Source organism: Camelus dromedarius, chromosome 15 (genome assembly GCF_036321535.1).
Source record: "Camelus dromedarius isolate mCamDro1 chromosome 15, mCamDro1.pat, whole genome shotgun sequence".
In the NCBI taxonomy this organism is placed as follows: Eukaryota; Metazoa; Chordata; class Mammalia; order Artiodactyla; family Camelidae; genus Camelus; species Camelus dromedarius.
The window spans coordinates 10,155,112-10,225,139 of NC_087450.1; the positions used below are offsets into that span (position 1 = coordinate 10,155,112).

Consider the following 70,028-nt stretch of genomic DNA (forward strand, 5'->3'; position numbering starts at 1 on the left):
TTCCAGCAGATCTGGGCCAATGTCCAAAAAGCTGTAAGTTTTTTCAAAGGGGCTCCTCAGGTGACACTCATTTGTAGGGGGACTTGGGAGCAGCGTTTGTAACTTCTCTTTGCTCTTACTGATCTGTAATGTTCTCTCTGAGAGGTCCCGGGTCTTATGGGGAGACCATGGCCAGCGCATCAGAAAGCTGGCTGGAGAGGTGATCGTACCATTAGCCCAGCTCCAAATGCTGGCTTGAAGGCCAGTGGAAGATCCAGGAAGCAGAGGCAGGCCTGGCGGAGGCTAAACACTCCTGACCCTCCTACCTCCGTAAATGAACTCAGGTGCCGAGCGCCCGGTCTAGCCCCTGCCCCCTTGCTCAGAGAAACTTACTGCATGTGAATTTGAGGGACACAGCATTCTACAGATCACTGCCTTCCCATCCGGCACAGCCAAGCCTCCTCGCATCCCCTGTCCTCCACTCCTGCTCCGAATCAGATGGCCCACGTACCACTCCCAACACCACAAAGAAAGCACTGAAGCAGAGGTGGCCTCGATCAAGGCGTGAAGTCCTTCATTAGGGGGACCTCACTCAACCTTTGTGGTGGGGTCTCAGCCTGCCCCCCATGGCCCCTGAGGCTCCTCAGGAAGGAGGAAGCAGCTAAACAGCGGGTTTTGGCAGAGGCCGGGGAATGGAAATAGGGCAACCCACGTCAAGGGGCCGGGGCGGGACACTGACGGGTGGGGGTGAGGCTGACCGGGGCAGGAAGAGCTCTCCACACCCGGGGGCTGGCCGAGGTGGCTGTGCGGCAGGCAGAGCGGCCCCAGGAGGGCTGAGGGGAGAAGGGGACCGCGGGGGAAGGAGCACTTAGGAGATGAGGCGACCGTGAAGCTGGTGTAGCTGCTCCTGGGTGAGCACCAGCCGGTGCCGCTGCCCAAGGCCAGCCGCGCACGAGAAGGTCACTTTGCCCACGTACACAGTGTCGTCCTGCTGCTCCTCCTTGGCCTGGGGGTTGGGGGAGGAAGAGGCCCCAGGTCAGGGGCTCACTTGTGCCGTGTGCCCCTGACACGGTCCTGAGCGCTGAGACCGAGGCAGCCTCTCAGGACCTGAGGCTTTGAGGCTCCTCGGTTATGACGAGCACATTTTTTTCCAAATCAGAACTGGGGTACACAGCCTGACAAGGGAGTTTTCAGCCCATCCTGATATCGAAAGTCATAGAAGATGTTTGCGAAAATACTGGAATTTTTGGAAGCCTTGCCAGCACTCTTAAGTTGCTTCCAAGTAAGGCTGGGCGAGGTAACTCAGATGTGCAGTTGTTGGACCTGAGACCCCAGGGGCCTCTTCAAATTCTGGGGAGAGGGGAAGGGCCCACCTGAGCCCTCCATACTGCCCACCCTCCTCCCCGCACTCCCCCTTACCCTGAGGAAGGCTGATGAGGGGAAGGTGGCAAAGTCAGTGGGGACCGTGGCTCCGGGGCGCTGAGATACGGTCTCCTTAAGGACCTCATCCTGGTGGAGGAGGGGAAGAGGCTTCACTCAGGGGACCCCACCAGCTAGCCCAGTGTGGTTTCACAGGAACACTCAGACCAAGGAAGCAGGGACCCACTCCTCTTCATCACCACACTTTTGCTCTCAACTCCAACCCCACCGCTACCCAACATCCTTACTTTACAGATCCTTCAAGGCCCAACTCAGGCTCTGCAGCTTCTGGGAAGCCACCCCGACTATCCTACCCCGCAGTGACCTCAGCTCTGACAGAAGCAGCACCTGAACCACACGCTCAACCTGTTTTGCTGATGAGAATCTGTCCTGAGAGTGAGCTCCCAAGGCAGGAACCCCGCCTTCCCTGCCACCCCCTCCCCAGCGGGCCGTCGAGCACAGGGCTGGGCTCCAGGAACCCCGGCACCTCCGGTGGAAGTGAGTGTGCTCAGGGCCCCCCAGCGAGCGCTCTGAAATGAGCACCGCAGGGTGAGAAAGGGCGGGGTCCAAACTGACCTTGAGCTTCTCGACGGTGTCACTTAGGGCCTTGAGCTGAGCCACCTGCTCCAGGAGCTGGGCCGAGGGGCTTTTGGCAGCTGTGGGGAGAGCAGGCCAGTGAGGCCACCAAGGCCCAGGCAGGCAGCCGAGCTGGGTTAAGGGTCAAGAGTGCAAATGCTGGACCCTCCAACGGGGCAGACACGGAAGAGAGCAGGCGAATCGAGCAAACTGAACACAGAGGCCACGGAGCAGTGCTGGCGGAGCCTCCCGGCGTGAGAACTGCCCGGGCAGGGACTGCATCTCTGGGGCAAGGCGGGGATCTGTGGTTCATCCCCGGAGCTGGCAGGTCCATACCAGGGCTGGCGCGGGTGATGTCCACCACGCGGGTGTGCGTGCTCAGCTGATTCAACGTCTCCAGCAGCTGGGCGGTCTTGCGGTACAGCGCTCCAGCGGCTAGCTCACTGCCAGGGCCCTCGTGGGGTGGGAGGGAGAGCTTCGCCACATGCAGAGGGGGCAGGGCTGCTAAGGACGCCTTCATCTGGGCTCCCTGTGAAGGAGGGGACGAAGGAAGAGGGGTGGCAGTGAGAGGTGACAGCAGGCCCTGCTGCCTGTCATCAGTGAGGCAGCTACATGCCACCTCGACCCGTCCTCCCCGGGACCCCCTCACCTTGAGGACGCTGTTCTCGTGCTGCAGCTGGGAGATGTGCAGTCTCATGGCAGAGATCTGCTGAAGCAGCAGCGGCGAGTCCTTCACCAGCCCTGGGCCTGGCACAGACGCCGGAGCCTGTCCGGGGGTACCGCCTGTGAGGACCACAGCAAATGTCATCAGCTCAGGTGGAGAGGGCTGAAGACGGCCTCCACCCGCAATCATCCCCTCCTACCTCCAGTCCTGATTGCTCCCCAGGGGCAAGTCTCACCCTGCGCCCCCAGCCCCGACTCCCACCAGCCCTGTTCACCCCCAGCCAGGATGGGTCTCTACCTCGCTGCTGCTCTTCTGTGCTCAGGACAGCCCACGGGGAGCAGGAAAAGAGGAGAGAGGAATTAGATGATCTGGGCGTGAGGGGGACACACCAGAGGAATCCCGGGTGTGCGGGAAAACCTTTCTCCTGATCACCACACCTTCTCTAGCAAGACCCTGCCTCTCTCAGGGGAAAGAGCGTGTGAAAGACAGAAAGGGGAGCGAGGCCACGAGACGGGGTGCGAGGAAGAGTGGCCGCGGGAGTGTGCGCTGGAGGAAGCACGTGGGGCATGAGGCCGTTCCTGCCTCGTACTCCATCTCCAAGAAAGGCAGACGGAAGGCTCCCGAGACCCTCGGTGCCCCCTAGCGGCAAAACTTACGTTGAAGATGCAGACACACTCCCTGTCCCTCAGGTCCCCCACTGCTCTGAGGCAAAAGTCACCATTTTTTTTTGGTGGGAAGTTTCATAGATTAAGAACCAATATTTGTTTAAAGAACTCATGCTAAAACAACACAATGTGGCAATTCTGGAAACTCCTCTCCCAAGGAACATGGACACATCTGCACCATGAAGACTGTACAGTCAAGAAGACACTTGGTGACCTCCGGTATCAAGCAGCACCAGTGATGGGGCCTCCGAATGAGGAGCAGACCCTAGGTGAGGCCAGCTGACAGGAGAGGCCCAGCAGGGGGATCTAGAGATCCTGAGGATTTAATTCCACTACAATGAGTTTGTCTGCTGGAGGTGAGGAGGGTAAGCAAGAAGCGGAAGAGAGAACAAAAGCAAACTATACAGTAGATGGGAACGACGATGGCAATGACCGTGACCTTGGTTAGGAACCTGGGGAGATGAGGCCTGGAAGCCAGAAAAACTCCAAGTAAGGAGCCTTGGCCACACAAAGAGACCAGGCAAAGGTCAGAACACAAGCCCCAGGTGACACTGGGCGAATTCAGCAATGGAAGGGACAACCACACCACAGGGTGAAGCCACATGGACTCAGCGGAGAAAACGTAATGGCCACGCAGAGGAGGAACGAGGGGCGAGCACCGGGCCCTGCTGGGCGCCACGGCCGCGAGCCCCGCCTGCTGCAGGCCGGTGGCCCTCGTAAGTCACGGCTGGGACAGAAAGGCCAGACCGCAGAACCAGAAGGGACATCTACCAGCGTCTAACTGATGCTGTAACGCTGAGCTTCACGGACAACTCGCTGATGCCTCACTGCCCCCACTTGGTCAGACAACGCCACACACCTCAGGAGAAGTAAGTGCTTGGTGAAAGCTGCCACGGAGTGACACCGGGCAAGCACATTCCCAGCTGAACGTCCAGGCGGGTAAGAGGGGGCAGAAGTCAAACTGCGACCAAGGGCGGGAGGGAGGCCTTTCAGGTTCCTCTGGGCCGGCCCCACTGCACTCACCCCCAGCAATGTCAGAGACCAGGGTGGCAATACCCGAGGGAGGGGGTCCCCGGAGCCCCTCGATCGTGCGCTTGGACTGGCTGTTCAGCCGCTGCTTTAACTCTGCTTTCTCTGCCTCCAGCTGGTCGATGTCAGCCTGAAGGGCATCCATCGTCTCCTCAAACTCTCTGTGAAGGAGAAGCTGGGCTTGGGCAGAGCCCCTTCCCCAGGGCCCCATCCCCACTCCTCAGTCCCGGCGGGTCCCAGGAGCGGCCCTGCCGGTGAGGAGCCAGGGGCAGAAGAGGCTCAGATTGGGACCACACCATGGGGCTGTGCCCCTGGGGGAGTCTCACTACAGGGGGGCCTGGGTTGGGGGGCAGAGAGCTGCCGCAAGAGGGAGGGCTGGAGTGAGCAGGGCCCGGGGGAGGTGCCTGACTTCTCCTTCTTCCGCAGCAGCGCCTGGGTCTCCTCCAGCCGGGTCTGGACCTTCTCGATGCGCTCATCTGCATCCTTGGCCGCACTGTCCAGCTTCTTCTCCAGGAGGCTCAGCCGCACGTTGGCCTCACTGAGCTCCTCCCCCTGGACGAGGGCAGAGCGCGTCTAGTCCCCTTACACCCCCACGGCCCCCCAGGGACCCGGCTAGACCGTGAGACAGCAGGCTCCCTCAGGCCCCCCAAGAACTCCCACTGATCACAGGCACCAAGCCCCCCCTCAGCCCACACCACGGCTGCCCTGTGCCCCACAGTACTTCCTGGCCCCCCAGGTCCTGAGCCTTCCCTGCCCTCACCTTAATCTTGAGTGACTTCTTCAACTCCTTAATAACTGTCTCTCGATCTTCAAGCTTCAAGCCCAGGCCTTCAGCGTCTGTGATCTCCGCACGAAGGGCTGCCGCCCGCAGCTCAACAGGGGGAGGCTAAGGGTCAGGGTCAGGGCAGAGGGTGGGGCGGGGAGAGAAGGTCACCAAGGTGCTCCTTTTAGAGATCTGGTCACAGGGAAAATCTCCTTGCTTTCTCCAAATCTCTTCCCTCGGCCTCCCAGCCCTCCTGTAACAGCAGTAGCTCTGGCAGTCCAGGTCCTCCAGGCCCCCGGAGGCCTCCAAGGGGCTCCCCACCCACCTTGCTAGGGGGCCGCTCTGCGTCGTACTCTCCCTCCTGCATGGCCGTGGCCACCTTGTTCATGGTACTGATGAGGATGCTGCATGACTGGCGCAGACACTCATGGGGGCTGCTGGAGGGAGCCCCGTAGATCTGTAGGAGCCCACGGCAACAGTGAGAACTCCACACAGGGGGCCCAGCTGGCTCCCCCAGCACCACCTTCAGCCCAGCCATCCCGGCCCACCTGCTCGTTTGCTTTGAAAGCCAGCTCCTCCAGGGTAGCCACAGGCAGTCCCTCATTCTCCGCCAGCGGGGCAACGAGCTGGGCGGCGGCAGCTGCCACCTCCTGCAGCACAGCCACCACCCACGTCAAGTGCTTCCTGCAGTCCAGGAGGGTGTCAGATACCTGTGCAACCGGTCAGAGTCAGGAGCCCACCCTGGGCCCAGCACCACAGCCCCCAGCTCTCTCAAAACCATCCTTGTCCCCCAACCAGAGCCCGATCTTGCCATGCCAGGCCCCTCCTGGTTCTACTCAGCTTCCTTCCCGTCCCCCCTCCCGGCCCTAAACCTGTGGGCCGAAGGCTAGTGCAGCTGGGATCCCGGGAGCATCCGTCCCTGGCATTCGCCTTCGGATCTTCTTGCAGAACTGGCGGATGTCGCTGCACGATGTTTCCAGGTCCCGGAGCAGGAGGGCAATATCTGAAGCCTCCTGCCCACCCTGCTCAGGGAGTAGGAAATGCATGGGGAACCCAGTCAGTACTGGGGCTGAGGGTGAGGAGGCGGGGACCAAGAAAGAAGAGGAGCCCACGCAGACCCAGCTGTGCTCTCACCTGCAAGAAGGCGCGCAGCCGGCCCGCCTCCACGCTCATGCAGTCCAGGGCGCTCTGCGTGAACTGTGAGGACGGAGGCACGGCGCTCAGCCCTCAGCAGGGGGCCCTCTGCCCCGTCACCACCTCTAAGGAGTCTCCGCCCTCGGCTGACCTCCGTACATAGTGGGCCCTCTGGCTTCCCTGATCTGGCCTTAGTGACCCTGTCCCAGTCCTACGTGACACCCCTTAAGGGCCTGATCTGATATCTTCTGTTTCTGGTCTCTCTAAGGGGCTCAGCCGCCGGCCCGGACACCTCACCTTGATGTGGTCGGCCAGCTGCATGGTGCTGTCCTCAGGCTGATCGGCGAGGTGGACGCTGTACAGGTGCTGAAGACGGATGACAAAGAGGCAGACGGCCTTCAGGCCTTGGAAGAATGGAGAATTCTTCCCAAACTGCAATTTGAGCCCCAGGTATCCTGGGACTCCAGGGGTATGAGAGAGCAAGGGCGCCCAGCAGAAGAAACCCTCCCTTCCTCCCGGGCCAAGCCAGGGTTCTCGCCCCAGACCTGGTAGTACTTGATGGCCTTGGTGAGAGGCTCCACATTGACAGTCTCATCCAGCTGATCCTTGTGCAGCAGCTCGATGAGGAAATCCAAGGAGCGCTCGTGGGCACTCATCTCGGGGTAGAGGCTGCCCACCTTCTTATACACGTCCACGTGGCACTGAGAGAGGGCACTGGAGACCAGCGGAGGGCCCTGTGAGGCCAGGGTCTCCCAGGCAATGTCAGTTCCAGCCAGTCCCGGGCCCGTGGCCCTGGCGTAGAGCTCGGGGGTCACTTACTGCTCGTAACGGTGCAGGGTGGCCTGCAGCAAACTCAGCGAGTACACCAGCCCGGCAGCAAAGCTGAGCTGCTCCCCCGCAGCCCCTCGAAGCCCCGGCCGCTCTGAACAGTTCTCACTTAGTTCAAACTTCTCCTGGGCCTGCTTCCGGATCAGCTCTGCCTGTGGGAGGAAGCACCAGAGACCTGGGGCTCAGGGCAGAGAACGGAGAACGCAGACTTAGGAATACACGGAGCTGAGCAACTACGCGCGGGGCACGGAGACGTGAGGGAGAAAGCAGAGACAGCTCTCAGACGGGCAAGGAGCCGTACACGGGGAGAGGGCACTGACGCGGTCACCGGTGGTTCTGGGGATCTGGGATGTGGGGATGGACGGATAGCAGGACCAGTGGGATCAAGCTCCTTCCCAAGCCTTCAGGCCGCCGCTCCTGCTGCCCTTCTCCCTAGAATGCTCTCCTGACAATTATCTCCCCACTAACTCGTAGGCATCTTCTGGGTCTCACCTCAAGCGTTATACCTTCAGTGATGTCCCTCTATCTAAGTCAGATCCCCAGCTGTGTTCTCTCAAAGCAGCCACCTCCCCACCGTCACCCGCCACGCGTAAGAAACGTCTGCCTGGGCCCCTGCTGACTGTGCTCCTCACTGCATCGCGAACTCTGCGAGCAAGGGCGCTGCCTGATGCCTTTCCTTGGCATCCGCAAGGCCCGGTTCAGAGCAAGGTCAACAGACTCCGGCGGAGCATGGGATGGACAGACTGTACCTTGCAAACGAGACGAGGAATGAGCAGCAGCACCAGGACGCAGTCGTGGTCCCCGCCTGGCCGAAGGAAGCTGTCGGGCATGAAGGCTGTCAGCAGGGACATGTGCCGGTTGGCCTGGGCCACCTCCATCTGCCTCAATTCCATCTCAATTGCCTGTGAGGCAGACGAAGAGGTGGGCTCTCAGCAAGGCTGGAGAGAACCTCGTAACCGCCATGCCATGCTCCACCCCGTGCCCTGCTTCTGGGACAAGCCCAGGCCAGGAGGCTTCCAAACCACCCCCCCCACCCAGGAACCTGAGCCCAGAAGCCCCGGCCAAGTCAGCGCACAGCCGCGCCCGGGCTGGCGCCCCGGCACTCAGCCGTCTCCGGCCCACCCACTCCCCTGACCTTGGCGTGGGCCTTTGTCTCAGCAAACTTGATCTTGAAGTCAAAAGTCTCCGGCGGCGGCTGCTGCTGCCTCTCCGCAGACGCCTCCTGCTGGCTCGTCAGCTCGCGGTTCACGTCCTGGGGCGGGACAGACGGTGAGGCCCGGCCGGCTCCCGAGGGGCCCGGGACGGCCGCGGGCAGCGCGCAGGGGGCACCAGGCACCTGCAGGTGGGCGGTCAGCTGGCGGTACTTCTTGATGGTTTGCTGATAGTCTGCCACCGTCTCCTGGGCCGCCTCCACCCGCTTCTGGGCCTCCCGGACCCGCGCACCCGCCATGTCCAGCTGCTCCCGCAGCTCCAGCTCCGTCTCGCGCGCGTTCTCCTGCAGCTCGTCGTTCATCTCGTTCATCGCTTCCTGGGAGGCCGCGAGGTGGTGGGAAGGAAAGTCAGGGGGAGGGCACAGGCCGGGGCGGGTTCACTCACCACACGCCCTGCTCCAAGGTCAGGGGTCACAGGTCAGTCCATCCCTCAGCAAGTCCCTCCCAACCCCCCCAGGGTCAGAGGTCAGGGGCCTGCTGTTCTCTCACCAAGTCGCCCACGGTCTCCCTCAGTTCCCGCACTTTCTCCTCCAGATTCAGGTTCCGGTCCGTCAGCATCTCCACCATCTCCTCAGCACCCAGAGCGGCGTCCACCTGTGTAACCGGGAGGGGGCAGGGAGGAGGCTGCTGAAAGGGGCCCAGACAGCACCCAGAGGCGGCGCCAGCAGGGGGGTCGGCGGGGGCGCCCCGGGCAGGGTGCTGGGCCCTCCAGGCCAGCAGGGGGGTCGGTGGGGGCGCTCCGGGCAGGGCGCTGGGCGCCCCAGGCCAGCAGGGGGGTCGGCGGGGGCGCCCCGGGCAAGGCGCTGGGCGCCCCAGGCCAGCAGGGGGGTCGGCGGGGGCGCCCCAGGCAAGGCGCTGGGCCCCCAGACCTGCTCCTTGAGCTCGTCGATGGTGCTCTCTGCCTGGGTCAGCTCCTCCTGCAGCCGCTCCCGCTGCTGCCTCACAGCTTCCAGCTCTTGGTTCTTCTTCTCCATGAGCTTCTGCAGTTTCACATGCTCCTGCTTCTCTGAGGAAGAAAGATCCCGCATCCTGGGGGAAAGTGGAGAGAGAAGGAGAGAGGGCGTGTGTCAGAGCCCCCGCGTGATGGCCGCCCTGACCCGTCTGGAGGCAGCCGGGCGAGCCCAGCAGCAGAGGGCCCTACCTCACCAGGGCGTCCTTCAGGCGCGCGTTCTGCTCCTCGAGCTGCTTGAGCTGATAGCTGGACGCAGCCCCGTCCGAGCCTGGGGAAGACAATCGACACTTTCAGACAAGGTTCCGACCCTGCCACTCGGTGCCCGGCTGCTCCTGGCCCTTACCCTTCTCTTCAATCTCGGCCTTGAGGATCTCCAAGTCGGTGGTGAGCTCGTCCACACGCTCCTTCAGCGCCTCCACCTCCTGCTGCAGGGACTCGGCCCGCTCTTCGGCCATCTCCTTGTCCAGAGTGGCCATCTCGATGGCGTCCGCAGTGTCGGCCATCTCCTCCATGTAGCGTTCCTTGGCCTCCAGCGCCTCCTTGGCTTCCTGAAGAGCGGTGGAGGTGGGCGGGGGCACGAGCGCGCAGCAGGCACCCTTTCTCACAGGACACTCCAGGCTCCGGTTCCAGCCCAGTTCCCAGCGCGCTTCCCCGGGCCCCGGGCCTCCCCAGACACCCCCTTCATCCCAGGCCCCACCTTCCGCGCCTCCTTGAGGCGCCGCTGCAGGTCTGCCTGCTGCTCCTGCATTTTGCTTTTCCATTCCTGCACCTGTTCCAGCTGGATCTTGTGTTTCTCCAACTCTTTTAGTTTTGCCTTGTCTTCTGCGCGTTTCAGTCGCAGGGTCTCCAGTTTCTCCTCCAGGTCCCGCACCTGGGCCCTCAGCCCCTCCTCCTCCTGCAAAGGAGAGACCCCTTGGTCTATGCACAGCCACCCCACCTTCCCCACCGAGGCTGAGCGGAAAGAAACGTATGTAGCCGTCATTCCAGGCGCAGGGTCAATGGAAGTGGCATACGAACATCCGAGGGAAGCCCAACGCGTACGGGGCAAGTGTGGGAGAGGGGCAGAGAGGAAAGGGGAGCTTGGTCAGTGACGAGAGGCCTATGTGCTGTCCCCACCCTTCTGACCCAAGTTCTGGGCCTCCCCCAGCCCTGGGAAACGTCTAAGCTCCTGCCAGGGTGACAGGCCCCTTTGTGTCTTGGTTCTTCTTCACGCTGACCCCAGTCCTTACCTTAGAGGGGGAAGGAAGCGGGGGGGCTGCTCCGGGAGAGGTGAGGGCCGGCGTGGGGATGATGGGGGCCGCCAGCGGGGTCTGGGCCGGGGTGCTGGGCTCGCTGCTGCTCAGCTCGCCTGCGGATGCTGATCCGGAGGGGCCCAGGGAGCTACTGGCCCCGGCCGCCCCGGAACTGGCTGGGCGGGTGGGCTATCGGAGAGGGTAGGGGCAGACCAGAAAGAGCAGGGGGCAGGGGTGGTAAAGAGAGAGAGACGGAATATGAGACATGGTGAGAGAAGAGACAGAGGAGGATAAAGGCAGAGAGTATCAGAGCACAATGAGAACAGAGAGAGCGGAGGGCAGACGGAAAATGACACAGCCAGAGACAGTGACACAGGACCGGGGCGAGGGGGCGGTGGCGGGAGAGGAAGGGATGGAAGGACACATAAGATTATAAGGCTCCTCCCTTGGCACTGACCCCACATTCCTCCCAGCTCTGGCACTATCCCCTTGGGGCGGAATCCCTCACTCCCAGACCTCCCCTCTGTGACCCACTTGTGATCATTCTAGCGACTTCTTAACACTATCCTATCGTTGCTCTGGGCCTGTGCCCTCCTCCCCCAGGGGGAAAAGTGCCTCAGTGTCCTTCCCAGAGAGAAAGAACAGGCTGATCTCTAACGTTCACGTTCCCAAAGACGGCTGGGCTAGAAGTGGGGGTACGAGGCTCTCCGCCCCTGTGAGGCCCTCCCCGCTCTTTAAATGAAGCTGACTCTCCTTCCCTTGGTCTACTTCAGGGGAGCCGGCAGGTAAAAGGGCGAGGGTAAAAGTTGCAATCCTTGGCTCCCCCCAAAACAAGGTCAGTACAGTCAACCCACCTGTCACCTCCCTCTCCCAACACACAGGGGCTCCAATCAGAGGACGCTCCCCCGGCCCCGTGGAGTGAGGCCCCGAGCAGGCAGGCCTGCCCGTGCTCTTCCTCGCAGGGCTGAGCCTCCAGGCTCTCCAGCTGGGCTGACACTCAGAGACTGCGCGCTAGCCAGACTGCCCCCCGCCACCCAAAGCCTTTCACAGACACACCCACCTCCTCATTCCCTGACACTGACACAGCCAAGTTCTTTTCACCTCTCTTCCAATCCCCCTGCCCCCCAAACACACACCCAAAAGCTGGTCAAAATGCCCTTCTTCGAGAAAGCCTGCCTGGATTAACCACAACCACTCTAACTTCTCTTCTGCATTCAAGCTACCCCCTCTGAGAGCCAAGAGTCATTTTCTCAGGAGGGGCCTGTCATTACCCTCGGTCCCCTCACTCCCCTGAAAAGAGAAGCCAGGATGCACTGTGACCAACTTTCACTTGCCCGTACACCTGCCCACACACACGCACACGCCTAAAATGTGTGTACACTCAGCAGTGGCTTGTACAGAGGCCTGCTTTTTCTCACCTTGGGCCGCCGAGTTGTGGTCTGGACAGGCAACAGGAGCCAGAGGAGAAGTAGTCAGGAAAGAAAGGACAATGGAAGACAGACAGACAGCAAAAGGGACAGCAATGAGAGCAGGAGCAGCAACAGGAATGAGGCCACGGCTAGCGGTCCCCCCGCTCCCTCCCTCCCCACCCCATCCCCTTCCTCCAGTGAATCTCTGTGTCCTACTCCAGGAACTCAGAACTCCGATTCCCCACTGGCTCCTTTCCCCGCTTCTGTCCTACCCTTGCAGACCTCACCCCTTCAGACACCCTGGAAACCCCAGAAGTCCCTGTCTCCTAAGCTGAACCACAGGAGACCAAGGGCAGCAGCTGGCAGAGAAGGTCTCCAGAGACCAGCCTTCTGCAACACCTTCTCCCACTCCAGCCCAGAGCCCCACCCGCCCACCACTCCCAAGGACCTTCCCAGGTCAGCCCCTTTCTTCCAGTGCCAGACTCCACAGAGGACTCCCTAGAAATCCCATGTGACGTGAGGGACAGGAACCTGCAGAGGGAGATCAAGTCCCCGAGGCAGAGGAGCGCTGCTGTCCTCCCGCCCCCCAACCCCCTCCCCGGGACCAGTTCCCGCAGCAGTCCCCAGCCCAGGGCAGAGGGCTCAGGTGTCAGCACCATGAATGTTGCATTAGCCAGAAGCTCAGAGCTCAGCAAAGTAACCCCACCCGCCTGCAAGAAAGGAGGTGGGGGCGGGCAGCAGCACTGGGAAACCACTGCCCGGAGCCAAAGCCAGAAACCCCTCAGGTCACTGCAAAGTGGGAAACAGATGATTAACTCCAACACCCAAACGGTGATCTTGCCACCCAGAGTCTCACAGATCTGGCAAAAACAAGATTTCCCTTGGGCCCTGCTTCTAGGTCTCCCCAGGAGACTAACCCCGCCCTCTACTACCCTGGGTGACCCCCATAGCTGTGTGTCAAAAGCTACTCTATGCAAAGCCCCTTGGTACAAACCCCAGCGAGGGTGGGATGCTGGCAGTGCAACCAAGGGTCATTCTAGCAAAGGTCGGGTGAGGCAGGCCTGCTAGAGGCATGAACATGTGGACCTGCTTCCCCAGATCCTCTCACAGGAATCGCTCCCAGAGCCAGTTCACAGCAAAAGATGCGTGAAGCCCAAACCTGTGAGGCCACTGGGTACAAGGCCCGGAACAGAGATTCAGAGCCAAAAGGAGGCAGGTCAGCAGACGCCCAGGGCACGGGGCACGGCAGCGACACACGCCCCTCCCTGCCCCCACCTGCATCCTCGTCCTCCTCCCCCGACCAGGTAGACAGAGGAAGGCAACCAGCCCCCACCCCCACCCCAGCAGCCTGCTGCCACCATCACGCTGGCAACCCGGCAGCAGGACCAGAGCGAGCAAGAGTACCTTTCGGGCTGTCGGTGCCTGTCTCATCATTGCAGAAAACCAGAGAGAGCCAGGGGAGGAAACAGAGGAAGGACAGACGGAGGGAAGGAGGGAGGGAGGGAGGGAAAGAGACCGAACAGAGGGAAAGGCGGCGGAGACAGGAGATTAGTGCATCAAATCCCAACAATGCAGCCTCAGCTTCCCGGCCCGGCAGCTCCCCAGCTGGCCAAGGGCTGCAGCTCAGATGCAGAAGCCCCCACAGGTGAGCGGTGGGGACAGCCAGGCTCCGGCAGGCACCGGAGAGGCACCCGGCCTAGTTCGCCAGCTTAGGCTGATGGCAGCCTCAGTGGCCGCAGCACCAGCTCCGCCTGACGTCATGCACCCACCCTCCTCTTCTCCACTGTGGGTGGAGTCACTGCTCCTCGGTCACCTAGCAACCGCCAGGCTCTGCTGGCTCCTCCTCCTCCTCATGACTGGACAAAGTCCTCCCTGAACCCGCCCTGCTTCCTCCTCCAAAGAACTGGTTCTGGCTCCTCCCTCCCCTTCCCGAGATCCCACCCCCAAGAATTTGCTCCAAGAAACTGGGCTGGGGGCCATCCCATTTCTGCGATGACCTCTCTGGGACCAGGGTATCACTGGACAGGGACACCGGGCCTCGCTGCTTCATCAGCCTCTCTCATGCCCTCACTCCCCTCTGCCCACAACCCCATCATCTCCATTTCTGTCTCTTATACACACAGACAACACCCTAATGGTGGCTCAGGAGGTGCGGGCGCCCAGAGCACCCCTCCTGTGATGACACCAGCTCTGCAGGGCACATATGAAACCCTGGGGAACATTCCATCTGGGCAGCGGCAGCGCTAATGACAGTGTCTGGCTCCTCTCCCAACTCTCCCCTGGTTGTAGGCAGGGCTGCGTCTGTCTGTAACGGGCTTCTAGAAAGGGCTGCGCACCTTGCAGAGACGTCTGGTTTCTCTCCCGCCCTCCCCCTTTAAAAGCCCTTTTTTTGTTCTGGTGCAGCTCCCTGCTCCCTGTGAGAGAAGCACTGCGGAGGGAGACCGAGTGGGGGCCTGGACTACTTGGCCGGCACTCTGCACCCACCGGGAGCCAAGGCGCAGCAAGGGAGCCTAGGCCGGGCTTTGCCACATTTCCCCAGGCAGCTGCCGAAACCCCGAGATTCGGGCACGGCTCAGGCCCCACCCAGGGCCAGGTGGGACTGCGGCCAGAACTCCTCCACAGACCCCAGACTGCAGGTCCCTGCTCTGCTCTCTTCGGGGGCCTGCGGTAAGATGGGACCCGCAGCCAGGAGACAACAATCAAGGGGAAAAGCCAAGTGTCTGCAGCGGGTCCAGCATCCTTAAGGGCGGTATTTTCCTTCTTACATCCCTGTTCCGTCCTGAGCCAGGACCCCAGCATATTGTCTCCTCCAAGGCAAGACTCCCAAGTGAGGACCCGCCACCAAACAGACGTCAAAATACGTCTCCTCCCCACCCCACTGCCTCAACCTAGCAGCTCCCCATGCAAGGTCAAAAGGGCCAGAAACAGGCTGGCGACGCGGAAACCACAGAAACACACACACAGCACAGGGCGTACAGGTCAGACAGGCACATGCGGGGGGGACAGCCTGGGGACAGCCCCCAGGGCAGGCGCTGGTGTGAAGAAGTGGTCATGGCAGCGACTTAGGCCAGAGCCTCGGGAGCGGGAGCGGCAGGGCTGAGCCGCACTCTGATGCTGGCCGCGGAAGGCTGCGGGGCGGGGGCGGCGGGGGAGGCGGGCGGGGGCGGGGGAGGCGGGCAGGCGCGGCCCCAGAGGACGGAAGAGGCAGGGAGGGCGGGGCGGTCACGGCAGCCCCACCCAGAGGCAGGCACAGCGCAGGCTTCTGAGCTCAGGACTGCTCCCCCTGTGCTCTGTTCCCTGACCGCCCGCCTCCTGACCCAACCTCCTCACTTCCTACGTCCCCCACTCCCGAACCCCCGGTCTCCCCTGCCACTACCCCTCAGTTCAGGCTAAGTGAGAAGCCACTGCAACCCAGTAAACGCTCTACTCCATGCAGCTGCTGTTTCCGGTCGAATGCTCGGCATCTCTGACTAGAAGTCCGGAGGTGGGGGCAGGGGTGTGAGGACGGGTGAGGATCACCCCCAGTCAGTGCTACCTGGGCCTGGACATTGAGCCTGAGGACCCTGCACCCCTCAGAGGAATTCTGAAAGCCAGGCTGCCATGTCCTCTGGCCACCCCAGTCCCAAGGGCGCACGCACACGCACACGCACGCACAGGCATGCAGCAGCCCAGGGACATGCAGGACAGCTGGGGAGGGGGCTCATGGCCCTCACCCACCCAGGCACAAACAGTAAACACACCACCTTCTTAGGCTTCAGTCCCCGCTGCATGAGGAGTAGGAAAGGGCAGAGTTAGAGAACAGAGTGAAGGTCACACGGCGCTGGCTGGCCAGACATCCTGGGTACAGGTGTTAGGACCAATTCAGGCACACACAGGTGTGGGGGGAGTCAGGTCACTGTCAAGTCCAGGGTTAAGTGAGAAGAGGGGTCTCTCAAGGATCAGCTTCCAGGAGGTCCACTACCTGGCCCAGGGAAGCTGGAGAGTCTGGAGCCCCACCTCACACACCCTGGACAGAGCAGCAGAGGGGAGCTACAGCGGGCCCTCCGCACACAGCCTACAACAGGTGGCAGAGGGCCCGGCTCCCTTCCATTCACCTGTGAATACGAGCGCGCCTTACTCCTCCAGTCCCTACCTTCCCCCTACCCTACAGCCTTCAGGTGTCGGCAGCCTTGGGGACCAAAAGGCAGGAAGCTGACACTACTAGGGTCAGACCTGGCCTCCTTAGGCCCCTGAGCCTCAGTTCCAATGGATCCAGAACTTCTGGGCCCTAACAGCTTTGCTCTGCTACCGCCTCTAGCGCTAAGGCAGCAACTCACGCCCAGAAAGCTTCCTTCGCAGGGAGAATGGAGGCTGGAAGGCTAACTCCGTTTACTCACCTACTGCTTCTCCCTGCCTAGGATGGGGTCTCCCTCCCCTCTTCCTCCTTTCCCGCTTTCTCCCTCTTGCTCCCCACGCCCACCCCCAACCACTTACCGGTTTGCTGGTCTTTGCGTTTGAGTCAGCTCCCTCTGCAGAATGCAAACAGAAACACAGTGTGTGCACTGAGGCGCAGGGGCACAGAGCACCGCGGCCGGGCAGGCAGGGTGTAACAAGGGCACACGGCGCTGGTGGAGAATCTCAGGATCCACCGCGGCCCCTGCTCGGGGGAGAAGTCCTGGGGGCTCGCGGGTGTGAGGAGCAATGCAAGCAGGTGGCGCTCACCTCTCCTGAGGACCTTCGAGGCAGAAGAATCGGGTGTCTCTGGGGAAGTAGTGTCTGCTCCATCTTCAAACACCTGGATCTGAGGCCACAGAACAGACTCACTATAGCCAGATCACGGATGGGTGGACGGAACAGGGGCCCCTGCCCAGGTCCTAAGCAAGCCTGGGGTACAGGGCAGTCTCCCTAAGGATGGCTCTCAGTCTTCCCTCCCCCACTACCTCCCACTCTCCCATCCAGAGACTTAAGCTCATACCCAGGACTCGGGAGCCCCAGCACAGCAGCTGCGCATGCAACAGAGCATGGGTCCACGCCCACGTGCGTTCCTGCACACGTGTACACACACACACACACACACACACACACAAAGGAGGTGAGCACCTGGGACTGGCGCACAAAGATGCCATGTCCTTCATCACAAGTGAAGTACTTTCTGCCTTGGACAGTTCCATCATTCTTGCCCTTTGCTTCATCCAGGATCACGCCTACCCATTTGCCAGTGGCAAAGAGTGTGGCTCCAACATAGGCCACGGTGCCCCGGTGGCCTTTCCCAATCACCTCCACACGGGAGCCCACTCGCAGGGGCCGGGCGCTTGCCTCCGCACTCATTCTGCTGCCACTGGGAGTCTGAAAGACACATGCAAACGTGCAGGGTTAAAAGCCTCAGGTCAGAGGTGTCATCCTGATGGTAAGAAAGGCCCCAGTCAGGACCCTGGCCTGAACCCCATTTCTCACGGTGAAGTCCCCCCTGTCAAATTCCCCTTTGACAAATGTCAGTGATGTGTTCTAAAATTTCTCTAGACTCCTCTGGAATCTGCCAGAAATTTTTTTAAGTTTATACTTAAATTTAACAATAAATCAGAATTCACTGATAGATCTGTAAGTGTCACCCCACATGGCTGCTCCCTCAGGAACACCGCCCCCAGGAGAGGAACTGCTCAAGCAAATAACGTGGTTTAGACCAGGCTCCCCACAGCACAGTGCCCTGACTCATGGGCCAGGCGAGTCCATGAGCGACCCCACAGAACCCTGCTCCCCTCCCCCCTGCTGCCTGTCTTCCCTGAGGTTCAGGTGGCTCTCTAAGGCCTCTCCCTTTCAGCGGCACACAACCGCCTCCCCTTCTAGCCCTCAGGTCACCACCACTCCTACCTGGGCTGACTCCCCACCCCCACCCCCACCCCCACGCCCCCCGTCACACTCCCAGACGCCTCAGGGAGCCCATTCAGCCATTTGACTCCCTTCTTCCCGGCCTGAGCCTGGGCTACCAACTCTCTACCCACAGCTCTGGAGAGTCTTCACTCTGGTTGCTGCTATGGAAACAAAACTGAAGGCCAGGTAAGGCAGGTACCTCAGATCTGTCCCCAGACTCCGCCCACTGGGCCAAACGGATGCCTTATCACCCCTCGGATGGACAAGCGCAGGACTGACTGAACGCTGTCCTTGGGAACCTCTCAGCTTCTGACACACCCGTGATGACAGGACAACGTGAAATTAGGTCCCAAACAGGCCCAGGGTTTAGAAGAAAATCACACCTAAGCCATTTTTAGCAATACCAGCTCCAAGAACCAGGGGCCTTGCAAACAGGTGAATGAGGCATGAAGTGGCAGCAAGGCCCTGAAGACGCCACAGGGTTCCCTTCTGACGCCCCACTTGGCTACATAGGGAACCTGGCCAGAGCCAGTCACTCCCCAACGTTCTCCCCCAAAGAGCTCATCTGGGAAGCTGATGCTAACATTCCCAGGGGCTCCGGGACCCCAAATCATACCTGAGACAGCAGAGTGGCTCTCATGGACCCGACAATAAAAGAAACTGACCGTAACATCAGGGCTGGCCTCAGACTCAGAGACTCTCCCCAACCTCCTAACCCTAACCAGCCTCCCAGACCCGGGTGGACACACTGGGTGGACACTCCGGATTCAGCCTCGGCCAGAAGAGCGGGAGAGCAAGTGACACACAACAAAGCTGCTCGGAAGAAAGGCTTCACTGCAAGGCCATTCCAGCCCACCGACCGCACTCGGAATCCCCAGGACGGTCTGGCCACCCGCAGGAACCTCTGGCCCGAGCTCCAATCAGAGTCAGCAGTCATGCCTTGCCAGTATCCACCGAGGGCCCAGCGCTGGGAAGGGCAGCCTGTGCGGTCCAGCACCAGCGGGGCTGTGAGTGGCCCCAGCCTGTCTCCCAGCCCCCACAGCAATGTCCACAGGCACCCAGGCCTTCTCCAGGGCCCTCCCAGACCAGGGCCACTTACCCGGCTGTACACGTGCCTCTTGCTCTGGGCCATGTTGCTCCCCTGGCCTCCACCCCCTCCCCCAGGTGGCCAGCGACAGAGAAAAAAGGCAGAAAGCTAGGCAGGAGGGTCAGGGCTCCGGGCCCTCATGGACAAGCGCAGGAGCCGGCAGGCATGGCCCTCCCCAGTCCATGGACCTCACTGGGTGGCCCGCTGGGGGAGGGATGGGGACAGAGATGGGGGCTGAGCAGCCAGAGCCCCTGCTGCCGGAGGATTCCTGAACCCAGACACAGGAGTCCTGCCGCCAGCTGATGAGTCTCACTCTGCGCTAGTGCTGCTCTAGACTTGTCAGGAGCCGCGCTGGCCTCTGGGTCCTAATGCCCCCCTGCTCCACCGGGGCCAGGACAAGAGGGACAGGGAATGCGGGACTGGGCCCACCGTCCTAGGGCCGGGAGCACAGCCCTGGCGGTCCTCCTAGTCTGCACGCCCTCACCATCCCTGCCACCCCCACCCCCGCCCCCAGGATCCGAGACCTCAGCAGACCCACAAGCATCAAGTGGCACTTCAAAACAGGGCCTGCACACGGCCAGAACAGGGTATCTCACTCTCCTTTCTCCCTCCCCTTTCTAACTTCTGGCCTCCGGGCCAGACCCACCTGACTAGGGTCTGGATTTCAATCGTACCCTGGGCCAGAGGAGCCAGGACCCCTGCCCAATACACAGCAAAGGAAGGGCAGCAATGGCGGCAATGTCACACCCACACACACAGCAAGTCACGTACCCCAGCCCCCACAGCACTGGCCCCTGCGCCCTGCGCTCCTGGCCTTGCTGCCCAGGCATCTCCTGAACAGAAACCATGAAAAAGCTGATTTTCTATATTGCACAAAATGTATTTAAAAATAACCATGGGTTCCTTTTATCATTTAAAATGTTTAATTTAGTAAGATGATACAGCCTAGTGAGAGGTCTCCAGAGGGCTCTGTACCCCAGACCACTGCATTCATGTACCCATCTAGCATAGGCTGTAAGCCAGCAGTTCAGGGTCCCTGCCCCGAAGTAGCCAACAGGGTTGTCCAGGGCGCTGACCTCTGGCTCCACTGGGCGCAGCGTGGATGTAGATGCCCTGGGCCTGAAGTACCTGTCTTGTCTGCACTGGGCTTCACTGGCCGAGCAGGGTCTTCCTCCATTCCACCCTCTTGCTAAGGCAGGCCAGAGAGCCTAACAGTAGAGTGATAGCCAACGGCCAGATACACGGCTCCCAAACCCCTCTCCACATCTCCAATCCTGGCCAGACTCCCTAAGAAACCATTCTTCTCCTCCCCTGCAAAAGCTCCATGTTGTCCCCTCCCTTCTATCCCCATTACACGGGTGGGCAGGGCCGCGCAGCTCCCTGCAGTCTGGGCTTCCACAGGAGCACAGCACTTTACAGTCTACAGAGGACCTTCAAGAAGACTTGTTTAGCGCCGCAGTTCCGGTTCTAGACGGGGGCTGCTTCTGTTCGATTCCTGGCTTCAGCATATGGTAGCTACATAAACTCGGTCCAGTCACTTCCTATCTCTGGGCCTCAATGTCCTCACCTGTTAGTTGGGAACAAGCAGAGAACCTTTCTGAGAGCTGCTGCGAGGATTAGCTGAGATAATCCACGTGAAACATTTCGGACAGTGCAGAGTAAGAACTCAAAGCCAGGGAGCTGGCAACGTCGTCCTCAGGTTTGGACACCTCCATCCCCCACAGAGAGGCAGGCCGGGACCAGTGCTGACAGAGAAGCTGAGGCTTAGACAACTGAGCAACTTCCCTGAAGCTACACAGAAGGCAAGAGGTGAAGCCAAAACCGCAAGCAAAGCCTGAACCAGAACCCCCTGGGCTTTCCAGTCTGCTCACTGGGTCACATGCTTCTAGGTTCCCAAAGCCGCGCTCTTCCTCGGGGCCACACAGCCTTCAAAGATTCAAAAGGGCTCAGATCGAAGAGCCACAGCACAACTCACTAGCCACACAAGCATATACAGCCACCTAAGTCCGTGCAGGCTGTTTCCTCCCGTGAAAACGCGACCAGCACCTGCCGTACGTTGTGAGGCTCAAATAAGAGAACACACGTCAAAGCGCTCTGTAACACGTGCAGAGGCTGCTGGAGTACAGAGAACTACCTCGCTGGATAAGAAGTGGTGAATAGGTCTTAAATAAAATGTCTCAACAATAAACATTATAAGGAATCACAGAGAAGAAGAAGGTGAGCTGGAAAGAAAAGGAAAACCCGACTATGCCTTGAATTACAAGTTGCTTCCGTGGCTCTGTGGAGCAGGAAGGCCTGCGACACTGCAAACTGTGGGCGCAGTGTGAGTAGCGACACAGGACTCTGCTTGCCTGGGGAAAATGAAAGATGACTGGCTGGGCTGAAGTGAAGAATTCTAGATGAGTTCTCCTATCAGACTAGGAGCCTTTCAAACCGGAGCCCACAACCTGTCCTCTTCACGCTCTCGTCACTCTCAGTGCAGGGAGTCAAACATTTCTTGAATGGCCTAGCGCGTCGACACTGAGCTGTATCAGAAGGTAAGTATGGACAGTCAGGGAGTTTAACACCAGCCAGAGATGAACTGGCTCCGGTAACAGCGGGGAGCCAGACCCCCCTGAGCAGGAGACTTGCATGATGAAAGCTCCTTGAGGAGGATCAGCAGGTGGCAGAGACCGAGGCGGAGCAGAGGCGGGAGCGACTTGGTGAAGACAGGGACGCACAGGACGGAGGCCGCGGCAACAGAGCAAGGGGTGAGGATGGTCTAAACCCGGTTCCTGAGAGAGACGGAGACAGAGAAGAGGAAATGGACCAATTCAGGGACAGTACAAAAGAGCCTGGAGAAAGCCCCACGTTGGATCAGACATGGGGAAAGCAGCGGTGAGCCTGTCCGGGCTCTGAAGGTGACAGACCTGGATACAGCTCTGCTTCTCCTAGTTCCTCACCTGCACATCAACTCCGGGGGAGGTATTTTCAGAGCACCAGTTACCCCATCTGACAAAAAACGGGGGAAGTAAAGCTGACCTCACAGGGATGTTGTGAGGATTAAATAAATAAGACCGGAGTACTTAGCACAGCGCCTACCACAGGGTACGTGCTCAACAAATTACAGACATGGTCTTCTCATTGCTGAGAGGGGACGCTGGTAACAGTACAAACACATGTTTCATGCATAAATAGGTGGGTGAATGAATGCATGAGGAAGTGAAGGAATGAGTAAAACTTGGGCGTTTTCTAGCAGGAGGAATGGAAGAATGATTGATAACAGAATTGGAAACTGAGCATGTTAGCAGAGAGATAATCATCTTGTCCTTAGCATCTTCTCCGGGGCAGCTGTAACCGTGGCCACTAACACATGCATCTCACGCCCTCCTTCCAAGGTGAACCTGTGATGTGGACAACACCGGTCCCACTACCTGCGTCCTACAGGCGACGGAACTGAGTCTCAGAGGTCAAACGCCTCACCCAAGCCTCACGGCCGGTCAGCGGCGGGGGTGCATCTGACTAAGCTGCGCAGGGAGGGAGGCGGCCCTGCAACAGCACCGCCGGGCCCCACCCCTCGTCACACAGGACAACGCCGAGTTCCACGTTCCCTCAGCCGGAAGACAGATACCCCCTGGACTTCTGGTTTCCTCCTCAGTGATACTGAATACTGCTACAAAGTCTAGGAAAATGGGAAGAGAGAAGGGAAGAGTCTCTGTCTGGTAAACAGGTTACCAGCAGTCTCGGAGCAAGTTTCAGAAATGACAGGAAAACCAGCGGATTATCGGGAATCGAGGCGCAACGAGTAAGGAGGACCAGCCCCTCCGCACCCAGCTTGCACCGTTTCTTGCTTTAACTGGTACCCGGCAACCTTGGAGCCCTTGACTTCCTCTTGCTTCACCTCATTTAACCTTGATCCTGGGATAACCCAGCTGTTTGCTTTCTCAGATCCCACTCGTAGAGGTTTGAAATCCAGGCAGTCTGAAAGCAGGGACCGCACACTTGAACTTGAACTGAACTGCATAGGCACTGGGTATTCTGATTTGGTTGCGAAGAGATAAAATGAAACACAATGCTAATGAGCAAGATACAGATTTTCTTAAAACTAGGGTGAAGTTGTACATCTCTAAAGGCACCAATAGGGAAGGGATAAGCGTGAACTTGAGTCCCCCAGGAGTGAGGAAAGGAGAGGAGAACAGACACTCAGGGACTGGAAGCTTGGAAGGCTGGATGCCAGGTGTGCCCAGGAACCCAGAGAAGACGCACACAGAGCCCTTGGTTCCCAGGTCCTGTTCCAGCATCTGCCTTGCAGGTCTCAGACAGACAGAACTCAGACCCTACATGGACTTTCCTTACCTCTCCAGCTCCCCATTATCCCCAGAAATATCTGCAGCCCACTCCTAATCTGAATACAGGGCTACCCCCTCCCACGGTACCCCCCTCCCCCCAGGAGTACCCACTAATTGCCAGGTCCACCTCCACAGGGCCCAGACCTCCAAGAGCCAGGAAGGAAAGCTACTCCTTTTCCTCAATGAAGGAGCTTTTGCAGGAAGGCAACAGGCCCTTGAGCGCAGGCAGCCCTGTATGCAGGAACTGCAACCCTCCCAGAGCTGGCAGGAGTCCTCCTCAACTGCCTATGCAAAGTTCCTGCTGCTTCCTCCCCATGAATCAACCAGCAAGTCCCTGGCACTAGGACCCTGCAGACAGGGAACCCTGAGCCTGCGCCCTAAAGAGAGAGATGCACCATTTCACAACTTCAGCAAAAGCTAAGCAGCCAACAAAGCCACGGCCACCTCGGCTGTGCTGGGCTCTGCCGTCAGGGCAGCTCACGGGCCACTCCGCAGAAGCAGGGCATTCTGTCCTTTCTCTTTTTAAATCCACGTCATCATCTGATCATCATGGAAATCAATCTCTTCAAGTCACCACGCAAAGGCGTATCCATGGCAACCTCAAGAGGAAGGACACAGAAACGATGCTCCAGCGGCTGCAGCAGGAGAAGGTAAGTCCATTTTCCACCCATGCCATCTCACCATTCTCCCCTTCCGCTCAAGCCAGGCGTGCGCCTTACCTACAAATTCTACCTATCACACCAATGGCGAAAACATAAAAGGTGAGTATTAATAATCTATGCTATTATATAAGGTTATGAGTCTGCCCTGTCCCACAGCTGGCAGAAAAAATTATTTTCTCAGCCTGCAGTACCTAACAAATCAATATCCATCACTTGTCTTTCTAGTCAGGTTGCTGGGAAACCACACAAGGATTTCAGAGTTCCCTACGTAGCTGTAAAAATACAAGAGCAACGTTAACCCCACCACCCTGCTCACCCAGGCCACCATCTGACCCCACCACCCCGCTCACCCAGGCCACCATCTGACCCCACCACCCTGCTCACCCAGGCCACCATCACACCCACAGACTGGCCTGGTAACATGCTCTCCTCAGCAGCCCTAAACTGCAGCCCCTCAAGGTCCAGAAACTGGAAGTTGGGATTAGATTTCTGCCTTTCTCTGAGGCCTCAGTGGAAGGAATGCCATTTCTGCAGAGCTTAGAGACTCATCGGACGTAAGTACCACTAAGCGTAAGTAAGTCATCCTCTCAATTCCCTCTTCTGTAAAACAGGGATAATAGCAACACCCTTCTAACAGGATTGTTGTCAGAATCACGGGAAAATGCCTGGGAAGCACTCAGAAGAGTGCCTGGAGTCAAGCACTTACTAACTGCCAGCCACGATTACGATCAGGAAGAGGAAAGAGAAGGCTACAGTGCAGGGTTCAAGGTCAGAGGGAATCAGCGTTCCCGGAGCCCGTCTCGGGTCTGCGCTCGTCCCCTCTCCTCTCTGGGGAGCTGTTTCAAGCCTCCCTCCCCACTTTCAAGTCCCTTTTCTGCTCGAGCCCCCACCAGGGTCCCCACCCCTCAGCAGGTAAACTTGCTGAGAAGGAAAACTGAGCCTATTAGATGAGAATTCCTTTGCAATTTTAGATGCATCCATCACCGCCTCTTTCTCCCCACGTTCTCTCCTTTCTTCTGTCACTGCTCTTCAAGGAAACGATGTCCCCTTCTTTTCAGAGGCAACCCTCGCCCCTCCTCTAAGGACCTGATTCAGCCATCACCTTTTCCTCTGTGTCTTCAAATGCCACCTCCCTACTGGCTCTTACACATCATCAGATAACCCATGCTCAAGGCTTCTAGTCCAGGAAAATCTGTCTCTAGTCTCTGCTACTCCTCCACAAGCTGCCACCATCTCCCTTCCTTCCTTCCTTCCCTGCCAAAAACCTCAAAGTGAGGGCATCTTCCACATCCTCACTTCCCGTCCACTCTTCAATCCACCTGGCTCCTGTCCTTATGACTCCAAAGAAGCTGCTCACGCTAAAAAACATAAAAAGCGCCCTGGTGACCACAATCTCCTCATTGCCCAGTCTCAAGGTACATTTTCCAAGCTCATCCTGCCTGACCTCCCACTAGTAACAGAGGCTGCTGATTCTCTTCCTGCAACTTTTTCCTCTGTCGCTCCCTGGACAACATTCTGTCTCACCTTGCCCACCAGTCCCTCTCCTCTCCTCTGGCATCCTCAGCCTTCGAGGAGCGTGGCTGGGCTCATCCATTCCAACAGCACCGACTACCACTTCCACCTGCCACCCCCAGGGCACAGACTCTCCTCTGAACCAGACCCACATTTCCACCTGTCTGCTAAGTGCCAAAGAGCCCCCAAATTCAACACGATCCAAAACACGTGCTATCTTCCCCCCTCAAAAACATTCCTCTTCTAGAGGCGAGGGTATAGCTCAAGTGGTAGAGTGCGTGCTTAACATGCAGGAGGTCCTAGGTTCAATCCCCAGTCCCTCCTCCAAATATAAAAATAAATAAACCCAATTACCCCCCCCAAAGAAAAAAGAGAAAAAAACATTCCTCTTCTATATTCCCCCTTTACCACTGGCACCTCCACCCACCCAAAATAGAAAACCGAGTCATCCTCAACAACTCCCTGTCTCCTGTTCTCAACGAGTCGTTGCGTCAGGTTAACTCTGTCTCTGCAGTCTCTCTGACTCGTACCCTCCTTCCCACCCCCACTGACCTAATCTTTAACTCAGCCTTCAGCCAAGCCTAGGTTACTACAAGAGTTTCCTGACGTCCCTGATCCAGACTCTCCCCTTTCAGCCTAGTTCCACAACTGGCTTCCCAAAATACAATCACATCACCTCCCTGCCTGAAAACCTCCAGTGGCTTCCCTCCCACAAAACTGAATCTTAGCATAAACTACAGGCCGTTAAAAACCTGGCCTCCTTATGAATCTAGTCTCATCAGTCGCCTCTCCTTTGATCCCAAAGTTCTCTTACATTCCAGCCACCTGAATCTACCTCCCTTAGGCTTCTGCGAATGTTGCAAGCGTCACCAGGTCCATTCTCTCTTCATCTTCAAGGCTCGACTCAGTTATCACCTCTTTCCCAAAGATTCCTTTGACGTCTCCACGTGGGGCTAGTCACTCCCCGCTCTGCCCTCCCGTAGCGCTTTGGAAAAACCTCCACTACAGTATCACAGTGTATTTAAAACGTTGTCTCATTATCATCAATTCTTCCAGGGCAGACAGATTTTACTCATCGCAGTCTCCTAAGCACTGAGCACAGACAGCCCTCGACGCTGAGCAGAAGCCTGGATGTGCACCGCGCCAGGCGCTGGGGCACAGGCTGGCTCTGACAGGCTTCCCAGAGACGCCGGGAGGGACATGAAGTCCCGCACATGTCGCTCCGTCGTCCCCACAGAGGCACCTAAGAAACCACAAAGGCAGGGACAGCGCCAGGGACTGGAAGGTGGTAGCGACACTAAAACTCAAGTTCACACGCGTCCAGGGTCAAAGGAGCACAGGGAGACCGCGAGGCCGTAGGAGAAGTGCAGATCTTCTGGGAAAAGAGCTTTAGTGAGGCTCTGGGAGGGACAAGGGCCCAGTCGCTGCTTCAGTGACGCCCTCAGTGGACAAGCAGGCGCTCAGGGAGGTCAGACTGGACAGCCCATCTGTCCATCAGCCAAGGGTGACCAGAACTAGCCAGAACCTCTAAAGAAAAATTATATAAAACCAAATTCAGTGTCTCCAGGATGGCAAGGACCCTAAGATTTGAATCGGGTAACTGCTCAGCACTCACCTCCTCAGGGGACACTGAAGGTCCAGTTCCCACGCCCTTGGTGTGGGACAGACAGCCCCAGCCCCACACAGCACCCCCGGCTGTAGGCAGGCTGAACACCCGAGGAGTCCTCCACCGCGGTCCCTCCCAACCTGTAACTCCAGGCGGCCACCAGCGAATGGGACAGCCAGCAGAGTGCAACCCACAGCAGCTGGCAATTTTGCCTTACGATTTTCCCAACTAGTCTGACTCCTCCCTGACCACTTCTTTTCCTTTGTACCCTCCTGGTCAATCAGGCCCAACTTATCACTTCTTTCTCGGTATTTCTCCCGCATCCTTACTTCCTCCTCCATCACCACTGTCATCACTTTGGTCAGCCACTCAACAGCTTTGCAAATTAAGGCAAATCATTTACCCTCTTTGGTGCCTCCTCTATAAAACGGGGTCACAGCTGCTCTGCCCACCTCCCAAGAAAAGACTGCCTTCTGTAATCTGTAAAATCTCACACATAAATATAAGGCATTACTGTTACCATCAACGTTAAGTTCTCTTTACTGATCGATGAAACAGACCTGGCCCCCTGCCTTGCTGCTTCTCCATTTCCAACCACATTGCCCACCATAGTAAGACAACCACACACTCTAAAATACTGCTTTGCCCAAAGTCTTTCATTGTAAGTAACCTTACAATCTCACTGTAAGAAATCTTACCATTTCTTACTTTAATCAAACAATCCTGGATCTGACAAATGCAGTGTCATCTCTGCACCACTGTCTGCTGCTCAGGATGCTTTCCCCAGTTTTGCAAGCCCCACCCACCTTTCAAAGTCCAGCTACAGCCCCACTACACCGCACCGCAGAAGGGCTGAATTTAAGAGAGGGATCTGGAACAACATCATGGAAGAGTAAAGGATAATGCAGTCTGGGGAAACTAGGGAGAAACACCGTCATCTCACGCTTTAAGAGTCACCTATTTAAAAGAGGATTGCATTTTCCTTTTCTGTTGCATTCTAACAGATAACCTCGGACCAACAGTATGGAAGCTGCAGAGACGTATTTCAACAAAACAAAAAAGTTCCTTACTGAGAGATTCCAAGATGAAACGGGATGGACGCCTTATATGCATGCAGTAATTTCCCCACTATTAGAAACGTGCAAGTCCAGACCAGCCACTGGGCAAGGATATTTTAGATGGAACTCAACTGTCACAGGGGTAACCAGACTAGAACCACAGCATGTTAGATCTGAAAGGAATCTTAGAGATCTTCTAGTCCAGTCTGCTATTTTATAGGCCCGGACAGGGAAGCGATCACTCAGAAGCAGCCCAGTTTGCTGTGGAGAGCAGGGAGCAGAGCACGGTCTCCTTCAATCCAGTGATCCACATCCTTGCTGCTCAAAGTGTGTGTGGTCCACGGATCAGCAGCTTCAGCGTCACCTGGGAACCAAATCTGTATTTTATTGAACAAGAAACCCCCCCTCCTCCCCTCGGCCAGATGCATGCGCCACTAAAGTTCAAAAAGCACTGACCTACACTACACCCTTCCAAACCTTTAGTTTCGATGCTGGAACTCCATTTCCCAAACCGTTTCATATGTTAAACGGAAACAGTGCCCAAGATTTTCCATTCAAATCTGGGAAACTCTCCATACTGTTTACTTCCAGTGGGAAGTTCAAGGTAAATATCATTAGCATATTGAAAACTGGCACATTCTATGGTAGAGAAAACCCTAACCATGAAGTTTCTAAACATATTTGAGCACAAAACGCCTTTTGAAAACAGTTACCGTTAACTACTATCCTTAACGTCCCGTGGCTTGGGCTTTGGCAGTCAGTCAGGTAAAGTGTCAGTCTCCACCTCAGAGCTCCTCGACTCTCAGGACCTTAAGCACATGCATTCGTAACTCGTCAGTATGGGCGTGCTGCTCTGCTCACTGTAAAAATGAAGGCAAGTTTCCACGTGACCGCCTCTTTAACAACAGCGGAGTTCCTCGTCTGAGTGATTTCGTTGGGAGGATGCGCAAGACGACTTCCCAAGGGTCATCCTTCCAGGTAAGGCGGGCCCCAGGAGTGGGTGGGAAACAGACACACTAAACGCACATCCAGGCCCCCATGCTTGAATCTATTTGGGCTGTGTTTTTGTTATGTTGTTTTGGGGTTTTTTGTTTTTTTTTTCCGTGTGACACAACTTCTCAACCATGTGCCCCACAGGAAACCTGTAGCTCGAAGTGGGTTCAGGGGTGCCTCGGACGCTCCCAGGAATGGAGAGGAACCCTGGCAGTTTCGGAAGAACTGGGAGGCACAAGCACTCCGACCCCGGGAGAACACCGCCAGGCTAGGGCGCTCGGGCGGGTGGGACCGGCCCAGACGCAGGCGGGCGCCCACCCCCGCCGCGGCCCCCCATACGCGCCGCCCCCGCCCCGCGCCCCCGGCTCCCGGCCGCGCCCCGCCGCGCGCCGAGCCCCCAGTGCACCGCCGGGAGCCTCGCCGACACGGGGTGGGGAGGAGACGGTTGCCAGCGTCGCCGCCTCCGTACCTGTCCTGCCAGGGGCTCCGCGCCGGGCTCCGCGCCGGGCTCCGGCCCCACCGGCGACCGACGCCCAGGCCCGAGCGGGGGGCCCGCCCCGCCCGCGTGGGCTGCCCGATGCGCCGCCCGACACCCGCAGGCCCCCCGCCCCGGGCCCTCTCGCCGCTGAGGCCCAGAGGCGCGCTGGGTCCGGGGGACACGCTGCTCTTCCCCGAAGACCAGCCCGGGTTAAAAGCTGCCCCCCGGACGCGGCCGTGGAGACAGCGATCAGGCACAAAGCTGGACGCCTGGGGCGAAGCGCGCGCGTGCGCACTGCGCCTGGGAACCCGATTAGGCCCAGAGGAGGGCGGCGCGCGGCGGCCGGCGCGCTCCCCAGGCGGGCGCGCTCCCCAGGCGGGCGCGGACGGCGCAGAGGCGCCGGGGAGCTCCCTTGCGTTGGGCCGGTGGGTCCCCCAGAGGGTCGCTGAGCTTTTCAGTGCCAAGCAGCTAATGAAAACAATAGTGATAAACCATATTTCGTCAGGTAGCTTAAGGAGAAGATTAAATTTTGCTGCTGCTCTGTATTGCCCATCGTATGAAGATACAGGCATTCTCACGCCCTTATGGTGGAAATGTAAAATAATGCAAATTTACATAATGACATTTTGGCATTCTTTAATTAAAAGAAAAGAAAACATTAAAAGTGCAAGATCCTTGACCCCAGTGCACCCACTTCTAATGATGTAGCCAAAAGAGGTGAAAAAAATGATAGAACATGTGTTCAAAGATATTTGTAGAGGGATATTGGGAGAGCCAGGATTTGATAGACAATGGGTTCGAATTCGATTTCCTGGCTGCATGAGATCTTAGGTCGGTGACTTTACCTCTCACAGCTCTGCTCTTTTGAAAAACGAGGATGTTAATGATAGAGTCTACATGATTAGGTTTTTAGGAATATTAAGTGAATCCATGTAAAGAGAGAGCTATTGGAGGGTTAGGTTTATCCCAGTTAACTTCAGATTGAAAAACAACCTGAGAGATCCATGAAGTTGTTGGTGGGGTGGAGGTGGCGAGTTAATGGTAGAAAGGGGGAACTGGGCAACCTCTCCACCACTGCCCCTTTTGTCCCCATTTCATCTTCTAAATATGTCTTGTTCTTATTCTTGATAGAAAATGCATCGGCGTGATTCAAAAATCAAAACAGCGTGAAAACTGCACTGAGAAACCTCTCCTCACCCCTCTTCCCATCCATTCCTTCTTCCTTGCACACTGCACGTAACCCTTGTTACTGGTTTCTCATTTGGCAAATATGAATGTATAGTCTTACTCCCCCATTTCTTCTTTTTTTTCAATTTTCAGTCTTTTTAATGTTAATCATTCTTATATCTGCACTGGTTTCCCATTTTGGCTTCCAGAAGTTAATTGGTCTTTTGAGTATCTTCTGCTATGAGGTGCCTCTTCAAATCTGCTCATTAAAAAAACATAATTTTGTGTCATTTTTTTGTGTGATTTGTATAAATTCTTTATATATTTTGGGTAAGTCCTTTTGAAATGAGTGGGACTCTGTGGGACCTTCCCAGGACAGAGTGTCTGAGTGTCGGGGGTCTCTATCCTCTGTCCCTGCCTCGCTGTGTGTGAGTGTGGGGTGTCCTTGTCATCTTTCCCTGACGCGCTGTGTCTCAGCGTGGGGTGTGTTCTTCCTCTTTCCCGACTCGCTGTGTCCGAGTGTGGGTGTCTGTCCTCTGTGCCTGACTTGCTGTGCCTGAAACATAGACAGACAAATGCACTAGCCTCCTCCTCCTCCTCAATTAGGTAGACAGACACACTAAACAACTCCTCCTTTAGATAGATAGACAGAGACAAATAGACAGACATACTAGACTTCTCTTCCGCCCGCATTTGATAGAAAAATAGACGCACTAGGCTCCTCCTCCTGCTACAAGAGATAGACAGACTACACTCCTCCTCCATTAGACAGACAGACAGACAGACAGACAGACAGACAGACAGACAGTGGGAGAACCACGCAGGGCTTTGGGGCCGTCACAGACACAGGAAGGCACTGTAGCCAATGTACCAAAGTGCCTGTTGGTTTCCCGTCCTTTCTCTCCCCTACAGTCTAGGAAACAGCGCCCTGCAGCTCTGTCCTTTATTGATCTTTTTTTGCCCTATGGTGAACACCTGGGCAGGAAGAGAGGGGTGAAGATACTGTTTTTGATTATGAAAACCTATATTCACCCTTTATGTCTGTGCATAGTTTTTATCTTGTAAATTAATCTGTTATTTTCCATACTTCACTCTTCTAGAAAATAATTGTCCAGTAAGCAATTGTCCTCAAACAGTTACCTATTCCATGTATATAAAAACATATATGTACTTGTAAGTGTATAATAATGCTTAAATGATTCTGAGTAAAAGAGAGAGCTGATAAAGAGAGTGGCTTCCAACTTGAGGGCACCTACAAGTAAGTGGACAGTCATAAGCTCTTGGGCCCTGGCCCCCCCGGCCCCCCTTGGGTTTTGTCTTTCTCTGTCCTTCTTGCCACCTGACCCCACATCAGGGGGACTTTTGGATTATAAGCCTCAGTCCGCGCTCAGACCAACCAGATGGCCATGCATCGTGACTGCCCGGGGTCCAGCTACGTTCCTCAGCCACAGAGTACTCAAGACTTTCCTTGTGGCAGTCCTTGCTACCCAGGCCCTGCCAGAGCCAGCTTCTGTCCACAGGATTGAGCCCCAAGGGAAGGAAGGAGTGACCCTTCTGTCTCTCGCCAGCTTCTAGGCCTAGGACAGGAGTTAGGGAATATGGGGAGGGGAGTGAGTGGGTCTCAGTGGAGTAGCGGCCAACCCACACTCCCACGGGCTGCAGGCAAGCTCCCTGACACTCATGTGGGAAAGGGACAAGGGTCTCGGCACCAGCCTCGGTGCCAGTCAACGTTCCTGGTCGCCAGCTGGAAGGGAGTTAGTGCTGCCCAGCAGTTCCCCACATCTTGGACTCCTTTCTACTCTCATGAATGTTCTCATGATATTTTCTTTCTCCAGGTCCTCTTTGGTGGGCAGCCACTCTCCCCAAGATGCTGTCATTAGTTGTCTGCAGTCCAGAAGTTTCTGCATAGATACAAGTCCTCCTGTCTGCATTTCTCTCCTGCCTTGTGTGGGTTTCAGCCCTCAAATGCCACCAGATACAAATTAAATAAATAAATAAATCCCAGAAATGGCAGAAATGGCAACTATGTCTTTGAAAGCTTATTGCTGTTAATTTCCAGGATTTTATGTATTAACCCTTCTAAGAACACATTGAACCTGCTAAAATCTAGCCAGTAGATCTTGGGAGACAAAAGTTTATAACAATAGTAAAGAAAAGTAATCATAGGAATTACAGATACTGACCCATGTTATCATAGGTTGGCCATAGGTTTGAAAGGATCAGCAATTGGGTTAATTCATACATAGAATTTATAAAGTTATAGAAAACATTAACAGTTCTGTGGGCTTTAAATCATCAGAAGGCCTATGAAAAACAGGAGAGTTTACCTGCTAGTGAAACTTCTCTGTTTTAAGCCATTTATTTGTTTTGCCAATTTAACTCCGATGAAAAAAAGGGAAGGGTTCCCTAAGGGGAGGTGGTCACCATTCTAGAGTAGCGTTACCCACATTCACTCACTGAATAAGTATCTATGGGGGGATTCATTTTTCTCAGACTAAGGAGGAAATACCATCTGTGGACATGGGCTAAGACTGTACACAGGGAAGAAAGCGCATGCAGTGAAAATCACACCAGGAGATCAAACTGCTAAACTGAGATAGACAAGAGAGGAGGGGCTCCTCAGAGAGGCCTGTGAAGTCACTGTATTCTTCCTAATAAGAGTGACACCAAAAAATTGTAACATTTAATTTTTTAACATTTTTTATTGATTTATAATCATTTTACAATGTGTCAAATTACAGTGTAGAGCACAATTTTTCAGTTATACATGAACATACATATATTCATTGTCACATTTTTTTTTCTGTGAGCTACCGTAAGATCCTGTATATATTTCCCTGTGCTATGCAATATAATCTTGTTTATCTATTCTACATTTTGAAATCCCAGTCTCTCTCTTCCCACCTCCCGCCCCCTTGGCAACCACAAGTTTGTATTCTATGTCTGTGAGTCTATTTCTGTTTTGTACTTATGCTTTGTTTGCTGTTTTGTTTTGTTTTTTTTTTTAGATTCCACATATGCGCGATCTCATATGGTATTTTTCTTTCTCTTTCTGGCTTACTTCACTTAGAATGACATTTTCCAGGAGCATCCATGTTGCTGCAAATGGCATTATGTTGTCGGTTTTTATGGCTGAGTAGTATTCCATTGCATAAATATACCACCTCTTCTTTATCCAGTCATCCGTTGATGGACATTTAGGCTGTCTCCATGTCTTGGCTATTGTAAATAATGCTGCTATGAACATTGGGGTGCAGGTGTCATCTTGAAGTAGGGTTCCTTCTGGATATATGCCCAGGAGCGGGATTCCTGGGTCATATGGTAAGTCTATTCCTAGTCTTTTGAGGAATCTCCATACTGTTTTCCACAGTGGCTGCACCAAACTACATTCCCACCAGCAGTGTAAGAGGGTTCCCTTTTCTCCACAGCCTCTGCAGCATTTGTCATTTGTGGCTTTTTGAATGATGGCCATTCTGACTGGTGTGAGGTGATACCTCATTGTAGTTTTGATTTGCATTTCGCTGATAGTGATATTGAGCATTTTTTCATGTGTTTATTGATCATTTGTATGTCTTCCTTGGAGAATTGCTTGTTCAGGTCTTTTGCCCATCTTTGGATTGGGTTGTTTGGTTGTTTCTTATTAAGTCATATGAGCTGTTTATATATTCTGGAGATGAAGCCTTTGTCAGTTTCATTTGCAAAGATTTTCTCCCAGACGTAGGTTGTCTTTTTGTTTTATTTACGGTTTCCTTTGCTGTGCAGAAGCTTGTAAGTTTCATTAGGTCCCATTTGTTTATTCTTGCTTTTTATTTCTTCTAAGAGAAAATTTTTGAGATGTACGTCAGATAATGTTTTGCCTATATTTTCCTCTAGGAGGTTTATTGTATGTATCTTGTCTTATGTTTAAGTCTTTGATCCATTTTGAGTTCATTTTTGTATATGGTGTAAGGGAGTGTTCTAGCTTGTTTTACATGCTGTCCAGTTTTCCCAACACCATTTGATGAAGAGACTGTCTTTATTTCGTTGTATATTCTTGCCTCCTTTGTCGAAGATTAGTTGACCAAAAGTTTGTGGGTTCATTTCTGGGCTCTCTATTCTGTTCCATTGGTCCATATGTCTGTTTTTGTACCAATACCATGCTGTCTTGATGACTGTAGCTCTGTAGTATTGTCTGAAGTCTGGAAGAGTTATTCCTCCAGCCTCTTTCTTTCTCTTCAGTAATGCTTTGGCAATTCTAGGTCTTTGATGGTTCCATATAAATTTTATTATGATTTGTTCTAGTTCTGTGAAGTATGTCCTGGGTAATTTGATAGGGGTTGCATTAAATCTATAGATTGCCTTGGGCAGTGTGACCATTTTAACAATATTGATTCTTCCAATCCAAGAGTATGGGATATCTTTCCATTTTTTAAGTCTTCTTTAATTTCCTTCATCAATGGTTTATAGTTTTCTGTGTATAATTCTTTCACCTCCTTGATTAGTTTTATTCCTAAGTATTTTATTACTTTGGGTGCTATTTTAAAGGGGATTATTTCTTTACTTTCTTTTTCTGTTGATTCATCGTTAGTGTAAAGAAATGCAACTGATTTTTGAACGTTGATCTTGTAACCTGCTACCTTACTGAATTCATCAATCAGCTCTAGTAGTTTTTGTGTGGACGTTTTAGGGTTTTGTATTTATAGTAACATGTTATAGCTGAAATCTTTGATCATCATGTTTGTCTTTGTAATACAGCCTTATGACTTAATGTCAAGAGAACAGTTTTTCTCAACAAGGTAATTTCCCCGTTTATAATCCAAGAGTTTCCGTGTGACCCATCATGTCCTCCTTTTTGGCCTTGGCTTCCAAAAAGTGCAGAACTGAATGTAATGTTCAGTTGCAAAATGAAGCTGGCAGAAGTTTGGAGAGTCCCTCCCTTCCCCAGAGGTTTTCTACAGGCACTCATTCAGCAGGACACAGGGGTGTCGTGTCCCTGCCGTGGGTCCGCTCAGCTGTTTGTCGCTTCCCGTGGCTTTGTAGGGACATTGCTGTTGGGCTCAGTGCCGTGGAGGAGACCTTGTGTCCGTCCCAGGCTCCATTCCATCCGGTCCGTATTTGTCTGATGCCGTATGTTTTTCCGTTGCTTTATCCTGTCTTCCTAGGTCTCTGTTTTAGTTGTGTCTTTTAAAAAATTGACTCTAAAGCTCAATTCTTAAAAAGAACCCAATCTGAGAGTCTTTATTCTGTATGTGAGTTTAATCTTTTACAATTACAGTGACTACTAATGTATTTGAATTTAGTTTAAGTTCATTATTGTATTTGTTTCTCTTCTAATCAAGTTTCTAAATTTTTTTCCTTTCAAGTCCCTTTAATTATTCCTAAGTTTTAAAGTGTGATTTCTGGACATAAATCATGTCATAAAAATTAAGTATTTGTTAATTCCACAAAGTGTTGTTAATTAGTACTTCTCTTCCTGAGAAAATGTAAGGGTTATAGGATGCATTGAACTTCAGCTCCCCTTTCACCTTCAGTGTTTTAATTGTCCAGTAGGTGTATCACATTACATCCAAGGCACGCTATTTTTTTGTGTGTCTTTTTAAAAGAAAAATGCCCCCAATTGCAACATATAGATAACATTCTGATTTTGGAGTTGTTAAGACATGAAAAAATACCTCTTAGGATTGGTAAAATATAGTAATAATTTTAAACTCTCCTTCAGTTAATCATTATCATCACAATCATTATTTAGTAAGAGACCATACTCACTCAGATACATAGTCCTTTTTTTTTTTTTAAACCAATTTGTTTTGTCATTTCTACTTGTAACCCCTCCCTCCTGGGTACCTCCTTCAGTAAGTTTCTTCGTTAAGGTCTATGAGTTTTGTCTGAAAATTCTGTTTGCTTCAACACTATTTAAGATAATTTAATGGGGCTTAGCTTTTTAGGGAATATGTTATTTATCTATCTTTTACTGAGGTATAGTCACTTTACAATGTTGTGTCAGTTTCTGGTGTACAGCACAACACTTCAGTCGTACATGAACATACGTACGTTCATTTCCATATTCTTTTTCACTGTAAGCTACTGCGGGGTATGGAGTGTATCTCACTGTGCTCTGCAGTGTAAACCTGTTTGTCTGTGTTATGTGTACCAGTCAGTATCCCCCGGGATGTGTGTTATTTTATCAGCACTTTGTCTACAGACACATGTTCTGTTGTCTTCTGACCTTTATTGCTGACAATGAGAAATATTAGTGCAATCATGTTTCTTTGTAGCTAATTTGTCTTTCTCTTTGGTAGCCTTTCAGATTTTTATCTTTGTTTTATGATTGTAATACATTATGTCTAGGTCAGGATTTATTTTTGTATGAATAACTTGAGATTATGACCCTCATTCAACCTGAGTTTACACATCTTTAAGTTCTGAGATTGTTCTCTCCTTTTCTTTCTTCTTTTCCCCTTGGAAAAAGTCCTACTAAATGTAAGTTGAACTTTCTCATTTTATTTTCCCAAGTATCACAACTTACTTGGTATGTTAAAGTCTCTCTATCTTTTTTACTGCTCACATTTTTAATCTTCCTGTTCTGCCTTCTGGGTGGATGACTCAATTCTCCTCTTCAATTCACAAATCCTTCCTTTAGCTAAATGTCCCATGTTTTTGAATTGTCCATTTAATACACTTCCGTGATCACTGCTTCGCCCATACTGACTAATCAGATCCCTGGACCAGCCGTCTGGGGGCAGAGCCTTCACTGTGCTGCACAGATGGGGGCACAGAGTTTAGGAACATCACCCAGGTGAGGTACCCAGTACCCAGGGTTTAGGGCTGGAACCTGGGGCCCAGGCTCTTCACACATCTGCGTTGAGGTTTTTACTCTTGTATCTGTTTTTTTCATTGTCAGAATTTATATTTTTGGTGTCTTCCAAGGCTTTCATTTTGCTCATTATAGTCTTATCTTCTGGGTTTCTTCCTTGAGCTGTAAGAACATTTACTTCCTTTATGGATTCATTCCAAGATTTTTTTATTGCTGCCATCTTTTGGGGCATGTGTTTTGCCTCTTAAGCTGTCTGGACCTCTCCCTCATGGTGACCTAGTGTGGCTTGTTCTGACCGTGAGGCCACTTTGAGGAGAGGGTTTGTGGGGTATCCCGTTGCCCTTGGCTGTGGAGATGTCCTTAGAGGGCAGTTAGTATCTGTGTCCCTGAGGTTCCACGAGTTCCTTGGGCTCTAGGTGAGTTTTATTGTTCAGTTCTTGACTTGTGATACCCATTCCTGGATGGTGGGTATACACTTTTTTTCATTTTACTGGAGGTACTGGGGAGCGAACCCAGGACCTTGCACACGCTAAGGATGCGCTTTACCACGGAGCTCTGTCCCACCCCCCTGGGTGGTATAAATTTGATTTCACACCTGTTCACAAGGCAGGCCGGGTCTCTGATTTCCTGTGGGGTTTCTTTGTGCCCAGAGCCTTGTGTGGGCAGTGGTGCTGGCCTCAGGCCTGGTGGCTGACAGGCAGGGGGCCTTCCCACCTTCTGCAGGAAGCTCAGGTTCAGTGGGCTGACGTGGCATTTTGTGTCCCGAAAGGCTTCCATCTGCTCTCAGAGCCCAGAACCCCTGGGCTCCCGTCGCCTGTCTGTGTGAGCTCTGGTCTGGCCCTGGAGGCATTTCCTCGTGTACCCGCAGCCTGGCTGTAGAACTTGTAAGCAGCTCTTTGGTTACATTATAGTCACTATTTCTGTTTGGTGCAGATGGTTGGGGGGCGGGTGGAGGTTGCTGTTCCCACGTGGGTTAACATCTTTGTTGATCTTGGAGCTTTTCCATGTGCAGACTTGTTGTTGGGTTTACAAAATTCCTCTTACAAAATACCTTACTGTGGATTCTCACCTACTGTGGGTAAATGTGTTTTAATCTAGTTAAAAATAGTATGTGTGCTGGGAGGTTTTTCCCTTATTGTTTGAATAAAACTCAATTTGAAATACTATTTCATCTTTAATAAGATGTGCCTTAAAGCACTCATTCTTAGGGCTTCTAAGTGAAAACTGTTTCTCTCCTTTCGGTTGCATGCTGCCACTAGGCACCAGGTTGACCCGGAGTTCCTTGGCTTAGGTCTGGGCAGCGCCCTCCTCAACAGCCTGAAGCAGGCGGTGGGGGCCCTGGCCAGCAGCGCGGGCGTGCTGGGCACCGTGCAGGCAGCCGCCCAGGCTGCGCCGCAGGGCGGCTGGTCGGCGCTGCTGCCCACCGCCGAGCGGCGGCCCGGGTGCTCTGCGCCCTCCTGCCCTGCGCGGTGGGCTCGGGCTCAGAGCAGGGGCGCGGCGGGCTGGGCTGGGCTGGGCTGGGCCGGGCAGGTGGGCACTGGAGAGGCTGCCAGGAGGGGAGGGGGCTTACCTCACATTGGCAAAAACACTTTCCGTTTTCCACTTTCCAGCAACGAAGTTAACATCAGTCCAGGTCGGTGATTCATGATCAGTCTCGGGGCAGCTTGATGGCTGATGGAGGCTTAGAGTCTGCCTTCAACGCAGCCGTCACTGCAGAAATCCAGGCTCGCGAGCTGACAGAGGTGAGCTTACCTGCCAGTGAGCTGAGATGGAAACGCCGTGCGCTGTGCTCGTACTCGTGAGAAAATAACAGCCTTTTGCCAGAATTATTAAAAACTGAAACACAAGCAAGACTTTTAGTAACGTCCAAATATTTCTGTAATTAAAACTTTTATCTTACATAGCTTTAAAAAATATTGTTACTAATACGATAAAATGCACCTGCTTCAAGTGTCTATTTAATGAATTTGACAGATACCCTGATCATAATATGCATTGTTTCTATCTCCCCAGAAAGTGCCTTTGTGCCCCCTTGCATTTGAAATCAGGACACTGTCCTGCCTCCCTCAGATGATGTCAGTTTTGCCAGTTCTGAATGTCACATAAACGGAATCATACAGTATATACTCGTTCATGTCAGCTTTATTTTGCCTTGATAATGACTTTCAGATTCATCTGTGTTGGGTGTGTTGTTTCTGCTGCTGAGCAGTGTTCCTCTGTATGGTTATGGCACTGCTGGTCTGTCCATTCTCCTGTTGATAGACATTAGATGATTTTAACTCCATGAAATTGCTATGATCATGCTGTGTATTTTGCAAATGCAAGTTTTTCTCTTGGGTAAATACTGTGAATTCCAATTTGCCGGATCCTAGGGTGAGCGTGTGGTTACAGCTTCCCAAAGTGGCTGTGCCATTTACATTGGAACCAGCCTGTGTGAGCGTTCCAGCCCTCGACCTCATCAACATTGGGCATCTTCTTAGCTTTGGCTCCTCCGGGGGCAGGGTGGGGCGTTTGTTTGTATTTGCATGTGCTAATTGGCCATCATAGCCTCTTTTATTACTTTCATTGTTGTAATAGTTTTCAATTTAAAAACTTACGCTGCTAAAATTAGACGGAGTGAGTGTATTAGAAATATTTTTGAAAATACACTTTGATTAAATTGAAAAACAATCAGAGGAAATCATATACGTAATGATGTTGGTAGCAACAGCCATTCTCTGTGTACCCTGTTATTTTTCAGGGACCTGTGCTGGTTACTTTACTTTTTTTCTCTTTTAACCTAGTCCACTGTGTCGAGTGGGAAAAGTTGTCTCAAAATTCCATTTTACAGATGTGGACAGGAGCACCACCGATTTGCTGAGGTGTCCTGACTGGTGAGTGGCAGGTTTGCTGACTCCAACCTCTGCCATCTTCCTGCACCCCATGTGGCTCTGTGTGACAGCTCGCCTGCTGGGTCAGTGACAGCAAATGGGCAGAGACTGTCCTCACGTGGGCTGGATGGTAACCTTGACGCGATCCAAGCGGTATTTTTAGAACCTGTTAGTTTGGTTAGCACGTATGTTTATTCTGTGCTTCCTGCTGCAGAGCGGGACTTGGGGGGGGGGGAGGGCTGTAGAGATATGTGATCCCTCAGATCATAATCAGGGTGCCTAAAAATTAAGGGGCCTCTCTCCTCTCTCTCCTCTCTCCTCAGAAGGCCATGTATTTGAAGCCAAGAATGTCTCCAAGCTACAGAAAGGCATAAACAAAACCCCTCATCACTTAAGAATAATCATTGTTAATATTTTTGGTGCACAGTCTTCCAGAATTTCAAAAGTGCAGACGTTTGCTGACGATACTGCCTGTGGTGCCAGAGCTGGTCCCAGCGACCTGCGTCCTTTTCACTCACAGGTCGCCGTGTCTTTTGTGTTGACTGTTCCGCTGCTAAGTCCGTTTGTTCGGTTGCTTTGGGGAAGACTGTCGTATAGAAGGGGAATCACTTTTTCTTCTTCTTTTTTCTTTAAATAATTTTCTATTGTTGATCATTTAGGTTTTAGATATTTTTAATACCATAAATAATTTTAACTATATTCTTGTAGATTATAAGTCATTGAGTATAAGAATGATCATTAGGAAGGAGTTCTAGAAATGAAATTGGGTCAAAAGCACACACATTCTTAAAGTGATCCATGTTGCCCTCTTACCCTTTAGAGTGGGTGGCACGGCTCCAGTCCTGCCATCAGTCATGGTCTGCATGCCCACACCCCTCAGGGTGGGGAGGGCTGTTGTATTTAGGCAGTTCTGGCTTTCTTTTTTAAATTGAAGTATAGCTGATTTACAATGTTGTGTCAGTGTCTGCGTACAGCATACTGCTTCAGTCATACATGAACGTACATATATTCATTTTCATATTCTTTTTTACCATAGGTTGCTATGAGATTGAATATAGTTCCCTGTGCTAACAATATGAACTTGTTGTTTATCTATTTTATATTAATTAGTTAGTATCTGCAAATCTCGAACTCCCAATTTATCCCTTCCCACTCCCTTCCCCCTCTGGTAACCGTAAGTTTTTTTTCTATGTCTGTGAGTCTAGACTGGTCTGGCTTTTGCCATTAGAAAATAAAGCCGAGCAGGAAAGACCTTGTTTGCTTTTTCAGAGTAAATTTGATGACTAGAACGATGCTTGGTAGGTCTCAGGAATATTGATTGCGTTGATTGGCAACCTCCTTTAAATTTAAAAAAAATAATAGCCTTATCAAGATATTATTCACCTACTATAAAGTTTTGTCTTTTAAAGTGTGTGAGTTAATGATTTTTCTTATATATTCACAGAGTAGTGCAACCATCATCACCACTGTCTAATTTCAGAACATTTTCATCACTCCTAAAAGAAACTCTGTGCCCTTTAACAGTCAGTCCCCATTCCCACTCCTCGCAGCCACTGACAGCCACCAGCCTGCTTTCTGTCTCTAGGGGTTTCCCTGTTCTGGACATTTCATGTAAGTGGATTTGTACTGTATGTGGCCCTTTGTGTTTTCAAAGTTCGGCCAGGTTGTAGCATCCATGTTGATGTGCCTGGGGTGGAGTTGCTGAGTTTTATGGTGACTCTGTGTTTCATGTTTCGAGGAGTGGCCAGACTGTTTCCTAAAGTGGCTGTACCGTTTCACATTCCCAGTAGCACTGTGTGAGGGTTCCAGCTTCTCTGCATCCTTGCCAACGCATGCTGCTGTTCATCTTGTTTTTAATGACAGCTGTCCTAGCAGGCGTGCTTTCCTTGATGACTAGTGGTGCTTATCATCTCTTCGTGTGCTTGTTAGCCATTTGCATGTCTTCTTTCATGGTAGATCTATTCAATTCTTTTCTGTTTATTTCTTAATCAGGTTATTTACCTTTCAGTCGTCAAGCTGTAAGAACTCTTTCTGTATGGTGGCCGTCGTGTATCAGACACCTGGCTTAGGCACATTTCCTCTTAGTTTGAGGGTTATTGCTTCTTGTTTACAAAACAGATAGACCCCGCCTCGGTGATCACAGCAGGGGTAGAGAGTTTAGGAACTTCACTGAAGGAGGCTGCAGACCATCGGCACTGGCCGCTTGGACACTGGGTTTGTAGGACAAATTGTTTAGGAACTGAGCAGTGAGTGATGGGTGGGTGTGGGCTTGTGTCACCAGCGGTGTTGAGTCGGTGCACAGCCAGGCTGTGGGATTAGGGCTCAGTGCAGGGTGCCGTCACACCTGCTGCTAAGACAGCTGGTAACCAGTTTCTGTTTCCTGTTTCTTGAATTACAGGCTATTGAAGCCAAAAAAGCAGCACAGAAGGAAAAAGAAATTGATGAACAGGAAGCGAATGCCTCGACATTTCACAGAAGATCTTATTAGTACAGGAATCTATGAATCTTCTGGAAAACAGTGTTTGCCTCTGGTTCAACTCATACAACAGCTTCTTAGGTAAATATTTTAACGGGAGGATGATTGGTTTTCATATTACGATAGTGAGGTGTAGTGCTGGGGTCGTCTCAAAAATGTGTTTGGTTGTTGAGAAAATGCTCTGAAAATCACCAAGGACAGGCTTTAGGGGGAAGAGCAGACTCTTGCCCTCCTTAGCAGGCAGGTAGATGGAAGCGGACATCACCAAGGCAAGTTCATTTTCTTTTTAAACTAGTCGTGTCATGGCCACATTCTGTGGATCATAGGTTCATTTGTTTAATTTGTAAGACAACCGTTAAAAGTGGGAGTAAATAAAAGAATGGTGAGGGTTATTTTTGAAGGGACTGATCAGGAGGAGGTAAGAGTCAGAGTCAAGAGTATAAACAGACGCCGACCTGGACAAGGGCTGAGGTAGCCAGACCCCGTCTACTGAGAAAACGTCAGCCTGCGCTTCAGGGCCCTTCACAGAGAGCGGAAATGCGAGGTGGTTTCTGGGAGGCGTTTGTTAGATACTGAAAAATGACTGCTCCTTTATGTAACACAGCTTTGCTGTCTGTGAACTTGGCTCCTGGTTTATTTTTCACACGGAGAGGAAAGAGAGCCCTGGAGGGTTGCCTCAGACACCCAAGTCCAGAGCAGTGGCAAGTAATATTCTGGTGTGGGGCAGCCTGCCCCCCACAGCTGGGGACACCAGAATTTACTGGGCACGCAGTGAGCTTTCAAAAGAGGAAGCTTTAGAGCTAGTTCCTTGCATAGCTTTTTAGTACATACTAACTAAAAAAAACCCTTTTCCTATTTTTTTTATGCCTAATCTGATGGTTGGGTTTCTTTGCTTGATAATTACACGTTCTGATCTTCAGTATAATGATCTGAAAGAAAGTGAATTACTTCAGTGCAGTTGGTGGTAGTGAAGAGAGCTTGGGAATTGCTCCGAGACAACGTCAGTTGTGACTGTTCGAATAAAGCCGGCAGCTGAAACTCTGCCCAGTTTGGTAACTGGGAGTAGTGACAAGAGCAGTGTTCATGTTGCAGAGTGAATTAATGATCAAGTGAAAAAATGGACACTGAGTGCTTTGGAATTAAAAGGTAAAAAGTTCTAAGGCGAAAAAGCATGTATCTCAGAGAAGTGCTTTCCTGAGGTCAGCTGCCTTCCTTCACCAAGGAGGCTGTGCCCAGGCCCGCCGGCGTCGCTGGCGGAGAGACAACGCTGGGCTCCTGTCCTTGTTCTGTAACAAGGTCCTGTTCTCACGAGGGAGGGGCCGGCTCTCCCGCTCTCCTGCTTGTTCTGTCTCCTGGGTGTGGAGAGAGACCGTCCATCTTACCTGCCCGCACCTGTGCCGTGCAGCCTGGCAACCACTTGCCACGTCGGCCTGATGAACACTTGAAATGCGTCCAGTGTAGCTGAGACGCTGAGTTTTTACTTTGAGTAACTAAAATTCAGATTTAAAAACTGAGACCTGATTCAGCTATTAGAAAACTTGTATGTTTGGAGTAAGCTGGCCATGAGTTTACCTTTTCAACTCTGCCTTTTTATGAGTCTTGAGTGCACATCACGTTATTTTCAGTGAAAATCACTTGCCCGCGTTGAGATGTGCTATCTGCACAAAATGACAAAGGCTTTTGAAGACTGTGTGGGAAAACTAATATAAATACTTCAGTGCTTTTTTAGTTGGTTTTATGTTGAAGTGATAATATTTGCACTACACTGGAGTAAATACCTTACGAGTACTGATCTTTCAAGTTCTTTCCATCCTAATGTGTGGGACTGGTGGAACATTCTAAATTACACGGGTGACTCCCGGGCAGCACTTTTCTGTTGGGCAGCGCTCTCTAGACCGGCCTCACACGCTGCCTCCTGAACCTTCCTCTTTCCTTTCGGTCCCTCTGGCCCACAGGGAGGAGCTGGCTCCACGGCAGGTGTGTAATGAAGATGTACCTCTTTGGAAAACAAAACAAAAATTGAAACATGGAGGGACACAGCACCTTAAACACTTTTGGAAAATAGAGAAAATGTGTCCACAGCTTTCTCACCAACAGGATGCTGTGATCCAGGCGCTTTTCATAGCACAGATAACGTGCCCGATCCCTTGCGGAGGCCAACTGTACCGTTTACTTCTTACCTTAAGGTTTTGAAGGGTTTGTGGTTGAAGGAGACTCAGTGTGTTGACTTAGCTGATGCAATTGTTGAAAAATAGTCTAAAGATGTAAGAGATTTTGGAGACATTTCACGTGCTTTATTCCTTGGGAAAACAGGTTGGAGAAACTGCAGTTTGCCCAAAATAAGACCTGAAACAGATTTCAGAGTAATTCTAATGTTGGAAAACCATTTATACTGGAAAGTAGAGAGCTATGAAGATTTTTCAGTTAGTGAACTCTTGTCTGAGTCACACACTTTGATTATGGTTCTGAGTTTCATACTTGGGAAATAAGTCAGCATTTATACTGTGTTTCATTGCTGTCTTTTGCACCATCCTATATGGCACAAAACCCAGACTCTGGGCCTGTGTCTCCTATTGCGATACGGTTACCAGGGCGTGGAGCGGAAAGAGGAGGGGGACCGCAGGCGAGGCCCCTGCGCACCCACCTGCCCCTTGTGTGGCCGGGAGCGCGCCGGGCACCGGGGCTCCCCCTGCTCCTTCTCAGCCACGCTGTGCACGTGAGTTGAACTCCTAACGTCTCCTGCTCCCGTCCTCACTCCACCGCTGTTATTCCTGGATTGAACCCCGGGGGCAGGTGCAGCTGAGAGAGGTTCTCCGCAAACCTGCTCTTACCTCAGGAATCAAAGAAACGGAGCAGAATGCCCGTCCACGGCCCGGTGCTGTGCGGAGGGCCCGGGCTCGCCGCCTCAGTGGCAGGGCCAGTGTGGGCCCCTGGCCCTGCCCTCCTGGCCGGGACGGGGCTGGTGTCGGGGAGCTGCTCTGACGGTGGGTCCAGGACCAGGCTCAGAGCTGGCTCTTTTCCTCCACTAACTCCCTTCCTCCTTCCGTTCTCAGTACCGCAGGTCAGGCCTCTTTCCCCTGGCGCTGGGGCTGTCCCTGGCTGGCAGGCTCTGATCTGATGTTTCTCGTGCCCTCTTATCTGCCTTCACACTGACTTCAGAGTTACCTTTATCAGACACAAACAGGATGTCACTTTCCTAGTGAAACCTCGGTGGCTCAGTGTTGCAGAATCTAGTTGCAGCAGCCCGACACCCCATCACCTACACCGTGTCCACTGCGGCCCCCCACTTCCTTGTCCTGTCTTGAACTCGCTGCCCTTGGTCCTTTGCATTCTGCCCCTGGAGCCAGAACATTTACTGCTCTTCTAATTGCCCCTTCTGCTTTCTCCGTTTGCTCAGATGACGTCGGATCCTGCAGCTGGAATCGGATCCTCTGCCCCTGTCCTTGCTCCTGTGTTCCTGGCCCACCTCTTACTCTGACCTGTCCTGTTTGTACCCACCCTGCTCTTCCTTCCTGTGATTTCTGAGCCCTGGGCGTCTCCCACATGGCCCACCCGGGTGCTCCCTTGAATAGGTCTGAAGGCAGACTTGTGAGGCAGATGCAGAAATTCGGGTGGATCTTGTCTTTAAGAAAAGTGTCATGTTTATGTCTGAAATGCAACTTTGGACCAAAAATAGTAACACAGTTGTTTTTTCTTTCGAGGATTTGTAAAGGAGTTTTCTATCATTTTGGGCCCTTCCCCGCAGCTCTTAGGAGCACATTTGTAGAGCAAAGGGTATCCTTCTGTCTTCTGTGTCTTCTGAGCTCCGCTGCTTATTAGCTCTGGCTGAGGTGTGCTCACTGCACGTACACCTGACACCCAGGGGGAGGAAGCCAGCTGCAGCTCACCTGGGCGTGTGAGCTTTGCATCCTCTGCTCCCTTCCATAGAAACATCGCTTCTCAGTCGCCAGATTGAAAGGTGTTGCCCGTCGGGTATCGTCACGTCTAGACTGAGCAGCACAGTCGTGGAAGATCTGCGCCACCGCATTTGCTGCTGCGTTTTCAGCACCTACTTCTCAGTAAACCTCATCCAGGAGGACGTGTTGGTCAGACTTCAGGTATTTCTAGTAAGTTACTTTGTTTTCTTTCTTTTTTCTTTCCTTTTTTTCTTTCTTTCTTTTCTTTTTTTTTTTTTGGAAGGTGTTGGGTAATTAGGTTTATTTATTTGATGGAGGTACTGGGGATGGAACCCAGGACCAGGTGCATGCTAAGCATGTGCTCCACCACTGAGCTACATCCTCCCGTCTCGTGAGTTACTTAAAATGTTAGTGTCTTGTGTGTATTTCTGGCTTTTTCACTTAGGCTTTTTGACATGCCTATTCTGCATGGCCCAGATGTGTAGTTTTTACACTATTAGATGCACCAATTTTGGGAGACTTCATTTTGCATCCACTTTTTTTTGGACAAATGTTCCTATATTAGATGCATTAATATTTTTTATTTTATTGTGTTAACATTTAAATTCTTTGTTTTTTTGGAGAGAAGGAAGATAATTAGGTTTACTTATTTATTTTTTTATTTAACGAAAATACTCGGGATCGAACCCATGACCTCATGCATGCTAAGCATGCGCTCTGCCTCTGAGCAACACCCTCCCCCAGCATTTAAATTCTTTAGACATCACAAACAGCGACTTGTGTGTTTGGGCTGGTCTTACAGGAGATTTATCACACTTACTCCAGATGTTAGTTAGGGACTGTTGGAGGTGGACTTAATGTGGGAATGAAATAGTGACAGTATTTGTGTGTCGCCCTGGGAAGCTAGCTGGGTGAAGCAGGAGGAAGGCATCACCGTTGGAGGAAGACAGGGAATCTCAGGTACAGCCCTGGTTTGTCAGCCGCCGGACGCAGGGCTGAGTCTTCTGGGCGCTGTAGGCAGCCCACCTACGGAGCCGGGATGACACCTGATGGCACCTGCGGGGATCCACGCAGGATGATGTGCAAGTGCTCAGTTCTGTGCCTGAAGGAGGGTACTTTGCACAAGCCCCGGAGGTGGTGACTGGCTCTCTCTATAAGGTAGTTTTCTCTGGCAGGGATGGAAAGGCTTGCTGCTTTTAATATTTTTGTACCCTCCCATGGCTGGTGCGCCCGCTTGTGCAGAGTTTAGGCCATTTGGAGGAGGAGAGCTCTGCGTGGACGGGCAGGGAGCTGGGGCCCCGGGCCCTTCCAAATAAGCTTGCCTGTGCTAGCGTCGTAGACCCAAGCCTCGGGGCCTGGGTGAGGCCCTGGGATAGACGGGCGTTGGGTGGAACAGAGCGGTGGGAAGCGCACCCTGCCTGTCGGGAAAGGCTGCTGGGCGGTCCTCCCTCTGCGCCCTGCCGTGGTCGTCCCTCAGCGGGAACAGCTGCTCCTCCACCTTGTCCCACCGCTCCAGGCAGCTCCACAGCCAGTCGGGGTTGACCACGTTCTGCTGCGTGCACCCCTGTGCCTGGCGCACCTTCTGCTGCCGGCCCGCGCCGCGATCAGGTGGGTGGCCCTGTCGGGGGTGTCCAGGTCTGGCACCAGCTGGGTGAGGATGCGCGCTGAGCGCCGTGGGTGGTAGTGCTCCTGTGTCTTCACCGGAAGTCCATGCAGCCCACTGAAGATGATGGCGATGGTGGCCAGCACCCTGCTCCTGAGCTCAGGCACGATCTTCCAGATGTCGGGGGCTCCCAGGCCTCCCCGCGGAGCAAGCGGTCATTCTTGGTGTAGTGGTCGGAGTGCATATGGGCCAGGATCTCCTCCAGGTGCCTAGGTGGTCGTCGTCCTCAGCGTCCTCCTCTTCCCCCACGCTCTGGTCCAGGGAATCGCCCACCGTGATGCCAGGCTGCCGGCTGCTGTACAGCTCCGTCCTGGCCTCCTTCCTGTCAGCTCAGCTGCTGCCCAGCCTGCAGAGGCCGTCCCGCTCGCCCTCCTCCTGGCCGTCCAGGTGGGCACCGGGCGTGGGCTCCCTGCAGTGGTTGGTGCCTGCAGGCCTGTCCGCTGCCGCGCCGGGAGGGCCACCTGTGCCGGCGTCCCGGGGGGGCCTTGGTCTTCTTCCGGGCCCTCTTCTCCTCGCTTTTGCGGTCAGAGGCAGTGGGGGACAGCCAGCTCTCAGACTTGCTGCTGCTCCCGCCGTCACTGGGGACGTCCAGCTCCAGGTCGGGGCCCGCGGGGCCCCACACAGGCCCCTTCTCGGGCTGTGTCCGCCCCCGCTGCTGTGCACATGCCGGGGGCCCCCTGCCATCAGACCCAGGGGTGCAGGTGGTGGGCCGGGTGCCCCTCTCCTCCTCCTTCCCAGGCCAGGGCCAGCCGCCCCCACCCCATGGAGCAGTGCCCCCATTTAGCTCCCTCATTGGCTTCCCAAGGCCATTGCTCTGCTCAGCCCCAGGCACCTGCCTTCCTTCCTCAGGGTCCCTGACAGATGGAAGCTGTTCCGGGATGTCGGCACCTCTCTTCCTGGCCTGAGGCTCCCAGGACCCGGACGGGGCAGGAGAAAAGTCAGCAGGCCCTTGGGAGCTGAGAGCTGTTCTTTACTCTGCAGAGCCTGGTCCTGGGGGCCTGTGCTCCTGGATGAGAGTCCAAGTGTAATTAGGTGCCATTAAAGGGTTTTAAGCAAAGGAATGTAATGACCTAAGGTTTTAAAGGACCATTATGGCTGCTGTGTAGAGAAGGCCCAGCCTCGGGGAGGCTTCTGGGGTCTTGGGAGACAGATGATGGTGGCTTCCCGCTGGATGGTAGCAGTAAACATGACGTGGCTGGAATTAAGATCCATTGTGGAGGTTACACTAGCAGAACTTCATGAACCGAGTGTGGGAGGAGGGGGAATCAAACTAACATGCTCCCTCTGGGTTTTCAGCATGATGTAGGGAAGATGGGGGAGGAGAAGATTTGGGTGTTGGATGTGGTGGCGGTGAATCAGGAATTCTACTTTGGACATATTAAGGCTGAGGTACCCATTAGACACCCTGGTGGAGATGTTACGTAGGCCACTGGATACATCCAATCTGAAATTCAAGATACAAATCTGAGTGTGTGCACCTGAAGATGCCAAGTATAAGCTACAGATGTTAAGCAATAAGCACAAGAGAAATGTTACATACTGATAAATATTAGTGTTCGGTGTATATTATTATCAAATTTCATCTAATGTATAGAGACGGCATTAGCAACCTTCATAGTACTTTCCAGTCCTATACCTAATATTTCTTCTTTAAATTTTGAATTTCACTGTTTCCTCGAAGTGTTATATGGCAGGCACTGATTTTGTTTATTTGGGTAGTTATTTTTAATTTTTTATTGAAGTACAGTCAGTTACAATGTGTCCATTTCTGGTGTACAGCACAATGTCCGAGTCATGCATGTACATACATATATTCATTTTCACATTCTGTTTCATTAAAGGTTATATAACAAGATATTGAATATAGTTTGCTGTGCTATACAGAAGAAATTTGTTTTTTTTAATCTATTTTTATATATAGTGGCCACAGGTACTGATTTTAAAATTTAAATGGCTTAGAATTAATTCTGCTTTTCAACACTTCAAATCAAGGTTGGAAATCATTATGCCAAATTGTAATAGAATTAATCTAATAATTTTCTACACAGTAATATCACTGTTACTTAGAATATGTACTCCTCTTAAATCAGACTGTTTCATAGTCACAAAAGGTGTTTTGTTTCTCTTAGACTGTTTGACAGTTTGCTTCTTAAATCATGGTTCTAGAAACTTTCATTGTTCTCAGTGTCACCAAGAAAAATCAGAACCATAAGACCCTAGTAAACTAGGATTTTGGTTGCTAAATCACTCAACTTATACGCTTAATGTGAACTGACATTATTCTGTAGTCAGGAGACACTATTTTTATTGCCTGTAGCAGCTGGAAATTGAACAACATAATGCAAATTATGGGAGGTAGTACATGGAATAAGCTTGTGGTTCCAATTTAGTTCATACACAGCAGGTGTCCACATTATAAACATAACCACCTAGATGGCAGACAGACTTGTCAGTTTTGGTAGGAACCCCCAGAACTGAAGGAGGAACAATTCAGCCACTCATTACACTTTCTTTCAGATCAAAACTAAGGTAGAGGAGAGCGAGGAGGCAGGAAGGACCTGGAGCATCAGAGCTTCTGCCTTAGCTCAGCCTTTGTTAATGTCTGTGGTGTGGAGAATTCACACACGATGGAAAAGGAGATGTGTACAATTTACTACAGTCGATACAGTTTTATTTATGGTTTCTTCCAGTTCCCCAAACTGTCAACCTGCCATTTTTTAGTTACCATAAAAATGGTCTCTCAAATGGGAAACAAAAAGAATACTAATGGTCTTTTCTTAAGACAACTCCAGGTGCTAACAATCATTTCAAAAACAAACATCAGAAAATGGCTTATGTCAGTGGCTTGCTATAAACCCATACTCTGAGGGTGTTTAGGATTTCTACTTCTAAAGAGCATGTTTTGGAAAAGTTACAATAAAGCAGATATCAAATTGGTGTTTAAAAGAAGACCTTTAGAGGAGTTTTCATGATTTGTCATGCAAGAAACGTGGCACAATGGATATTTTACTGGGCAAAGAAGCTACACTGGGTTCATTTCGCTACTTAAATAAACACAATTTACAGTTTCTTTAAAAACAAGTATTATCTACAGAGGAAAGAAGACAGCCGGTCTATGACTATAAGGCATATTTGTGCCAAATTAATGCCATGTCACAGACGCCGGGGGGATATATATTCCTGAAAGAACTGGGAGCTTTCCACATTCCACAAGGGGATAAATTCCGTCTTCACTATTTGAAGTTCTTCCTCCAGCTTAAAAGCGAAAGTCAGTACGGAGTCACACGAGCCTCTCCTAACAGCAGCTGTCCCTAGAAGTACGGGTCATCTGAAGACACCACTGCCAGCCCCACCATGGCCGCCCTCCGTGTGCTCACTGCCACGGCCCCGAGGATTTGCACACACTTGACAGTGCAGTAACACCGAGCTACTGATGTAGGTGCAGAAACCACACTTGGAGGGAGGTGAGCTGGGACGGGGAGGGGATGGGACGGGTCTCCTTTTGCTGTCCCTTGCTTGCTACCCTCAGGCCCTCCTGCACCAGTTCTCCACAGCTCCCCTGCCTGCCCGCCCCACAGAGCTGCAGATTCCCCAGCGCCCAGGGGGACCTGCCCCCAAGGCCCACCCAGCCCCCCGATGTCCATGACTTCCATGTGGACCGGCCTCTTGAGGAGGCGCTGGTGAACCCGGAGCTGATTCACCCCTTCATCCCAGAGGGCAGAGATGCTGGGCCAGGCCCCGCCTGTGTGCCTCCAACCCTGGACAACTCAGGTCTCCTGTTCCTCTGCTCCAGCCTCATTCAGCCACAGCGGGCCTACTCCATGCCTGGTCCTGTCCCCAGCCAGGCGATGAGGTCACCCAGTTCCCTGTGCGGTCGGCCCCCCGCCGGGTGCTGCTGACGGATCCATCAGGAGGAGGCAGCGCGTCCCGCTGCCGCGCCCGCCATGGTGCTGGTTCTCTGGCGGCTGCCTTCCTGGTCAGGGGTGGTCCTGGGGGAGCCCTGAGTGTACGGTGTCCTCATGTCGGAAACCCCAGTGGGAAGGAAAGTCTGGTTTGATTTTGTTCTCAGAGACATTAAACACTAGTTCAATTTTGAGATTCATTACTAAAGCCCTAAGCAGCTCTGCCTGGTGTGCGCCCCTTTCCTGTTTCTACTGACGGAAATGGCCGAGGAGACACACCCGGCCCCTGCTTCTCTGTGGTCACTGGGAAAGTGTCCCCATTCATGGCGACTTTAGTCTGGGGGGCTTCCTGGGTGCTTCATGTGCCGGAGCGCCCACGTAGAGGTGAGGTGGCGGAAGTCAAGGCCCGGGGTGGCTCAGGTTGGGGACCCAGTAAGTGACCCTCCACACCTCACGCTGGTTTACCCACATCTCCCTCAGGGTAAGGGTGAGCCAGGGCCACACGGGCCGCTTCCCTCCTCAGAGACACCGGGCAGATAAGGAGACAGACATTCCCAGAACTCATCTTAATTCGGTAAATCCCAGTACAGTCTGAACTGGCTCTTTTTTTTCTTATTTAATAATTTGGTAAGCCGGTTCTAAAACAGATGTGGAAATGAAAGCGTTGAGAGGAGGAGGCAGAAACAGAAGCAGAAGGAAAGGAGGAAAACTGTGAAAGGACTTACTCGATCAGGTACCAGGACTCACCATCAGGCTATAATAAACAGGACAGTGTGGTACTGGTTCACAGATAGATAAAAACAGATGAATGAGATCAATCTATTATTAGCAGTCTTTTATTCTTAAAGTATTCGTTTTGTGCTTCAGTATTTTAATGTATTCATTTTGCGGTTAAACTTCTGTAAGCACTGGGGTCACAGAGGTGACTAGCACTGCCAGTCCCTGCTCTCCAAGCTCTTAGAGGGCAAAGCACAGTAAAGTCCAGCTGTTGCTTCCAACGAAAAGTCTGAGTGTCTCATGTCTTTAAAGATGTTTTAAGGATCTGGTCTCTGCCTGTTGGTCCAGCCACATCTGTAGACTCCAAGCTTCAGTCTAGCTCAGTTTTCTGGTATCTCTGACCTCCACATGAATGTGAGTTTGCTCCCACACCCTGACCACTGACCCTCAGCCAGTTCCACTCTCAAAGATCCTAACCTTACCCCACCCTCACCTTGACCTTGAGCCTTACACTCAACCTGACACTCAACCTAAACCTAATACTTAACCTGATCCTATCACCCTGACATATACACTCACTCTCACCCTCACTCAGTTCTTTGGCAGTCCCTTCCCCACCCATACCTGGCTTTGATCTTGGCATTGACTCCAATCCCGCTCTACCTGGAACTTCACCTTGTCCATGAACTTGGCCCTCATCTTCACCTTAACACTGACCCTCCAATGGACATTCCTCTTACTTTGATGCTCATTATGACCTGGTTTCTGATGCTGACCATTAACATGTCCCTCACACTCACCCTGGTCCTGACTTACTCTTGACAATGACAACTTCTCTCACACTGATCATGACTCAGAACACTATCTTGAATGAGACACCACCCTCAATCTGATCCCGACTGTCAACCTCACTTTGCCCCTAGACTCAATCTGCACCTTGACAAGGACCATCATGCTGACCCCCCCTGCCCTTGAACTTGAGCCTGATGCTGAACTACCCTGTACACTCAAGCTGAAACCGAAGATAGTCTGCATGACAAGCCTGACCATGACCCTGACACTGATCTTGACCTAGAATTCAATTTCACTCTGACCTGGATCCTCATCCTAACCCTGAGCCTCACACAGAACCTGGACTCACACTTTGTGGCTGTCATCACTGACACCCTAATCCCATCATGACACTGAACCTGACCTAGACCCTGACCCTGAAATTGGGCTTCACACTGACATTGATCTTCATTATTATGTTGACCCTCGTTCTCAGGTTAATCACCTTAATGATGACCATCACCTTGACTCAGTGTCACATTGAACTTAGCCTTGAACTTGACCGTGAATCAAATTCTGACCCTCTGTGATAGGCAGAATAATGCCCCACCAAAGAGGCCCATGTCCTACCTAGCCTGTAAGTACTTTGCATGCACACAGAAGGGACTTTGCAGATGTGATTGAGGGCACAAACTTTGAGATGGAACGAATATCCTGAATTACGCAGCTTGGGCCAAAATAACACGATGAGGGAGGGAGAGGTGGAGGAGGAGGAGGGTGGCAGAGGAGGACTTAATTCCTTCCAGGAGTAATAGAAAAGGAACCCCAACTTGACTTATAATTGACCTTGAACTTAACAATGAACATCATGCTCACCCTGACCCTGACGCACATTAATCTTGATCCTGAACCTGACACTGACCCTAATCCTGATCATCACCCTCATCCTCGCAGACACTGAATCCTTGACTTAGAACTGGATATTCACTGTCAACCTGAATCCAACTTTCAATCTTACCTTCACCTTGATGATAACCATCATCCTTACCCTGAAATTCATCCTCTCACTGATCCTCTCTAATGGATTCTCAACCAGACCCTGACCCTGACTCTCACATTGACCTTGACCTTGATCTCGAACCCAACCCTGGACCTAAAATTGCCCTCACACCGATCTTGTCCTCGAACCTGATTCTGACACCATGGCCTTGACAATTCTTTTATCTTGACCCTTAACCTGACACAGAAATTTACCCTGACTTGGATACTCACCCTCTGGTTCTGATCTTCATCACTCTGTCCCTGATCTTACCCTTGTCCTGACCCTGACCTGCTGACAATGAACTTGATCATGATCCTCACCCTCACACTATGGTGTGATTTTGACCGGGGCCACAACCAAGTCCAGAGTGAGGTCAAGGATCAGGACCAAGGCTAGGCTGAAAGCCAGGGCAGTGGCCATGACAAGGGAGGCACCAGGTTTAGGGCCAGGTGTTGGGGGCCAGTGCCAGGGTAAAAGGGAGGCTGAGGGTCATTGAGAAGGCAATCGTGAAGTGGGGGTCAGCCAGGGCGAAGTTCAGGGTGAAGTGTGTGTTAGGGTGTGTCAAGGTTAGGTGAGCGTAGGAACAGGGTACCGTAGATGTCAGATGCTAATGAGGTCAATGGTGATGATTAGGGCGAGGCTGAGGAAGAGAGTCAGAGTCTGGATAAGGGCCAGCACCAGCGCAGGGGCTCATTTAGTGTGGAGTTCAGGGGCATCACAAAGTCTAGCGTGAGGGTCAGTGCAAAGGCAAAGGTCAGAGCGAGGAGGAATGTCAGTGTAACGGGATGGGCAAGGGTCTGGGCTGGTGTCAGGGCAAGGGCGAGGGCCAAGAAGCACCCGGCGCGCCGTCACCATGGAGAGGCCGCGAGGAGGCGGCGAGCAGGTCCGCAGCGCAGCGGGCAGGGCGGCGCGGGACCGCGCGGCTGGGCGGCGGGCAGCAGGCAGCGCGGAGCCGCAGCTGGGCTCGCAGGAGCTGCTGCGCGTCTTACTGGAGGCTCGACACTTGCTCTGCGCCAACCAGGTGGACAAGGCAGCGCTTCCTGGCCCGGGCGGGAGGCCGCGCCGGGTTCGGAGTCACTGGGGTGGCCGCGGCCCGGCCCTGCCCTCAGCACCTCGGTTTCCCAAATCTGGGAGGGGGCGTCGGGCCGCCCTGAATCCGTGATCCTCCGAGGACGCTCTTGGCCGCTGGGGCGGTGACCTCGGCGGTCTTCGGAGGGGTCTCTCTGAAAGCCTCTTGCCCCTCCGTCCTTCCGTCTATCTGTGCGTCCAGGCCTCCTGCGTGGTTGGCCTGCGCTGGGAGCCTGTGTACAGGATTTACCCCCAAAGGTTGGTTTAGGGATCCCACCTCTTCTGGAATATTCTGGAATTTCCCCTCTGGGGCCTGCCTGGAGAGCCACATTCTCCGTGAGGGGAACCTCCCACTGCAGACTCAGGGCTGTTTCTTCCCAGCCAGTCGAACTCCGCAGCTGGCTGTGCTCCCTAAGTGCCTGCTGGAGTGCGTCAGTCTGACCTGCGCTTCCGCGGGTGTCACAGGCGCCTGAGCTCTTCTCTCTCCTCTGTGCTCGGCCTCAGCACAACTGTTAACAAAATGATGGCGCAGCACGTCTGTTTAATGTCTTCTCTCCCCACCCCGTACCCCACTTACCCCTGTGAGCAGGGAATTTGTCATCACTGTATAATCACCGTGTGTATACCCCTAGTGTATGGCTTGACATTTAGTGTACTCTCAGTTAGTTTGTTGAGAAAATTAAATTTCTTTACTTTTAAAATACATTATTATATCATGTCATGAAAAGACTAATAAACAGCCCCTGATCTGAATTCTGTAATTATAATTTTAAATGTATCAAGTGAAACACAGGGTTGTTATCCTCATTTTTACCAGTAAGGAAAGTTATCACAGTGAGTGCGTTGGCGGAGGGCCACCAGGTGGTCCCCCAGCAGACTGTGAAAGGGGGGTGCCTCTTCCTCTCTGATAGCACCAGTTTCTCCAGGTTCTAGTTTGCCAGTTAAGTAAAATGAGGTCAATAAGCCCTGCCTCACAGGGTCACCCTGAAGACAAGGATCTAGCAGAGAGATCCGCAAAGGTGGGGAGCACTTACTGTGCAGGTCATATTATGTGTTGTGATTCTATATTAGGGAAGTAAGAAGCTCTCAGTTGGGTTTTGAACTGGGAACTACTGAAAATAATGCATAAATCTTCTTACCTGGTTTGATTATTGCAAAATATCAACTTTACATTCCTACCAGCCAAAAAGACTTCCTAAGGGCTGAGAAACTTTGATCTTGGCCGAGTGAGGGCTGTGGGAGTGAGAACCTGGGCTCAGAGGGGATGGTTATTTCTCCCAGGGCTCGGACGGCCACACATCTGGATGGGACCCTCGGTGGGTCTGATCTGGGCCACAGAAAGCTACTCAGTGGCTTCCACTGAAGCTGCATAGGCTCCAGAATCCAGGGTGGCCCAGCTGGAGAGGCCAGGAAGTTCCAGGATGCAGGTGTGGGCCTGACAGAGGAGGAGGTGTGGCACTCTGATCCTTTCCCAGGGCCATCCTGAGCCTCTTCCAAACACTTCTGCAGAGAGCAGTTTGTGGGCACGGGGCCTATGCGCCCTCCCCTAGGCAGCAGTTCCATTCCACCATCTTGGCATCTCTGGGACATCCCTTTAGCCTTAATATGTGCCTTAATTTACTGCATTGCAGCAGCCTTCTTACAGACCCTGCTGCTCAGCCCGCATTTCCAATCCTTTCTTCTCATAGCAGCCAGTGATCTTCCTGAAACAGTGTGACTTGCTGCTCCCCCGTTCACGGTTCTCAAGTGACTTCACTGCTTTTGCCCCATGAGTTCCCAGAGTTGGTCTAAGCCTGCCTCCAGCTCCTTTCCCTGTGCTCTGGTTAAGACAACTTGCTCATCCTCTTTTTCACACTTCAGAGTCTTTGCCCAGGTGGGTCTGTTTCGCTCTGAAATGGGTAGTTTTCTTAGAGGACAACTACTCAGCCTTCAGGAGCTGATCAGTAACTACTTCTAAACCCCTTGGCCCCAGTTGCGTTAGTCATTCTCTCCTTTCTCAGTCATGACTTGCTTGATCGTCTGAGTACGTCTCTAATTCCCCAGGGGGAGTGCTCTTGCGTGCAGGCACTGGGTCCGGGTTAGAGCTCCGTGCCCTCCGCAGGGGCTGGCAGGCCGGGCACTAAGAGTGTGTTCACTGACCAGATACTGTCTTCTCTCCTCTCTTGTTCTAGGTCTGGAATGAAGTTTGAAGGACCAAGGGACTGGAGGTGTGTGAAGGAAGAGCCACGCCTGATCAGGAGAATGTCTCTCAAAGGAGAGAGGTGTACACTTTTCAACACTCACTGTGTTTCTATTGAGTAGAGACAAGAAGGGACAATCCACAGTCCCTCCCAGCAGGAAACTCCTCCTTAGTTGGGGGTGTAAGCCTTTTTAAAAATAGTATATTGAAATATAAGAGATTATATTAATCAAGTAGAGGTTGATATAAGGCAGTGGTACCAAACTCAGCAAATTCAGTGTAGCTGGCTGATAGACAAATCAATAGACAAATAAACCACTACGGTGTAACAGCATAGCTATATAAGCATGTTTGATGTTAGAACTTAAAAAGTTTCAAAAACAAAGTTGAAAATAAAAAATATTTTAATCATTAAATTATTAAAATTTTCTTTTCTGTTTATTCCTCCTTTGGAAGATGACATCTTTTTGTTTTAGGTTTTTTTGGGGGGCAGGTAATTAGGCTTATTAATTTTTTAATGGAGATACTGGGGATTGAACCTAGGACCTCGTGCAGGCTAAGCATGCGCTCTGTGTCTGTCCTCACCACCACCATCTTTCCTTTTCTCCCAAGACACAAGTGTCAGATCTGCCTCTTGCTGCATATGGGACAGATTGTACAGCCTTGACTGTCGACTAGGAGCTTTATGCAGTTTTAGTGACTCATGATGGGAAACAGCTGTTCACATGAAGTTTCCTCCAGAAATGGAGGGAGTCTTTCTTTGCTTGATGGTTTTTATTTTTAGGATAACTGTGCATTGATACATTGAGAATTCTGGAATGCCAGTGTTGCCATATTTAGTTTTCACGATCATATACCATTGTTCTGTTTGTTGCTTTTTATTCATTTTTGCTGCTAATATTAATTAGAAAAATGATGTCAAGCTCTAGTCGGTTCTGAAGTCAGAGAACTTCTATTAGATCTCAGTCTGTACAATTTGAGGAGCGTACTCTAGATAGCACACTCATTTCTGGAAATTGATTTTTCTGGGGATAAGTGGACAAGTGTGTGTCTTGCCAAATGTGATTCTCAAAGACACTGTGTTACTGAAATAAATGAATTGGCTCAAGATTGCTGTAACTATCTGTGGGAGCCCCTGCAGAGCAATGCTCACACGTTGAAATGGATAGGATGCCAACCCCAAACCATAGTCTTTGTTCTCAACTTTACAGATAAGCTGGAGTAGGAATTTTCATCTGAGCAGCACAAGCAGGTATATCTCTTTCAGGAGTTCCAAAAAATCTCCTCCGCAGCTTGTCACCGGACCTCCCCACGTGTAACGTGTATGTTATCACATGTATTCCCATGTGTAACAGGTATGACCATGCACGTAACTCCAAGTTCCTCAAGCAGATTGTTCAGCTGTCTACAAGCCAAATCACGAATGGGTTTTTTGGTTCATTACTATTTTATAGTTTTTGGTGCTAGGCTTTTTTTTTTTTTTTTTGCATAAAGTCATCCCTTGGGATGGTATCCTTGACCTATGTTCTTACAGAAACACTGGGTTTATGTTTCTGGAGCTGGGGCAACAGCATTCCAGGAGCAGCATCGCATGCGCGTGTCGTTTCTGACGCTGTGCCTGCTACGGGTACCAGGCCCCAAAGCTCTCAGGCCCACAGCAGTTCTCATGGACACAGTAAGTGGACATGGTTAACCAGTCGTGTATTTTTTATTTGTACTCTATAATTCTGACTTATGAATACTGCAAGTTACTTCTATAAATGCCTCATGACCTTTTAAATTCTGCCACTTCTTTAATACACTAAGCATTCAATGTTTTTAAATTACTGAAGTGTAGTTGATTTACAGTGTTATTTGCAGGTGTACAGCAGAGTGATTCAGTTACACATATACATACATACACATGTATTTTCCAATTCTTTCCCATTATAGCTCATTACAAGAAATTGAATATAGTTCCCTGTGCTATATAGTAGGTCCTTGTTGTTTATCTATCATATATAGTAGTGTGTATTGGCTAATTCCAAACTCATATTTATCCCTACCCCTCTTTCCCTTTTGGTAACAATAGTTTTTCTGTCGTTGAGTCTGTTTCTGGTTTGTAAATAAAATTTGTATCTTTTTTTTAGATTCCACATATAAGTGATATGGTATTTGTCTTTCTCTGACTTACTTCATGTAATATAATAATCTCTAGGATTATCCATGTTGGTGCAAATGTCATTATTTCATTTTTTAAGGCTGAGAAATATTCCATTGTGTGTGGAATACACACACACACACACACCATATCTTCTTTTTTTTAGTTTTTATTACCTAAATTATATTTTAAAGATTGTTTTATTGTCATTTTAATATTAGAAAACGAAGTAGTGATTTGCTGGGCAATTTCAAGAAGTTGACATGGTTCTTAATTACATTAAGAATATTCTAGTATTTTGGCTCTGTGTGAAATGTAAGTGGTGGTTTTCACCTCGTCCAGCACAGACCTACCCTATCAGATACATCATATCTTCTTTATCCAGTCATCTGTCGATGGACATTCAGGTTGTTTCTGTGTCTTGGGTATTGTAAATAGTGCTGCTATGAACATTGGGGTGTATGTGTCTTTTCTAATTAGAATTTTCTGCGGATATATGCCCAGGAGTGGGATTGCTGGATCATATGGTAAAACCATATTTAGTTTTTTAAGGAGCCTCCATACTGTCCTCCAAAGTGGCTGCACCAATTTACATTCCCACAAACACTACAGGAGGGTTCTCTTTTCTCCACACCCTTTCCAGCATTTATCATTTGTAGACTTTTTAATGATGGCCATTCTGACTGGTGTATACCTCACTGTAGTTTTGATTTACATTTCTCTAATAATTAGCAATACTGAGCACCTTTTCATGTGCCCATTGGCCATCCGGACTTTTTCTTTGGAAAAATGTCTATTTATGTCTTCTGCCCATTTTTTGACTGGGTTTTTTTTTTTTTTTTGACATTAAGCTGTATGAGCTGTTTCTACATTTTGAAATTAGTCCCTTGTCGGTCACATCATTTGCAAATATTTTCTCCCATACTGTAGGTTGTCTTTTTGTTTTGTTTATGGTTTCCTTCGCTGTGCAAAAGCTTTCAAGTTTAACTAGGTCCCATTTGTTTTGTTTTGTTTGTTTGTTTGTTTTGCTTTTATTTCCATTACTCGAGGAGACAAATCCAAGAAAATGTCGCTGTGATTTATGTTAAAGAGTGTTCTGCCTCTGTTTTCCTCCAGGAACTTTATAGTATCTAGTCTTAGATCTTTAATCGATTTGGGATTTATTTTTGTATACGGTGCTAGAGAATGTTCTAATTTTATTTTTACATGTAGCTCTCCAGTTTTCCCAGCACCACTTGTTGAAGAGATTGTCTTTTCTCCATTGTATATTCTTGCCTCCTTTGTCATAGATTAATTGACTATAAGTGTGTGGGTTTATTTCTGGACTTTCTGTCCTGTTCCATTGATCTGTGTGTCTGTTTTTGTGCCAGTACCATACTGTTTTGATTACTGTAGCTTTGTAGTGTTGTCTGAAGTCAGGGAGCATGATTCCTCCAGCTCTGTTCTTCTTTTTCAAGATTGTGTTGGCTATTTGGGATCTTTTATGTTTCCATACAAATTTAAAATTTTTTTCTTCTAGTTAGTTCTGTGAAAAATGTCATTGATAATTTGATAGAGATTTCAGTGAATCTGTAGACTGCCTTGGGTAGTATGGCCATTTTAACAATATTAATTCTTCCATTCCAAGAACACAGTGTATCTTTCCATCTCTTTGTATCATCTTCAGTTCATTTCATCAGTATCTTACAGTTTTTGGATTACAGGTTCTTTGCCTCCTTAGGTATTTTATTTTTTTTGGTGTGATGGTAAATGGGATTGTTTCCTTAGTTTCTCTTTATGTTATTTTGTCATTAGTGTATAGAAATGCAACTGATTTCTGTATGTTAATTTTGTATCCTGAAACTTTACTGGATTCATTGATGAGGCCTAGTAGTTTTCTGGTGCTGTCTTTAGGATTTTCCATTTCTAGTATCATGTCATCTGCAAACAGTAACAGTTTTACTTCTTCCTTTCCAAATTGGATTCCTTTTCTTTTTCTTCTCTGATTACTACGGCTAGGACTCCCAAAACTATGTTGAGTAAAAGTGGCGAGAGTGGTCATCCTTGTCTGGTTCCTGACCTTAGAGGACATGCTTCCAGCTTCTCACCACCGTATGATGTTGGCTGTGGGTCTGTCATATATGGCCTCTATTATGTTGAGGTATGTTCCATGTATGCCCACTTTCTGAAAAGTTTTTAATCATAGATGCATGTTGAAATTTATCAAAGACTTTTTCTGTATCTATTGAGATGACCACGTGGTTTTTATTCTTGAATTTGTTAATGTGGTGTGTCACATTAATTGATTTGCAGATATTGAAAAATCCTTGCATCCCTGGGATGAATCCCACCTGATCAGTGTGTGTGATCCTTTCAAGGTATTGTTGGACTTGGTTTGCTAGTATTTTGTTGAGGATTTTAGCATCTATGTTTATCAATGATATTGGCCTGTAATTTTTTTTTTCTGATATCTTTATCTGGTTTTAGTATCCAGGTGATGGTGGCCTCATAGAATGAGGTCAGAAGTGTTCCTGCCTCCTGTTTTTCAGAATAGTTTTGGAAAGACAGGTGAGAAGTCTTCTCTAAATGTTTGGCAGAATTCCCCTGTGAAGCCATCTGGTCCTGGACTTTTGTTTGTTGAGAGTTTTTAAATTACTGATTCAATTTCAGTGCTGGTAATTCTTCTGTTCATATTTTCTATTTCCTCCTGGTTCCATCTTGGCAAATTGTACCTTTCTAGGAAACTGTTCATGTCTTCTAGGTTGTCCATTTTGTTGGCATACAGTTGCTCACAGTAGTCTTACGATCCTTTGTATTTCTTTGGCGTCAGTTGTAACTTCTTTTTTCATTTCTGATTTTGTTAATTTGGGCCCTCTCCTTTTTTTCCTTGATGAGTCTGGCTAAAGGTTTATCAATTGTGCTTATCTTCAAAGAACTGGCTTTCAGTTTCATTGATCTTTTCTATTTTTTTTTAGTTTAAGCGTTTAGGTTAAGCATTAGGCATTTAGATTAAACATTAGATTTTTGGTTAGAAGTAAAATTGCAAATATTTGCTTTTGTTTAAGGTCCATAATTTCCCTTGTGTACAACAGATTGTTTTGCTATTATTTGCTATTTGTGAAAGGTTTAGAGCCATGGTATTTTTTCATTTGACACATCATTGTATTTCAGAGGCAAATCACATACTTTATTCATATTCACACTTGGACTTTGTTGACAGTTTACCTTTTTTTTTTTATTCAAATCAACTGGTTTTATTTCTTCTGAATGTTGGTCATGGGCCCTACAGGTCATTTGATGTATAATGACCTTGTATATGTAGAAAAAGAATTCATTTCCATAAAGAAATGAGTCATCTCCCCTTTTTCTTAAAACCGTATTATCTTCTTGGTCTAGCTTTTATTTTCACACTGTTTAGATTGAGATACGGGTACAAGATATTTCCCCTTCCACTTATTACAACTAAAAGAAAATCAACAACATAAGAATGACAATAAGACACAGCTGACACTCAGCCTCATAGTCCAGGAGCTAAAAGGGATGGAAGCCAGGGTGGAGCTGAAAGCTCATTCTTGTCTGATGGGTACAGTTCTGTGTGGCCCAGACAAATTTTGCCAGGTGGGAATTTGATTTCGGTATACCTAGATCTTCTTTTACCTGATTTACATTTGAAATCTCTTGATTTTTAAATGTTTGCAACTAGATCATGCGGGCCATCCTATGCGGGCCAAACAAGGTAATCTGGAGGCCCATTCTGCCCACTGTGTGTGAGCATGCTACTTCCGGTAGAAGGAACAGTTTCAACAAGCACAGGGAAAGCTTTGTCCACCGCAGGCACTGGATCTTTCTCTCTCTCTCTTTTTTTAATTTTTCAAAAACAACTTTATCCATGACACATACTAAAATAAAAACTCCCACCCTCTGGAAGTGAGCTGAAAAAAAAAAATCCACCTCCCACATCCCTGTTCCCAACTCCTCCCATTCCCTGCAAATAAAAGGGGAAAAAAGGTGAAGAAAAACAAAACAAAACAAAACAACTGAAAAATGAAAGCCCTCAAAACCCCCCCAAAACAAGGCATTTCCCCAGGGGGAAGGGGAATTTACACTGAAGCCGCTGGGAGTGGAACAGAGATCTTCCAGCTACAGAGTACATTACCCAACTACACGCTGTCTATAAAAGACTCACTTGAGAGCTAAGGATATAAACAGTTTGAAAATAAAAGGATGGAAAATTATATTACTTGCAAATAGTAATCAAAAGAGATCAGGAGTGGCTATACTTATATCAAATTAAGTATACTTTAAATCAAAAAAGCTTATAAGAGAAAATAAATGATACATTAATAAAAGGCTCAGTACAGCAAGGAGATGTAACAACTATAAATAATTATGCACTTAATAACAGACCACTGAAATATATGAAGCAAAAACTGAATTGAAGGGAGAAATAGATGGGTCTACAATAAGAGTTGGAGATGTCAATACCACTCTCACAGTAAAGGACAGAACCACCAGACAGAAGACAAATAAGGAAATAGAGAACTTAACACAATAAACCAATTAGAACTAATACATACACTCAGAACACTCCATTCAACTACAATAGCACACACACTTTTCTCAAGTGCACAAGGGACATACTCCAGAACAGACTATAAGGTAGGCAACAAATCAAATCCCAAGATTTTAAAAGACAGGTATCATACAAAATATCTTCTCTTACCACAATGGAATGAAGTTAGAAATCAATAACATAAAGAAAACTGGAAAACCCGCCAAATTGTGGACATTAAACAATATGCTTTTAAATAACCAGGGAATCAAGAAAGAAATTACAAGGAAATTAAAAAATTTTTAGAGATAAATGAAAACAAAAATACAACATACCAAAACTTATGGGATGCAGCAAAAGTGGTGTTAAGAGGGAAGTTTGTATCTATAAATACTTACATTAAATAACAAGACATTTCTCAAATCAACAATCAAACTTTACAACTTTAAGAAACTGAAAAGAACAAATTAAACATAAACCTAGCAGAAGGAAGGAAATGCTGAGGATTAGAATACAGGGAAATGAAATAGAGAATAGAAAAACAGAGATAATCAATGAGATCAAAAGTTGGTTCTTTGAAAAGATCAACATAATTGACAAGTCGTTAGCTACATGGACTAAGAAAAAAGACAAGACTCAAATTGCTAAAATCAAAAATGAAAGTGGAGTCAATACTACCAACTCTACAGAAATAAAAAGGGTTATATGAGAGAACCGTGAACAATCTTACAACAACCCATTGGATAACACATACAAAATGGAGAAATGCCTACAAACACAAAACCTACCAAGACTACCTTACACACCAAAACAAGCAGTCTGAAAAAAATCAGCCATGATGGTGGAGTAGAAAGACCCTGAGCTCCTCTCCTCTCAGAGGCACTCCAAAATTTAAACTATTTTTAGTTTTAGTTTAAACCTATCAAAACTAACAGAGACGTTTATAATAATATATACCTACATTGAGAAAAGAGAAAGACCTGAAATAAAGGACCTAACTTCATATCTCAAAAAACTAAAACAAACTACAAAGTTAGAAGAGGGAAGGAAATAGCAAGGATCAGAGCAGAATTAAATAAAACAGAGACCAGAAAAACAACAGAAAAAAAAATCAATAAAATTTAAGAGTTAGTTTTTTGAAAAGACAAGCAAAATTGACAAACCTTTAGCTAGACTAATAAAAAATAGAGAATACTCAAATAGAAATGAAAGAGGAGGCATTACAACTGATAACACAGAAATATCAAGTGGCATCGGAGGTTACTATGGACGATTATACAGGAACAAGTTAAACAACCTAAAATAAAAATTTCCTAGAAACTACACCCAACCAAAGTGAATCATGAAGACAGAAAGTCTGAACAAATCTGTAACAAGCAAGGGATTTGAATCATAATCAAAAACCTCCTAATGAAGAAAAGCTCCAGGGCCAGATGGTTTTCTTGGTGAATTCTACCAAATATATAAAGAAGAACTAATGCCAATCCTCTCAAACCATTTCAAAAAATTAAGAGGAAGGAATGCTCCCAAACTAATTTCACAAGGCCAGCATTACTCTGACATCCAAGCCAAATGAGGCCACCACAAGAAATGAAGATTATAGGCCGATACAGATGCAAAAATCTCAACAAAATACTAATGAACCAACTTCAACAGCACATTGAAAGGATCATACACCATGATCAAGTGGGATTGATCCCTAGGATGCAAGAATGGCTCAACATATGCAAATCATTAAATGTGACACACGTCAATAGAATGAAAGACAAAATCGTATTATCATCATAATAGATGGGGGAAAAGCATTTGATGAAACACAATATCCTTTTCTGGTAAAAAAAAAAAACAAAACAACCCACTTCTCCATAAGTTGAGTATAGAAGTAATACAGGCCGTATCCAACAAGCCCACAACTAAACTCACACTCAAGGGTGAAAGAGTGAAAGCTTTTCCTCTAAGATCAGAAAGAAGACAAAGGTGCCCAGAGTGGCACCAATCATATTTAATTTAGTATTAGAAGTCCTACCCAGATAAATTAGTCAAGGATAATAAATAAAAGGCATGCAAATCAGAAAGAAAGGAGTAAAGTTGTCTCTGCAGATATTCAGGATTTTCTAAAACTCCACTAAAAATGTTAGCACTAATAAAAAATATTCAGTAAAATTGCAAGATACAAAATTAACCTACAGAAATCAGTTGCATTTCTATACATTAGCAACCAAATATCTGAAAAAGAAGTAAAGAAAACAATCTTATTTATAATAACATCTAAAACAATTAAATAGGAACAAATTTGAGGAGGCAAAAGATCTGTATACTGCAAACTATAGGACTTTGATGAAAGAATCTGAAGACATAAATAAATGGAAAGATATCCCATGCTCATGAATCAGAAATAACATTGTTAAAATATCCACATTAACCAAGGCCATCTGTAGATTCAATACCATTCCTATCAAAATTCCAATGGCGTTTTTCATGGAAATAGAAAAAACAATCCTAAAACTCAAATGGAATCACAAAGACCATGAAAAATTAAAGCAATCTTGACAAAGAATAGCAAAACCAAAAGTATCACACTTCCTGGTTTCAAACTTTATCACAAAGTTATAGTAATCAAAAGAGGATGGCATCAAATCAGACACACAGACCAGAGGAACAGAGTGGACAGCCCAGAAATAAACCCACACATATATAGTCAATTACTACTTGTGACAAGCATACTCAGTAGGGAATGGATAGTCTCTTCAAATAATGGTGTTGGGAAAACTGGAGAATCACATGTAAAAGATGCAGTTGGACTCTTAACTTACACCAGTCACAAAAAAATTAATTCAAAATGGATTAAAGACTTAAACATAAGATCTGAAACTGTAAAACTCCTAGAAGAGAACATAGAGTAGAAGCTCCTTGTCATCTGTCTTAGTGATTTTTTAGATGTGACACCAAAAGCACAAATAACAAAAGCAAAAATAAAAAAGTGGAACTACATCAAATGAAAAAGCTTCTGTACAGCAAAGAAACAATTCACAAAGTGAAAAGGCAACCTACGAAATGAGAGTAATATTTGTAAATAAAATATCCAATAAGGAGTTAATATCAAAAATACGTAAGAAGTTCACCCAGCAACATACAACAGCAAAAAGCCCAAACAATTCAACTTTAAAATGGGCAGAGGGCCTAAACAAAGTTTCCCAAAGAACACATATAAATGGCCAACAGGTACATGAAAAGAGGCTCGATATCAATAACCATTAGTGAAACACAAATCAAAACCACAATATCACTTCACATCTTCTGGAATGGTTATCATCAAAAAGACAAAAGGTAACAAAAGCAGAGGAAAAGGAGCCCTTATACACTGTTGGTGGCGATGTGAGTTGGTACAGTCATTATGGAAAACAGTAAGCTCAAAAAATTTAAAAAGCCAAATGTATACATGTATATGCATGACTGGGACATCGTGCTGTACATCAGAACTGATGGCATTTCAACTAAAAAAAAATTTAAAAAGAAAACTACCATATGATCCAGTAGTTCTACTTCTGGGTATATAACCAAAGGAAATGAAAGGAAATCACTATCTTAAAGATATATCTGCACTCCCATATTCACTGAAGCATTATTCACAATAGCCAAGACATGGAAACAGTCTTAGTGTCCATCAACAGATGGTTAAAAAAGATGTGACTGATACAAGCATGCACACACACACGTATCTACTGAATGTAAATACACACAATGGAATATTACTCGGCCATGAGAAAGAATGAAATCTTGCCTTTTGTGTGACATGGGTTGACTATGAGAGCGTTGTGCTAAGTGAAATAAGTCAGAAAGACAAATACTGTGTGATATCACATACATGGAACGCAAAGAAGCTGAACTCATAGAAACAGAGAGTAGGATGGTGGTTGCCATGGGCTGGTGGTTGGGGGAAATGGAGACATATTGGTCAAATGGTGCCAACTTCCGGTTATAAGATGAGTAAGTCCTAGGGATCTGATGTATGGCATGGTGACTGTAGTTAACTATTCTGTATTACATACTTGAAAGTTTCTAAGAGTAGATCTTAAATGGCCTAACCACACACACACACACACACACACACCAGTGATAAATGGTGATGAATGCTTAATAAAATGCTGTCCGGGGGAGGTAGGAAAGCTTTCATTATGGAGTTTCACAGTTTACCTGGTGCAGCTATTCTCAACATGACTAAATTCAGCATCAGAGAGCTGGGAAGAGATATGAACCACTGACTATCCCAAGCTGGTACAAGCCAGTTCCAGGGCACCCCATCCCCTTTCTTATGAATATGTGCACACAATCCAAGTGCACCCTGACTAACACCCTGAACTCTCACTCCAAATGAACAAACAAAACTACACTAGACATCGCCAGAACATATTTTAGAACATACAGTATACACTAAACACACCCTTACAACTGCTACCTGAAACCCGAACAGACATACAAACCACCTCTTACTGCCTGGTTTTTTATACAAATTCATACTCACCTTGAATGTGTATGAATATAAACCCATGCACACCACCTGTATGTTCACAACAGATACTCTACAGACACACAGGCCTTAAGAAACCACCCCCCAAAATACCGACACACAATCCTAAAATACATATATTTCAAAATTCCTCACCACACAAACCACACAGCCTCTGTTTGTCAATACACACACTGAACGTCTCCCGTCTGTCAGAGTACACACCCCGTAAGCCCCTTGAACCCAGACACACACAGTCACACAAACAACTCAAATTACTAAATATACAGAAGACTCTACCACAAACACTGAAAACACATAGAAGCAACTGCACCAAGTTCTTCAACCATTACCTTCTAGAAGTAACACAAAGGGGGTCCCTGAATGCTTTAATACACACAAAATCCTTATGCACACACTCACAAACTATCCATGAATATACACCCAGCACCCTCCGATACACACGAAACACAAAAACAACAACAATATGTTGGAAAGTATATTAGATTTAACCAGAAAAAAACCTAAAAGCATTTTCATACATGAAGACACGTTGCATTAGTATTTAGCTGCGTACCACATCTCCGAAAACATTTAAATGCAACTCAAAACAACGGTTTCCTGTGTGAAAGAGGATTGGGATGACAGGGGAAAAGAGATGGGAGGAGGACTCACGATGGCATATTCCACTTGACACAGTTTCACTGTGAACCATGCAAAGGTACTACTTGTTCAAATACTACATTACAATCATTTAAAAAGTAAAAATTAAATATTTAGCAACAATATATTGAGAAACAAAAATGAGTGATTTCTCTTCTTAGACACACGGGCTGCATGATCATTTTTTGATGGACTGGGGCTTTCCAGCAGA

At 50.0% G+C, this 70,028-nt stretch overlaps 1 protein-coding gene, 2 long non-coding RNA genes and 1 pseudogene across 17 annotated transcripts; 2 read left to right on the forward strand and 2 right to left on the reverse strand.

Moving 5' to 3' along the window:
* Positions 1 to 527: 527 nt before the first annotated feature.
* LOC135323045 (dynactin subunit 1-like) lies at positions 528 to 29,522 on the reverse strand. 14 transcript variants are annotated; one of them, XM_064494381.1, is made up of 32 exons: positions 29,424 to 29,522; positions 16,941 to 17,186; positions 16,563 to 16,641; positions 16,335 to 16,369; positions 15,605 to 15,625; positions 13,266 to 13,283; positions 11,871 to 11,891; positions 10,450 to 10,641; positions 9,918 to 10,115; positions 9,564 to 9,768; positions 9,410 to 9,488; positions 9,138 to 9,297; positions 8,758 to 8,862; positions 8,394 to 8,585; positions 8,193 to 8,309; positions 7,807 to 7,959; positions 7,049 to 7,209; positions 6,775 to 6,943; positions 6,527 to 6,595; positions 6,230 to 6,292; positions 5,968 to 6,117; positions 5,644 to 5,805; positions 5,421 to 5,552; positions 5,093 to 5,218; positions 4,742 to 4,884; positions 4,327 to 4,493; positions 2,936 to 2,950; positions 2,624 to 2,757; positions 2,311 to 2,503; positions 1,975 to 2,054; positions 1,399 to 1,488; positions 702 to 985 (listed from the first exon to the last, which is right to left on the reverse strand). In XM_064494381.1, exons 2-32 carry the CDS (start codon positions 17,166 to 17,168, stop codon positions 848 to 850), a joined length of 3,795 nt encoding a protein of 1,264 aa, XP_064350451.1. In that variant the 5' UTR covers positions 17,169 to 17,186; positions 29,424 to 29,522; the 3' UTR covers positions 702 to 847. The 14 variants fall into 14 exon arrangements, with proteins under 14 accessions (XP_064350454.1, XP_064350451.1, XP_064350449.1 ...); XM_064494379.1 differs by lacking the exon at positions 29,424 to 29,522 and adding an exon at positions 28,675 to 28,815; XM_064494380.1 differs by lacking the exon at positions 29,424 to 29,522 and adding an exon at positions 28,094 to 28,223.
* Positions 23,540 to 52,399, forward strand: LOC116157528 (uncharacterized). 2 transcript variants are annotated; one of them, XR_004141658.2, is made up of 9 exons: positions 23,540 to 23,773; positions 27,908 to 28,939; positions 39,003 to 39,134; positions 40,223 to 40,265; positions 40,586 to 40,782; positions 42,661 to 42,819; positions 46,666 to 46,844; positions 51,553 to 51,761; positions 51,876 to 52,399. It is a non-coding gene; the product is annotated as an uncharacterized LOC116157528 (long non-coding RNA). The 2 variants fall into 2 exon arrangements; XR_004141659.2 differs by lacking the exons at positions 39,003 to 39,134; positions 40,223 to 40,265; positions 40,586 to 40,782; ... (2 more) ...; positions 51,553 to 51,761; positions 51,876 to 52,399 and adding an exon at positions 29,099 to 29,291.
* On the forward strand, positions 29,587 to 30,889 carry LOC135323046 (uncharacterized). The gene is made up of 2 exons (XR_010384149.1): positions 29,587 to 29,857; positions 30,564 to 30,889. It is a non-coding gene; the product is annotated as an uncharacterized LOC135323046 (long non-coding RNA).
* On the reverse strand, positions 46,887 to 49,509 carry LOC116157385 (RNA polymerase II subunit A C-terminal domain phosphatase-like; annotated as a pseudogene).
* Positions 52,400 to 70,028: the final 17,629 nt, after the last annotated feature.

Coding starts and splice junctions, on each gene's coding strand:
- LOC135323045 (XM_064494372.1), bottom strand. CDS start 18,840: ATGGCCCAGAGCAAGAGGCACGTGTACAGCCGG. Junction 9,769..9,917: donor GCCTCAAGGAGGCGCGGAAG/GTGGGGCCTGGG, acceptor ACCGCTCTTCAG/GAAGCCAAGGAGGCGCTGGA. Junction 2,504..2,623: donor ACGAGAACAGCGTCCTCAAG/GTGAGGGGGTCC, acceptor CCTCCTTCACAG/GGAGCCCAGATGAAGGCGTC.